The sequence below is a fragment of the Molossus molossus genome, unplaced genomic scaffold, assembly GCF_014108415.1.
Source record: "Molossus molossus isolate mMolMol1 unplaced genomic scaffold, mMolMol1.p scaffold_m16_p_13, whole genome shotgun sequence".
NCBI classification, from domain to species: domain Eukaryota; kingdom Metazoa; phylum Chordata; class Mammalia; order Chiroptera; family Molossidae; genus Molossus; species Molossus molossus.
Window position 1 is genome coordinate 5395108 of NW_023425348.1, and position 72089 is coordinate 5467196.

The 72089-nt window shown below is 39.9% G+C and overlaps 2 protein-coding genes across 2 annotated transcripts; both read left to right on the top strand.

Moving 5' to 3' along the window:
- The first annotated feature begins 1612 nt into the window (after positions 1-1612).
- On the top strand, positions 1613-44263 carry BCO2 (beta-carotene oxygenase 2). The gene is made up of 12 exons (XM_036259045.1): positions 1613-1724; positions 6770-6974; positions 20084-20295; positions 20459-20571; positions 21428-21530; positions 27251-27379; positions 28618-28778; positions 29723-29890; positions 41394-41531; positions 42102-42284; positions 42775-42885; positions 44027-44263. Exons 1-12 carry the CDS (start codon positions 1637-1639, stop codon positions 44138-44140), a joined length of 1725 nt encoding a protein of 574 aa, XP_036114938.1. The 5' UTR covers positions 1613-1636; the 3' UTR covers positions 44141-44263.
- A 4363-nt stretch (positions 44264-48626) lies between these two features.
- On the top strand, positions 48627-56547 carry PTS (6-pyruvoyltetrahydropterin synthase). Its single transcript, XM_036258768.1, has 6 exons — positions 48627-48709; positions 50359-50438; positions 51658-51680; positions 52040-52096; positions 55095-55165; positions 55358-56547. Exons 1-6 carry the CDS (start codon positions 48627-48629, stop codon positions 55479-55481), a joined length of 438 nt encoding a protein of 145 aa, XP_036114661.1. The 3' UTR covers positions 55482-56547.
- The last annotated feature ends 15542 nt before the right edge of the window (positions 56548-72089 follow it).

A 72089-nucleotide genomic window follows, 5' to 3' on the forward strand; every position in this document is an offset into this window, starting at 1 on the left:
CAGGGCAGAAATGGGATTTTTGAAATATTAAATGCAACCAGAAGACTATATTTGAATTGTTAAGCCTTATCATCTGGATTTTGAATTATGCTGCTACCTGATAGAGTTCTTGAATGTTCCAAATACAAAGATGACTCCTTTGGCCCAAAACCATTAGAAATGTTCTTGATTTATTTTTTTCTAAGCATTTATTATTAATGTGAAAGCCAAGACTAACACTGTTTCAGAATGGACTTCATAACGTGCTTGTTATATCTTGATGGTGTCACCATTGTTCAGCTTCTGATTCTTCCCTGTGCAGGTTCAGAGAATTGATTTGATCTCTTCACTTGGTATGATTAAGACTATGGAACTGATTTTTAGTGAAACAATGTGTCTACTGGTCAGAACTGCTACCTCCCAGGACAAACATTTCTGAATGCCTAAGTCTTATTTTTACCAAATTTTGATATCTTTTGTACCATCCACATAAACAAGAATAATTATCTCACCACTGGAAATAGGCTATTATAGGAATACCATTGCCCTTAATTTACATTCCTAATATTCTTTCAATAAAATTTTTCAAGTTTATATTTTTCACTAATTACAAATCAAAATATATATTGAATATCTTTGTACATCTAATTATGCTAAGCATTGTGGGAAATACAGGATAGTTTAAAATATTTTTTTTTCTCCTTTCTGACAATTTTAATCACTCCTTTCTTAGAATACTTACATACCTTTGCTAGGAAGACATATGTAAATGTTAAAAGTGTCTCTGTGGTAGTGCTAACTCCTAATGGGAATAGGGCTTTAGCAAGGGGGTCAGAGAGATAGATTTTGAAATGGTTTCGAAAAGGAAAGAGGGAAGATATTTCAGGCAGGGAAAAGTTTGTTCAAAACCCAGAAGAGCAAAAACGTGATAATTATTTATAGTCATTTTACTGGACTGAGAGTTCACAAGGGGGACAGTGCATCATCTAAATTGCTTAGGAATTGAATCTTGTTTCTTGAAATTCTCAGGTTGTAGCACAGTGTTTGATACATTGGTGTTCAAGAATGTTTGTTAATAAAGTTTTATATGGTTATATGTTTTTTTAATAAAGGCATACCTTCACATGGCCTTATTTATACTAGATTGTGTGAAAATGTTTTATAAATTAAATGAATAAAAAAGAAAAGAAAGAATGAAATGCTAGAAAGGCAGAAAGACAAAGGATTAAAGGTAGGTTGTAGCCAGATTGTAGAGTCCTTTGTTGACAGATTGCATTTGGACTTTATTCTGTAAAGAAAGAGTTGATCTGAATCTTTTAGAGAGGACTGGCATAACGAAATTCATCCATGGATCAACTGCCTTAATTGTACTATAGGACAGATTTAAAAGAGGAGAGTTTATGGAGGGAGACTACTACTGGTGATCCAATTTCAGTATTTCACACAGCTACTTATTATAGATAGGTTGCTAGGATACTTGTCATGGAAGTGAGAGTAAGAGACCGCTTGTGTTTTGAAGTACTGCCTCCCCTCCCCCTTTCCCTCCTATTCTGTCAGGGAGCCAGGGACAGCCCAGGAAGTATATTTTCACCTCACTGCTAATGAGTGTGAGGATTTGGAAACCACAGGATCTGCTGCTACTTAACTCAATACAAAAATGTTTTTTCAACTCTTTCTCCGTTTTGTCAACCATCTTTCTACCATGGCGGTGGGTTTCAGATCAGTGATAGTACACCGGATCCCAGGTAGGGGATTTACCCCCTCCTCCTCATTCTACCAGCCTGAACTTAGAATTCTGTGCCTTTTCAAAAGAATACTGGGGTCGTCTGAACGTTTCCACTTCTTTTGGAGCAGATACAGCAGGTGCAGAGCTGGGGGTTAAGACAGAGTGAGGGTTTGTTTACTTGTCAGGGAAAAAGCCATTCCATTTGTATATTTCATACCGCATATAGGGGCAGATTCAGAGTTTTGGGATTCTTTTGGATCAGCAATAGGATAAATATTCACTATTTAGATTTTTCTCAATTGAAAATCACTGCTGTACCTTCTAATGTAAATGTTTGGTTCTTCTGTTTGTATTCTGATGGACTTCCTTAAAATCTGTTTATTGTTTTGTAGCTTTCTATTTATAGCTACTGTTGTCACATAATTTTATTTCTTGAAATTGGCTGATATGGAGCTATGAGAAATCATACCGATATATACTATGCAGTTTAAAATTATTTAATTCAATAATTCAGCACTAGGCAATGTATTAGGTGCTGGGGTGAAGGCAAAAGTAAAACCCTGTACTCAAGGAATACTGGTAGTAGAGGTTATAAAGTATATTCATCTTTATTGCACAAGACAGAATACAGTAAGTGCCAGAAGAGCTAAAACAGGTGCTGTGTGAGTTCAGACTAAGAAGAATCAGTTCTTGCTGTAGGAAATAAAAATGTGTTTATAAAACAGGTGAACATGGGCACTGGGTCTTGAAGGATGAGTAAGGTCATGAATTTCACCAGAAGGATATGGGAAATACCCTAGGTGAACAGAAGCGTACAGTCATGATGAGAAGACAATGGGGAAAGGTCCAGATTGGCTGGAGTGGAAGGCGTATGTAAGAGGCAGAACTGGACAGGTAGGTTTGTGTGAAACTATACAGTGCCTTCATCAGTGCCTGGCCAAGCAGTTTAGACTTTACTTGGTAGACAATGAGGGTCATTTGTGAAGGTTTTATGAAGGAATATGTGATTTGATCAAATCTGTGGGGTTGCCCAGGACGGGTGGACTGATAAAATTTTTGCAAAGGATTTGCTCCAGGCACCTCTACAAACTTCTGAGCCCTAGTAATTTACGCTGGTTACCCTATGTCATCTCCTTAGCATCTTCTCTTTCTAGCCCTCTATTGGTACAGTCAGCAGAATTTAACCACTTAGGGAATGTGAAGAATAATTCAAGGCTCACAGAGATTTTGAAGCTAGGCGATTTAACAGGTGGGAAAATTGATACGAAAGGGGGAAAATGAATTCTCTTTTGACACATTGAGTCACCCACAAAAAGTAATTGGTGAAATTAAGGGTCTAGTTGAGATTACCAAAGAGGAGTGCCGAGATTAAAGAGTAAAGGTCCAAGATCAGACCTTAGGAATGTATTTATGAGGTGGTAAGGAGAAGAGGAGCCAATAAAAGGAATTAACATTTGAAAATTAATACTATCATTATATTTGGTTATAAAGATAGACATGCATGGGAGGTATTATTCTCCTTTTATCCCCGTTATCCTCATTTTATCATTAAAAAACCATGCCCTGGCCGGTTTGGCTCAGCGGTTAGAGCGTCAGCCTGCGGTCCGGAGAGACCCGGGTTCGGTTCCCGCTAAGGGCACGTACTTCGGTTGCAGTTTGTCCCCGGCCCTGGTTGGTCGTGCGGGTGGCAGCGACTCGATGTGTCCCTTCACGTCGATGTTTCTCACTCTCTCTCCCTTCCTCTCTCTCCCTCCCACTCTATCTGTACAAAAAATGGAAAAATATCCTCGGGTGAGGATTAAAAAAAAACAACAAAAAAAAACCTGAGCCCTGGCCGGTTTTGCTCAGTGGTTAGAGCATTGGTCCTCAGAGGGAAGGGTCACAGGTTTGATTCCTGTTTAAGAGCATGGCCCTGGCTGGTTTGGCTCAGCGGTTAGAGCGTTGGCCCATGGACCAGAGAGGCCCGGGTTCAGTTCCGCTAAGGGCACATACCTCGGTTGCAGTTTTTCCTCACCCCGATTGGGATCGTATGGGTGGCAACCACTCAATGTGTCTCTCTCACATCGATGCTTCTCTCTCTCTCTTTCACCCTCTCTCCCTCCCATTCTATCTGAAGATAAATGCAAAAATGTCCTCAGGTGAGGATAAAATAAAAAAATAAAAAAAGAGCATGTACCTGGGTTGTAGGTTCAATCCCTGGCCCTGGTCAGGGTTGTGTGGGAGGCAACCAATAAATGTGTCTCTCTCACATCAATGTTTCTCTCTCCCTCCCTCCCTCCCTCCCTTCTTTCCACTCTATCTAAAAATCAATGGAAAAATATCCTTGGGTGAGGATTAACAAAAAACCCAAAAACAAACAAACAAAAATCCTGAGGCTCAGAGTGATTAGTAACTTCCCCAAAGCTTCAGCCAGTAAGTACTGAAGCTGGCATAAAAGCAAACCAAGAGGGAGCAGGAATATTTGAAAAGAGCAGTATCTGGGAAGTCAACAATAGAAAGGGGTTTAAGGAGGGGTTGGCCACGATATCAAGTACTATGGAAAGTTTGAAGAGTATATAATAAACTACCAATAGCATGCTATGGAATACAGAACATACAGATATTTAATGTTTTCTAAAATGTGAAATGTTTTAAATGCATGAATATTCAGACAAATGCCCTATCAGGGTGTTTCATTTAATTCTACTTAAATACGAGGAATAAAATACCTGACCTCAGGGAATTTATTTTAATCTAATAGGAGAATAAGACAAATATACATAATATTAATAAAAGTAGTAAGATAAATACCTGATGGTTTCCTCCTTTAAGTTTGCAAAGCATCCTCTCTATACTTCTAATATTGTGGTTCTCAAATTTTAGTGTACCTAAGAATACCTCCTTATACTATCCCAGAGATTCTGATTTATTAGGTCCAGAGTGGAGTCCATGAATCTGCATTTTAGCAATAGCACCAGGTATTTGTTACAAAGTCCTCAGACTGTACTTTGAGAAATAATGCTCAAACAACTGATTACAGTGTAAATGATCTTGTTGTATGTCTGTTTACTAGGTGGTGAGTTCCTTTACATCAGGGTTCTATTACTTTTTATCCCTCAGGAGTGCCCAACATTTTGTTGAATAAATAAATGATTTTTAAAAAAAATATGTTTTTATTGATGTTGAAGAGAGAGAGACTGATGGGCTGAAACCGGGGCATGTGCCCTGATTGAGAATTGAACTGGTGACCTCTTGGTGTATGGGACGATGCTCAACCAATTGATTCACACTGGCCAGAGCAATAAATGATTTAAAGAAAGAAGATATTGCATATTTTTGGATTGATCGTTAAAATCTACATTCATAGCCCTGGCTAGGTGTCTAAGCTGGTTGGATCATTGTCCTGTATACCAAAAGTTTGCAGGTTCGATTCCAGGTCAGGACATATACCTGGGTTTCAGGTTTGGGTGGGGCACATACTGGAGGCAGATGTTTCTTTCTCACACTGATCTCTCTCTCTCTCTCTCTAAAAATCAATAAAAACATATCCTTGGGTGAGGCTTAAAAAAAGAAAAAAGCTACATGAATACCAGCTAACATTTTTTTGAATATTTACAATTTCTAAAAACTTTACATACCCTAATTAATTTATTATTTATAGACTTAGGAGCAATAAGAATTATTATCTCCATCTTAGAAAGGAGGGAACAACACAGAGAGGTGGTCTTGCTCAAGGCTATTTATTTGGAAAATGGTAGGCCAAGATTTGAACCCAAGCGTTCTGAAGCCAGGCAGAGAGAGGTTGGGCCCACACTCTTAAATATTACACTATACTGCCTCTTGAAGAAAGTGGTATTTGAGGTAGACATTGAACGATAGATAAAACTTCCTTTGGGATTGATTATTGGGAAGGGCATTCAGGGTAAAAATGAATTTTGTTTGGGAAATCAGAAAATAGTTGGCTTTGACTGAATTTGTATGTGCAGCAAAGTAGAAGGTCTCATGTGCTTTAAAATAAATTTTTGAAAGATTTGAAAGAAACAGGATAATAGATATCATACTGTAAAATAGTTTGCTAAAAGAATACAAATCTCGCTTCAGAGGAGTAGTGTCTCTACATGTTAGTTCTAGTTTGGACTTTTATATCGCTGTTAAAGTTTCATGAAATAAAATGAAGGCTGCATTTTCTAGCACCTAGTCAGTTATGCACCTGACCACCCTCTGCGAGGCCGCTGCCTCGTGAACACTAAGTGTGAACTAATAGGAACGATTCTCAGCTCTGTTATATAATAATGATTTTTTCTTTCTTTTTTTCTTTCTTTTTTTTTTTTTTTAATCCTCACCCGAGGACATTTTTTGTTCCGATAGAGCGGGAGGGAGAGAGAGAGAGAAACATCGATGTGAAGGGACACATCGAGTGGCTGCCACCCGCACGACCAACCAGGGCCGGGGACAAACTGCAACCGAAGTACGTGCCCTTAGCGGGAACCGAACCTGGGTCTCTCCGGACCGCAGGCCGACGCTCCAACGGCTGAGCCAAACCGGCCAGGGCAATAATGATTTTTTCTTGTAGCTTTTGGACCTCAGGTAATTTTAGACCAGGTATCACTTCATAGTTTAGTTTGTGACACCCTTCTTCTAGAAAATGCCATGTACATTCACGTGTACATCAAAATAGAGAAATTAATCGTAGATCCTACTAAATGCTCCATAAATCCCTATGGAATTTTTGGGATCACATTCTGGTGTATGTAAAGTACTGAGGTCGCTGTAATTATGATAATATTGAATGGTTGTCATTTTTAAAATCCTAACAATGAGGTTGCGATTAGCATGTCTTGGGTTAGAAAATGATAAAATAAAAATTAAAGTCCTGAGGTAAATTCTCAAGCAGATTTGTACTGAAAGAATACAAAAAGGATTGTCATTGTCAAAATATGGAGAATCAAAGGAATGATGTGAGAATGAGGAAGGAGAGAAAGGAATTTGGAGATTATATTTGGTGTTAGGTTTCCATTTCCCTGAAATAGGCATGCTAATAGAATATTGATAAAACATTGTGTATGCTTTTGATTTCCTTTTTAGTTTTGAAGAAGTACATGGAAAGCAGTCGCCCAGCAGAAGTGATACTCGGTGAGCAGGAGAGCCTTCCCTGCATCGCGCCACTGCTGGCCACGGTGGAGGAGACTCCACACATGGTCCCCGCCCAAGTCCGAGGGCATTTTCCTCAGTGGCTCAACGGCTATCTACTTCGAATTGGACCTGGGAAATTTGAGTTTGGGAAGGACAAGTAAGCCTTGATTTTGGGAAGAATTTGGATTTCTTAGCATGAACTTGTTCTGTGGAATATGCATTAATAGTTGCTCTCTCTCTGAGGCTAACATTGCCTGCAATCTCTTCGGTTCCAGATGAGGAAACTAGTCTGTAGGGAAAAAATGGAGACTTAATCCTGTTTAAAAAGTTGACATTGCTGCTCTGTAGATATTATGAAGTTCTCTGAAGGTTTATGCCAAAAGAGAAGTATTAGGAACAGTCTGTGCCAAGCTCTATTTCATCACAAGTTCCTGAAGGAAGGGCAGTGTCTTCACTTCATACCACTCCCTCACCCAGCGTCCCCCAGACGCAGTGGCTTTCAGTTCCTCAAACCGACCATATTGATTTTTGCTCAGGGCCTTGGCTTTGGCTCTGTCAGCTGTCTTCCCATATCATTCAGACATCAGCTCAAATATCAGGTCGTTTGAGCCTTCCCTGATTTACCAATCTAAAAATGCTATTTTTCATTATATTACCTATAATATAATAGGTATTTTAGTTCTTTGCATAGCACTATCAATGTTGGTTTTTGTTTGTTTATTAGCTGTGTTTCCCCACTAGAAAGTAAGTTCCATGAGGGCAGAGACTTTTTTTTTCTTATTGATTTTAGAGAGATAGAAACATCGATGAGAGAGAACATTGATTGGCTGCCTCCTGCATGCCTAGCACTGGGGACTGTACCCGCAACCTGGGTATGTGCCCTGACCAGGAATCAAACTGGCGACCTCTTGGTGCATGGGTCGATGCTCAACCACTGAGCCACACTGGCTGGGTGAGGGCAGAGATTTTTCTTGTTCATCCCATTTTTCTAGTATCTAGGTTAGTGCCCTGTACTTAAATAACACTCAATAAATATATGTAAATAAATGAAAACAAACAAACAAACCAGTAACTCTTTAGTGTATAATTTCTCTGTGTGTCTACTAGGCACATGAAGTGATGTGAAGAAACCCCTATAGTTAGGAGGGAATCTGCTTTGCTTTAAACATTTTTAAATATTAGAAATCTTTTTTTAATTTAAAAGCTTTGACCTGTATGAAACATTTTACAAGATAGAAGAGAGTGGGGGAAATGTACATATCACATCCTCTGTTAACACTTCGGTGTATTTCTTGCTAGTCTTCCCATTTCTATAGGTTTGTTGTAAATAATTACAATCACATGACTGTAGAATTTTTTTTGCTGTGAAATAATTGACATGTAGCATTATATTAGTTTCAGGTATATAGCATAATGATTTCATATTTGTATATATTGTGAAATGATCACCACAATAAGTCTAGTTAATATCCATCACGTACATAGCTACAAAAATGTTCTTTTCCTGTAAGGAGGACTTGACTCTCTTAGCAACTTTCAGATATACAATATTATTATCAACCATAGTCACCGCTGTCCATTACCTTCCCATGACTTATTTATTTTATACCTGGAAGTTTGTACCTTTTGACCACCTTCACCCATTTTGTCTCCCACACCTCTTGTAACCACCAGTAAGTTCTCTGTGTCTATGAACTTGGTTTTTCTTGTTTGTTTTTTGTTTTAGATTCCACATATAGGTGAGATTATATGGTATTTGTCTTTCTCTATTTTTCTGTATTTGACTTATTTCACTTAGCATAATGACTTCAAGGTCCATCCATGTTGTCACAAATGGCAAGAATTCCTTCTTTTTATAGATGAATAATATTCCAGTGTGTGTATATCATATATCATACATATATGTCATATGTATCACATTTTCTTTATCTATTTATGTATTGACGGACACTTAGGTTGTTTCCACATCTTCGCTATTGTAAATCATGCTGCAGTGAACATGGGAGTAAATATCTTTTTGAGTTAGTGTTTTTGTTTTCTTCAGATGAATACCCACAAGTGGGATTGCTGAATCACATGGTAGTTATATTATTAATTTGTGATGAACTTCCATACTTTTTTCCATATTGGCTATGCCGATTTACATTTCTACCAACAGTGCACAGGGGTTGCCTTTTCTCCACATCCTTACCAAAACTTGCTGTTTATTGTCTTTTTGATAATATCTAGTTTACTAAGTGTGAGCTATCTCATTGTGATTTTAATTTGTATTTCCCCGATGATTAATGATGCTGAGCATCTTTTCATTGTACCTGTTGGGTATCTATCTGTCTTCTTTAGGAAAATGTCTATTCAGGTCTTCTGCCCAACTGTATGAATATATATATGATATTATTCAATATTTTTGCCTTGGATTAAAAAATTTTACTATCAGACTTTTTATCCATGTTGTTATGAAATAGAATAACAATTATTTTTAATGGCTGAATGATATTCAAGGAACCATGACTTTTAAAAATATATGATAAAATACACAATATAAAATTTACCATCTTAACTATTTTTATTTATTTATTTACTTATTATTTTTATTGATCTTAGAGGAGGGGAGGGAGAAAGAGAGAAAATTATTGATGTGAGAGAGAAACATCAATTGGTTACCTCCCACACATGCCCTCACCAGGGACCAAACCCACAACCTGGGTATGTGCCCTGACCTTTTTTGTTTATGGGTCGATGTTCCAACCAACTGAGCCACACTGGCCAGGGCACCATATATACTATTTTTAAGTGTTCAATAGCATTAAGTACATTCACATTGATACTTTCATTACCACCATCCATACACTTTTTATCTTGCAAAACTGAAACTCTATACCTATTAAACAATAACTTCCCTTCCCCACCTAAGCCGCTGGTAACCATCCATTCAACTTTCTGTTAGCTACACCCTTCCTGTGGGCTTGGTGGGAATCTGATCATGGCCCAACTGTGCTGTCCTAGCTATTGTTGGAAACAGATCAAGAATTAGGGTCATGTTCAAGATATATTTATTAATATAGTCAATATTTTAATTTGCTGAACCTGTTACATCTTGTCTTCACTGAATAGTAGATTCATTATAATAGTGCTGAAAGGCAATACAATGCAGTAGTCCCTCCACCCAACAGCTGCTACAAGGAGCCCTTAAGAAGTTACTTTAGGTGCCTGGGGTGGAGACTGGGTTGGTGGGCGGGGGGTGGGGAGTTGGTTTGGGGGTAGAGAAAAAGAGAGTGAGTGAACTGGCTCATGGATCCCCACCCTGCCCCTAAACAAAGGAACTCTGATATTCCCTATTTTACATATATGTATTTCATACAAGTTTTAATTTGAAAAAAGATTATGAGGCTAAAAGGAAGAGATGGAGGAGGAGGAGGAAAAGGAGGAGAAGGAGAAAAATAAAACTTCTGGTTCAGTCCCCACAGAGAAACAGCCTCTTGCAAAAAGCATATGGTATTTCATTGGTTACAGGAGTAGCTCTAGTAAATTTAAAACCACCCAGCAGAGCTACTCAGGACCGAGGCTCTCACTACAGGCCTCTTTGAAGATAGCATCTTTGTGGGGGCAGTGGGGATGTGGCTGGTCCTCCTGAGCATCTACTTTCAAATCAGTTACTTCGGAACCAGCAGTAGGCATTCGTAGAAGAACAGTCTTGCCTTCCCCTTGGGTGGGAAGTACAGACAGCTTCAGGTCAAAGAGGAGACACACACTGAGACTTAGTTTAGTGGTTGGCTCCCAGATTAGACTAAAGGGAGGGGAGAAGAACTAGTCATTGTAACCCTCAACCTGTGGATAAGAAGAACCCCTGCCCTAGACAGTGTGGCTCCGTTGTTTGGAGTGTGGTTCCATTCACCAGAAGGTGGCGGTCCGATTCCCAGTCAGGGAGCCTATGGGAGGCAATGGATCAGTGTTTCTCTCTCCCTTTCTGAAAGGAAGAGAGAGAGAGAGAGAGAGAGAGAGAGAGAGAGAGAGAGAGAAAGGAGAAGGAGGGGAGGAACGAAGGAACAGAGGAAGGAAAGAGGACCCCACTCAGCTGTGAATCTGATCTCTCTGTCGGATGCCATTTAATAGGTCTCTGTCAGCATGCAGACATAGCAGCGACATGACAAAGAACATTCTTTGATTAAAAATTTTTGTCATTGGCCCTGGCCAGTTTTTCTCAGTGGTTAGAGCGACAGCCTGTGGACCAAAGGGTTGTGGGTTCGATTCCAGTCAAGGGCACGTGCCTCGGTTGCGGTTCGTCCCCAGCCCTGGCGGGTCGTTCAGGAGGCAGTCAGTCGATGTGTCTCTCTCGCAGAGATCTCTCTCTTTCTCTCCCTCCCTCCCACTCTATCTGAAGATAAACGGAAAAATGTCCTCAGGTGAGGATTAAAAATAAATAAATAAATTTTTGTCATTGATTTCATTGAAGGCACACATCAATTTTTCAAGTTTTATGAATCTGGGCAGAATAGTAAATAGTAAATGCCCTCAGCATTTCAACATCTACCACTTTTCTGGAATGACTTCAGGATCCATGATGAAGACAGTCAAGCCTCCCAGTTCTTGACCATCCCCCACCCCATGCTGCTACAACAATGCCGCACAGTAAGGCTCTGTCCTGGAACTTACTGCTGCGAATTGCCCTGCCCTTGAAATCCTGAACTCTGAAACTCGACTCTCTGCTTAACCCCCAATTTCCACACTCCTCCATTCCTGCTAAACACGTCCAGTGGCGTCAAGTTCTCTTCTCCTTCCTCTTTGTCCTCAGTTTATCATCAGCTCCCCTTTCACTTCTTCTCCCCAGGGCAGATTCTACGACCAGTCACTTCAAGTACACTCTCACCACCATCCTCACCTCCCTGGTGATCGCTGCTTCTCCTCTGACCAATTCAGTCCTAGATTAGCCCAGATTGGTTTCCTCCACTCACTGCTCAGGGCTGCTGAGCACTCCTGCAGGAAATTACAAAGCCTGCTGACTGATTCGTCTGCGCAGTTACGGTTTCCAGCCCCATGGGGTCCTTGGTGCCACTGTTGTTCTCCCACAGGGTCCCTTTCTGGAAGCCGCCTTCATTCTCCCTGTTCCTTTCACTCTCAACAGGTAAACCCCTTCTTCATAACGAGTAGAGGGGCATTTGTATTTGGGCTCCTGCAACTTCCGAATGCCCCAGGGAGACCTGTTCCTGCCTCCCAGGATCAGAGGAGGAAGTGGCCCTCTTCTCTCCTCGGGAACCTTGCTGGTTATTCACACCCCTCTCTCCCCTCCTACCTGTTTCTCCTTCACTGGCCCCACCTCTCAGCCGACAAGTGTGCTGTCGTCCTAAAACACCCTCATTCTCTGTGCCCCTTCCTCTCCGGCTACCTGTTCTCCCCTCGCCGCTTCTGGTTTTATTCTGTCCGAGGTCTCAGTTCACTGCCCTGTGACGTTTAACCCACCGCTCATCTGCTCTCAAAGGTCACCAAAGCCTGCTCATTATTAAATGAAATGGACTTCTTAGTCCTCAGCCAGACTGTTGTACAGCATCTGACCTTATTGACCACCCATCTCAAAAGTCTCTCGTCCCAGGATTCCCACTATTTCCTCCACCCTCTGGTTGCATGTTCTGGAATAACTTGTTGCTCATTTCACTTCTCCTGTTCCGTTAGTGCTGATATAGCCCATCCTCTGCCCTGAGCGCCCTTCTTCCCGCTCATTGTATGCTTTCTTCAGTGCTGTAGAAGTAACATATTCTTTAGAGTGTGGGAGTGGGTCAAGTCCCTTTTTCACCAGTTATCAGCACTGTGATCTTGACCAAAGTTTCTCGTATGGGAAATGGGTTAATAATATCTGTTTTAATGGCTGGGTAAGAAGAGTAAGGAGACAGGCATATAAAATGCCCCTTTCAATGGCTGACAAGAACTGCCACTTAGGACAGTTTTAATCTCTTCTTCAGGGCCCTCTCCCTACTCCCTTTCCTGCCAAGTGACTTCTGTGGTTCACTTGTAAGCCTAGGATTTGGAGTCAGCATTGAGTTCAGATTCTTGTTCTGACACTTATCAGCCCTGTGACCCTGGGTTCGTTGTTGCTCTGAACCTTGGTTTCCATGTGTGTGAAATGGGATAGTTCCTCTCAGTATTAATGTGTGTGGGGGGATGTGCATATAAAACATATGTATATGAAACGATGTGAAGTCCTAGCACCGTGCCTGGCATGTGGTAAGTGCTCAGTAGATGGTAGTTACTGTCACCCGTTTGCAACACCTCTCACGCACAGGTACTCGCAAAAGGACCGCCCACCCCGCCCCATCTCTGGTGCTCTGGACCTGTATTCTGCCAGCTGGCTGTGGAACATCTTCACCCTGATGTTTTACCTAAAGCTCAGACTCATGTTCAAAACTGAACTATTTCTTTTCCCCCGACACTTGCTCTTCTTGCATTCTCCATCTCAGTTAAAGCATCACCATCCAGCCAGTCATTCAGGTACAACTTTTGGACCCTCTCTTTTTGTCACTGCCCACATCCTACCAGTCACCTCTGCCTTGTTTCTGGAATGCGTGTTTTCTAACTATACTGCTTCAATTTCGGCTCTGTCTTCTCTGTCGGGTTGTTGCCTCGTCTCCTCGTGGGTTTCTCCCAATCTGGATGCTCCTCTTTCTATCCCATGTCCTGCTGTGTCCAGAGTGACTTCTCTAAGATGCAGGCCCCACAGTTTCACTCTCCTCTTTCAAAACTCCAGGCCCTAAGTCTGAGGGCTGGTGGTTCTTGTGCTGACCTATTTCTCCATCCTCATTACCGGCCACTGAAGGCTCTGCCCACACACTAATCTGTTAACTGGCTGTTCCTCCAAGAGACCACATGGCTTTGCGGCTCTTCTTCTTTTCAAATCTCCTGTCCCTAGGGTGCCCTCCTCCTCTGTGCCTGGCAGACATCCTTGACGATCCAGCCACATGTTTCCTTCCCTTTTGACCCCTCCTGACCCCCACATCCTTCCCTCCTGTTGCTCCTTCTGTGCACGAATAGCATTTTTACCATTTCTTTGTTGCTGCAACAATCACTCTGTGGCATAGTTATTTATGTGCCTGTAAGCTCTGGGTTTGGCACAGTTCCTGGAGGTGTTGGTTGATTTGGATAAATGAGTGCATGAAATGACAGGGTCTGCAAGGATCTTGGGAGATGGAACTAAGAAGCTCAAAATTATTAAAGGTAAATGTGGATGAAGAACAATTTTATAAGAACAAGGTTGAAAGAGATGTGGCTTCACAGAATGTAAAACATTCTGCTGTGGTTTCAGCAGAATGTGTTAAACATTACTTAGGGATTTTGATCGACACCTCAATATTATGGGTCAACAATATGAGATGGTAACAAAGAAAATTAAGAAGGAAAGAAAAGAATATGAAATAGCTTAAGTGAGAAAGCTGAGAATCTGTTTTTCTACTTAGAGTATTTTGTGTTTGGGTCTACATATTATGGGTTTAGAGGGATTTAGACCAGAATAGCAATAATTATTGAAAACTATTTTGTTTTTAATACCTTTTTTTAAAATTCTCACTCGAGAATATTTTTCTATTTATCGTCATATAGAGTGGGAGGGAGGGAGAGAGAGAGAGAGAGAAGCATCAATGTGAGAGAGACACATTGACTGGTTGTCTCCTGCACAACCCTCACCAGGGCTGGAGATGAACTGCAGCCGAGGTACGTGCCCTTGACCGGAATTGAACCCACGACTCTTTGATCTGCAGACCAACGCTCTAACTGCTGAGCCAAATTAGCCAGGGCTGTTTTCAATACTTTTGAAAAATATTGCCAAAATAGAAAAACTGCTACCTAACATGGTAAAAAAAAAAGGGAGAAAGCACAGATATACAAAATAAGAAATGACAATGAAAAAGAAACCATTGAAACAGATAAAAAATTATGAGACTTTTCAGGCCTATATGCAAAGTCATATGAAAACCTTGATGAAATAGCTAATTTTCTGGGGGAAAACAGATGATCACAATTGATAGAGATAGAAAATTTAAACAGATCAATTTTTGTAGAGAAAGAAGAGAAACTCATTAAGGAATTACTTCTCAAAAAAAAAAGCACCAGGCCCAGATTATTCACAAGGAAATTCTCCCAAGCCTTCAAATCTTAGATAATTCCATTGCTCCAAAGATTACTTCAGAGAGTTGAAGATGAAGGGAAACTTCTCATTTCTTTTTATGAAACAAGGATAATATTGATATCTAAACATGATAAAGATGGTGTAAAAAAGAAAACCATGCCCTGGCCTGTTTGGCTCAGCAGTTGGAGCATCGGCCTGTGGACCAGAGAGAGTTCTGGGTTTGGTTCCCGCTAGGGGCATGTACCAAAAAAAAAAAAAAGAAAACCATTTATTATTCATATTTTTATGAATATCCTTGAAAAAGTACAAACTGTATAATAGTACTAATAAATATTACATAGTACTCACATAGTACTAATAAATATTTTATTAACAAACAGAATCCAACACTACATTAAAAATATGATTTACTATGATTATGTAGGATTAATTCCAAGAATGCAAGGTAAGTTCATCATTTGGAAATCCATTAATATCATATGTCATGTTAATAGATCTTAGGAAAACTAGTCATAGGATTATCTCCATAAATGCTGACAAAACTTTGTCAAAATTCAACATCCATTCTTCATAACAATACTCAAGAAAATAGAACTTGATGGATACTTAACATATATTTATACACACATATACTCTCACACACATATAATTATTTATATTTTATATATACATATATTTATAGACCTGTTGTGTGTGTGTGTGTGTGTGTTAAAGGAGACCAGGCAACAACAATTTAAGTGAAACAAGATGAGCATCTAAATTGATGCAGTATAGTTAGAAAAGGACAAATTTCAGAAAGAAGTCAAAGGTAACTGAATAATGTATATCTATCTATCTATCATCTATCTATCGATCCATCTATAAGTATACACACACACACACACACACACACACACACACACACACATAGTCGAACCTTGGTTCTAGAACATCTTCTATCTTCAACAATTCAGTTGTCCACCAAGATGTTCATGAAAAAATGTCTTGGTTGTCTAACCAAACTTTTGTTTTCAACCTGACAACCATTTCATGCTGATACCTCAGCATGACAAAGTGTCAGCCAACAAAGGAGAGAATGCTTTTGTTGCTGGTGAAATGGATTAGCACAACTTTAAAACATGAAGAGGCCTTAAAGAGTGCTAATGTTGCTAAGGGTGTGAACAAAACAAGGAGCACAGGCAATTGATGAGGTAGAAAAACGGTTGTTGATTTGGGTGAATGAAAAGCAGTTAGTGGTGACAACATTCCGGAGGCCATTATATGAGAAAAGCAAAGATGCTGCACGCTGACCTCCTGCAAGGCACCCCTGGAACAAGTACTGGAGCTGATTGGTGAAGGCCAGTAGGTGGTGGTTCGATAAATGTAAGAAAAGAAGTGTTTGTATATAGATTAAACAGTACATTAGACATGTACTGTATATAGGAAAGGTTAAAACAGGGAATCATTTGGAGATCTGGAATGAATGAATCCAATTTACATTATTTCCAAAGGAAAAAAATGATTCAGTTTTCAAACAAATCGCTTCTTGAACAGCCTTCTGAAACGAATAAAGTTTGAGAACCGAGCTTCCACTGTATTAATATATCTTAGTCTTAGTCCTAAAGCCAGTGATACTAAATTGGGAAACACTACAAGCATTTTTTTTTCTAATTGTGCCTTATAAACAGGAACAAGGCAAGGATGGTCACTGTCTTCACTGCTATTCTACTGGATATAACCAATACAACTAGACTAAAAAAATTGATTCCAGGCACAAGTCTTAGTAAAGTAAAACTCTTTGCAGTTGATTTCATAGTAAACCTGGAAAACCATAGAGAATCAATGACAAACTAACTCAAACAATGAAAGTAAGGTAACAGGATATAAAATTAAAAGACTGAAATCAACAGCTTTCATATACACAAACAATAACAAGTTAGGGGACACACTGGTAAGAAAAAAACCTCATATACAATAGCAACAAAAAACATTACATACTTAGAAATGAACTTAACAAGAAATGTGCACATTTAAAAACTTTTATAAGGCACAATTAAACAAATGGAAAGACATCCTTTGTTCTTGAATAGGACAATTCAACATCATAAAGATGTCTGTTCTTCCTAAGTTAATTTTTTAATTTAATACAATCAATAAAAATTCCAACAAGTTTTTTAAGGAAGTTAAACAAATTGATACTAAAGTTCATATAGAAAAATAAATGTGCAAGGATAGTGAAGAAAACACTAACGAGAATTTTCAGTGGGAGACTAGCTCTACCAGACATTAAAATACACTATAGAGCCTCTATAATTAAAACACCGTGGCCCTGGCCAGATTGGCTGAGCAGTTAGAGCATCGGCCCATGGACCAAAAGGTCTTGAGTTTGATTCCTGGTCAAGGGCAGGTACTTTGGTTGCAGGTTCCATCTCCAGCTCTGGTCGGGCTGGTGTAAAAGGCAACCAATTGACGTTTCTCTCTCTCTCTCTCTCTCTCTCTCTCTCTCTCTCTCTCTCTCTCTGTCTCTCCCCCTCTCTCTCTTTGTCTCTCTCCCTCTCCCTCCCTTCCTCACTCCCTGCCTTCCTCTCTCCCTCCCTCCCTCTCTCCCTTCCTCCCTCCCTCTCTCCCTCCCTCCCTCCTCTCTTCCACTCTATCTAAAACAAAAAAATTGTGATATCAGTGCATGAATAGACAGACAGTGGTATAGACTAGAATGCCCAGACACAGATCCAAGAATGTATGAAAATTTAGTTTATGATAAATATGGTATCTCATTGAGTAAAGAGGGCTTTGCTTCCCCCCATTTCTTTCTTATACTGTACATTTTTTATTGTGATAAAAAACATAACACAAAATTTATCATCTTACTATTTTAAAAAAATGTATCTTTATTGTTGAGAGTATTACAGATTTCTCCCCTTTTCCTCCCATTAACCCCCTCCTCCCTCCTGTCCCCACTGCCTTCACCACACTATTGTCTGTGTCCATGGGTGTGCATATGTGCATGTTAGTTCTTTGGTTTATCTCTTCCCACCCACAACCCTCTTCCCTCTGAGGTTTGTCAGTCTGTTCCTGCTTCCATGACTCTGGATCTATTTTGCTCATCAATTTATTTTGTTCATTAGATTCCACATATAAATGAGATCATGTGATACTTGTCTTTCTCTGACTGGTTTATTTCACTTAGCATAATACTCTCCAGGTCCCTCCAAGCTGTCTCAAAGGGTAAGAGATCCTTCTTTTTTAAGTGCACAGGTTTGTGTTAAGTTTATTCACATTTTTGTGAAACAGATCTTCAGAACTTTTCATTTTGCAAAATGGAAACTCTATACCCATTAAACAATAGCTGCCCATTTCTATTAATCTGACTACTTTAAATACCTCATAAAACTGTTATCACACATTATTTGTCACTTTGTGACTCCCTTGTTTAATTTAGCATAATGCACTCAAGTTTCATCCATGTTGTAGCATGTGACAGAATTACTTTCCTTTTTAAGGCTGAATAGTGTTTCATTGTAGGTAAACATTTTGTTTATCCATTCATTCATTGATGGACACTTGGATTGCTTCCACCTTTAGATTATTGTAAATAATGATACTATAAACACGAGTGTAAAAATATCTCGTTGAATCCCTGCTTTCAGGACCATTGCCTTTTAAGACAATGATGTTCGCCTTGCTCATCCATGCTGAAGGCATCAAGAATTCCAACCGCCAAGCATATGAAAGAAAAGACTACATGATGTTAAACCCTTTTAGAAGCAAAACCACAAACTTTTCCTTAGAGTTTTTCAATGTTCCATCATTGAAATAGATCATTTCTATGAACAAAAACGATTATCCAGTAAAGACAGTTATCTTATTTGTTTACTTTTGCATAATTTTGATAAATTTGAACATTTTAAAAGTAAATGGACTATTTGCTACTATAGGATGTGAAGATAACGATTTCTAAAAGCTTAAAACCCCATTTAAATTTGAGAAATGTCAAGCATTCCATATCCTCTTATGCTGTTCGTTTGGCTATAGGGTATAAAACAAGGACCATGCACTGCTGAGAGCCTTTGTACAAGGAAGGATTTACTGGACCATTGCTAGCAAGAAAGACCAGGTCCTGGGCATGACGTCTACACAACCAGCGCAACCAGCGCAACAAGCATGCCTGCAGTCTTGGAGTTAATGGGCTTTTTACGCAGCAGGCAGGGGGAAGAAAGGTGCAAACTATTTTGAAAGAATTTACATTAGGCTCAGTTCTGGGATAGATGCAGAGTCTGTAAGGGTGAAGTGTTTGCTCGTCTGGATTGGTTTTTGTGGAAAGTTCCTGTGTACACAAGAAGCAGAGGCTTCTCTGGTGGGGTGATGGCAGGCTAGTCTCATTTATTTATTTATTTTCCAATCCTCACCTGAGGATATGCTTATTGATTTTAGAGAGAAGAAAAGGGAGGGAGAGAGAGGGAGAGGGAGAGGGAGGGGGAGAGAGAGAGAGAGGGAAGGAGGGAGAGAGAGAGAGAGAGGGAGGGAGAGAGAGAGAGAGAGAGAGAGAGAGAGAGAAACATCAGATGTGAGAGAGAACATCGATTGGTTGCCGATGGGGGATTGAACTCACAACCTAGGTATATGCCCTGACCAGGAATTGAACCCACAGCCTCTCAGTACACAGGATGACATTCCAATCAACTGAGCCACACCAGCCAGGGCCTGCTAGTCTCAGATAATGATGGAAATAGCCACCTGGGAGTTAATTCAAAGTTTCAACTTACATTCAGAATGTAAGGAGACTTTTGTTGGTTTTGCCCTGAAGTTAACTGATTAACCCCTTCTTGTCTCTTCCTTCTATCCTTTGGCCTGCTATAATTTAACTTAAGACATCTCCGAATTTTCTCCTTGTTAAAGGTTAAGCTCAGAATTATTTTAGGAGTCACCAGTTTAGGGTTTTTTGTTAGCCTTTTGAAGTATGAGTTTTTTGACAGGGTGTAAGGATCAGGAGAATGTAAATTGGTCTTTCTTATTGTATTCCAGGCTATACCCAAGCTATCATCTCTTTATTTCAAATTCTCTGACTAATCAGGCTGTGCTGGGAACCCAACCCATTTCCTGATCTCTATATTTGAAATCTCTTGTTGACCCCATACTTTTCTTACTAGTATTTGTTTTCCTATTTTTGCTCCTATTTGAAGGTACATTCACTGGTTCGATGGAATGGCTTTGCTTCACCAGTTTAAGATGGAAAAGGGCACAGTGACATATAGGAGCAAATTTCTACAGAGTGACACATATAAGGCCAACAGTGTTCATAATCGAATTGTAATCTCAGAATTTGGCACACTGGCTCTCCCTGATCCATGCAAGAATATTTTCGAACGTTTCATGTCCAAGTTTAAGCTGTCTGGTAAGCAGCTATTAATGTGCCCAGAATTTGCAGGTGATAATGATTATTTAAATTGTTATGACATATAAATCTTGAAATAAATTTTTTGGAGTGAGAAGATGTTTAAACTGCTTTCTCCTTCCTCTTGTGGTGCTTCAATAACTCTGGGGTTTGGTTTCAACAGTAACTGACAACACCAATGTCAACTATGTGCGGTACAAGGGGGATTACTACGTCAGTACTGAGACCAACTTTATGAATAAAGTGGACATTGAAACCCTGGAAAAAACAGAAAAGGTAAATTATGGATTAAAAAAATGAATAAAATAGACTCTAAAATTTTTTTCCATTCAAAATACTTTCCAGCATAGTAGGTACCTGAATAAGAAATTGGAACCTTTACCAAATAAAAACAAAATTACCTACTGTGTGCTCTCTGTCCTGATCAAAATGACCTGTGGGTTTGGTTTCTCATAATTCTAGGCTTCTTCCTTAGTCCTAATATCTGAAGGGTAAGGTGAAAGAGAAATAGAATAGTACATATTTACTTTAGCTAGTCATGTTCTTCCAAGCTACAGGTGGAACTGGACTGGTGGTTCTCAACCTCCTTAATGCCGTGACACTTGAATACAGTTCCTCATGTTGTGGTGACCTCAACCATAAAATTATTTTTGTTGCTATTTCATAACTGTGATTTTGCTACTGTTATGTCTTAGGCGATCCCTGTGAAAGGGTTGTTCGATCCCCAAAGGGGTCGTGACCCACAGGTTGAGAACTGCTGGTCTAGACTCATACTGGTTTTGCTTAGTGCATTAATTTAAAGTTAAATAAAATTCTGGACTATAATTTTAAATTATGATTCTTTTGAACTTTCCTGTAATCTTGGGGGAAAAAATTACCCTTTTTGGATGATCATTTTTGTCCATTTTTTGTTTGTTAGTGGTGGGGTTTTTGTTTTTACTTTTTTGGTCTTAATTTATTTTTCTTTAGTAAGAAAAATGATTTTGATTTCTCAGAGGTGAGATATTAGGCCTTGGACTGTAGTTTTCGTATCTTATTTTAAAGGTATTTGACCCATCTCTGCTGTCTATGCATCTAAATAGAGATCTGCTCATGTAACATTTAAAAGTCTCTGATGGTCTTAAATTTGTAGGTAGACTGGAGTCAATTCATTGCTGTGAATGGAGCAACTGCCCACCCTCATTATGACCCAGATGGAACTGCATACAACATGGGGAACTCCTATGGACCACATGGTAAAGTGGGAAGGAGGTCTTTCTAAAAATAATTAGGAGTTTACTGTCTTCCTGGGTTCCATTATAGTTAAGGTGTAAACATATGAAACTTCCTTTGAAAGGTTCAGAAAAAATCTCCAAAGTGGCATCACAGAACTTAAAGTACATAATTTATCATTGAGTATGTGTTCTGTGGTCCTTTTGCACATATACTTAGCAGCTGATTTTCTATTTGACCTTCTCAGCATCACTCACATTGTTAGGTTCCATTGTGCTTTTGGGCTCACAGCATTATAGGGATTTTCAACGTGTGTTTCTCAAATTTGAATTTTTATGAAGTACCATATTGTAAGTATAAAAACTTTAGAATTCTGCAGCAAAGATATAGTGAAGATACACTATCTATCACAGGGGAAGAAATTTATTTTTATAATAGGAACAATACACTGCAAAGTAAGATGAAGTTATAGTACAGTTACATTTACAACCACATAAATCATGTACTTCCCCAGCTACCTACCAATCTGCTCCAGAAAGTTCTTATAGCTAGTAATGATAGTTAACATTTACTCAATGCTTAGTATGTGCTGGTGTTAAACATTTTTCTATATATGTTTTCATTTAGTCCTATAATACCTCTCTGAAAAAGGTACTATTATTACTCAATTTTACAGACAAGGGCAGTGAAGGTTTAAGATCCTTGCTTAGGCCCTGGCCGGTTTGGCTCAGCGGTTAGAGCGTTGGCCTGCGGTCCGGAGAGACCCGGGTTCGGTTCCCGCTAAGGGCACGTACTTCGGTTGCAGTTTGTCCCCGGCCCTTGTTGGTCGTGCGGGTGGCAGCCACTCGATGTGTCCCTTCACATCGATGTTTCTCTCTCTCTCTCCTTCCTCTCTCTCCCTCCCACTCTATCTGTACAAAAAATGGAAAAATATCCTCGGGTGAGGATAAAAAAAAAAGATACTTGCTTAGGCAAGCTTCTGAGTATCTAATACCAGGCTGGGCACCAAGTCTGGACATACACTCTGTTAGACCACCTTATTCATCTCTTAGTACTTAAGAGTCTCAGGACACTCAAGTTCCTATATCTGAGTACCCACATCTCTGAAAGGAATGTGTAAGTATAAGTATTAGATATTTTGGACTATCTTAGCTGTCAATCAATCTTTCGTCTATAACCTATAACAGTTGTGTAACTTTGGTGAACAGTTGGCGTTGTGAGTTGTCCATATTTACACATGTGAGTGTATGTGAAAATGAATGCTGTAGGGTTGTTTTTTGCTGGCTCAGTAGAGATGGGGTACTCAGCTCTCTCTCTTCTTTATTACCTGACCTCAAGTAGGAATGAATTTTTCAAAGCTGTAATAGGAAGCAGCAAACGTTCTTTTTAGATAAAATGTTTCAGTAAATGGGTAAACTGACTCAGCAATTTTTTGTTCATCTATCTTTTTTGATCATTACGAAAATCCATTTCTTGCCCAGGCGGTGTGGCTCAGTGGATTGAGCATTGGCCCATGAATTGAGATTCCCGGTCAGGGAACTTGCCGGGGTTGCAGGCTTGATCTCCAGTAGGGGGGCATGCAGGAGGCAACCAATCGATGTATCCCACTGACATTGATGTTTTTATCTCTCTCTCCCTCCCTCTCTCTCTAAAAAATCAATTAATAAAAAAACATATTTAAAAAATCTACTTTTAAATAAATTATCTCTGCTCACCAAGTGGATAACTTTGTAACTAGTTTATAATGAAGATACTATTTAACCAATCTGAATCATATATTCTAAAATACTCATTAGATCGGTCAGTCTCAGCCTGTAGTGTGTCTAAGAGTCATCTGGAATGCGTCCCAGCAATGCAGACTACTCTGCTTCATCTTCAGATCACTGTGCTTGTGGTTCAGCTGACCTGAAAGGGGCCAAGAATTTAACAACTCCTCACCCCTTGGTACATTTTAGCAAGGTCCCAAGTGATTTTGGGGAAAGTGGCCGCTGGATCTTTGAGAGATTCTACCATCAGTCGTCAGAGGTGCGTCTTGCTTTGTCTCAATTTGCTGTTTGTAAAGTCCTGAACAGCCTCCCAGAGTTAAGGCTCACAGTACTGGGCAGATCACTCCTCTGGGCATTCCTCTGCTGGGTGTTTCCTGGGTGTCTGTCTGCCTTACTCGTGACATCATGACTTGCAGATGGAACAGTTCATTACAGGTAGTGTTTAAACATGGTGAATTGAGTAATTGTTAATTATCCAAATATTGAGACAGGGAATTCTTTTATCATCTAATCTCAACTGAAACTGGATTTACTTTTTTTTTTTTTCTTTTTGTTTGATTCAGTGAGTTTTTGAACTGGGACTCACATGTACATGTAGCTGCAGGGAGCTCAACAACCTAGGATGCATTTGGGGGAAATTTAGAGATTCTTGTTATAATAAAGTGCTTGCTAGTGATTTCTAACTTTAGTAAATAAAAGGGTTTTAATTGTTTTAGCTTTTCCAGATATTTAAAAAGCCTTTTCAAAATTACCAAAAACTCTCTAAAACATTAATCAGTCCAACTAGTTCTTACTAATATTGTAAAATATGTGATTATTTGGTACTCTTGGAACTATGGAGCTTGTCTTTTAATTCTTTTACAACACATCACTGTGTAAAAGCATGATGTTTTGTATATCATGAGCACTCAAAACACATCTACATTCCCAACCGAGACCTCTTCAGTATTTTATATCTAACAGCTTATTCACTGTTTTTACTAGGATGTCTACTAGGCTTGACCACATTAACTTGTCTAAATCCAAACTCCTGATCCTTTCCCCTAAACTTTCTCTACTCAAAATACTTCCTACCTCAGTTGATGCTAACTCCATCATTCCAGCTGTTCAGGATGATAACTTTGGAATCATTCTTCACATCTGCATCCAATTGGTCAAAAGGTAATTTCAGCAATGCCTCCAAATTTTGTCCAAAAGCCACCACCTCCCATCACCTCCACTGTCACAACCTGTCTGAGCCGCCACCTCTCTCGTTTGAATTATAATAGCTTCTTAACCAGCCTCCTTGCTTCTGCCCTTACCCCATCTAAGCTTATTCTCAGCATATCAGACAGTTATTTTTTTAATTTATTTTTTAATCCTCACCCTACCGGACCGAACCTGCAACCTGGGCACATGCCCTGACCAGGAATCAAACCCACAGTGCTCCAACCAACTGAGACACCCAGCCAAGACCAGACAGTTATTTTTTAACCCACCCCACCTCATCTATACTTTCCCCCTTGCTCACTAGGAAGGGCCACACTGTCCTCCTTGCCCTTATGTATTGAACACTCTGAATTTACTCTTGGCTGAGACTCCTTGCATTTGTTCCTCTCTCCTCTTGGAAGGTGTTTTGCCCAGACATCCCCAAGACTCTCTTCCTCACCTCCTTCAGATCTTTACTCAAATATCATCTTAGTGAAACCTTCCCAGACCACCATTTTTAAATTGTAAGTAATAGCACCCATCCTTAAACACTTACTCCGGATCCCCATTTTCTGGTCTATTTTCCATTGCAGTTCTCATCATAAACTGATGCTTTATATTTTTACTCATTGTGTGATTTATTAGAATTTGAGCTTTATAAAAGAAGAGTCTTTGGTCTATTCAGTACACTGCTATATACAAGAGTCTAGAATATGGTACTTATGACACTTAGAAGAGTGTCTGGAATATAGTTGGCACTCAATAAGTAGTTGTTGAATAAATGAATAGAGAACTTTAAGGTTATCTTTTTCTAAAATAGGCTTAGTGTTGCAAAATACTATAAGTTACCCAAGTTCTTCAGGACCTACATTGGCAATTCTAATACTGTACCAGGAAGATAATTTATTTATTTATTTTTCAAACCCATGTTTGATGTTTAATCATCCATCAATCAAAATGCAAGTATTTGAGGACACAGGGGTGAATTCCAACTGAATATGTAGGTATAATAAAATAGAAAAAAAAAATGATCTCAGAAAAAAGAGGAAAAAAGAGAACATACTTATAGACTTCACAGATGTGGGCTTCTTTTCTTGCCAAGAACATGCCTTCTTCTAACAATAGGATAAAGCTGTGATGCTTGCCTTCATGGCATTCCGTTGGAATTAATTATCAGCTGAGCCAACAAGAGGAATTGGATCAAACACATTTTGTTGTAGCATCCAAATGACACTATTATCTTTGTTTGCCAAGCTGTCATTGAAGAAATTAAAGTGAATTTAAGAACAGGCATTTTATAATCATTTTTGTTAATGAAAGTAATAACAAAACTGTAAATATCATATGTATGATCCATGGTGTGAACTTAAATTGTGGATCCTATCAAAAATCTAGACAAAATCTTTCCAATTTCTATCACTGAACCCTTAAAAAAAAAAAAAAAATCAGGCCACCTGAAGGAATAACATGAGTGGAATGGTTCTACTTTTCTTCTTTGCTTTGATCTAGGAAATGCAGATTTCCCTGTTGAAAAGCTGAGATCCCTATTAGTTAAAAACCAATGTTTTGGAAACAGGATTCAAACTTGAAAATAAAAAGAGAGATCTTGATTTGTCATTGACTGATTACTGGATATATTTCCTTAGTTTTAAAGACTAATTACAAAGAAACAAATCTGAAATAGTCATTTGAATCTTAAATGGTTTACCAAAATATATTTTTTCTTTATATCCTAAAGTTGCCAAATACCTATTATATTAATGGAAAATGTACTTATTTGAGGATTATGCTTCATCATTCTTAATAATAGAGAAGGCAGTCCATCACAAATAAAAGAAACAGAAAATTAAAACCTTATGTTGGGCATTCACCTCTACAATTTTCCTCTGCAATTATGCCAAGATCTAAAATTACTCTGCTACCAGGAAGATAATTTAATATGACCTAAATATTTGTTTATTCATTAAATGGTTTAACAAACATGTTGTTAATCAATCCATCAATAGCTATTTATAATGTACTTACTAAATGCTAAGTCCTTGCTTGGTATTGAGGATGCAAAGGTAAAGCAAACAAATCTGCTCTTGAAAAGTTCTACTTGTTTATCTGCTTATACCAGTCGAAACAGATAAACAAGTAGATAATTATAATACAAGGAGACAAAAGCTATGATTATATAAGAGATAATCAGGGCATAGAGGAGGAGCACCAAATGATTTTGGGGTGGGGAAGACTCAGGAGGGCTACTTGAGGAGTGGATGGATACCTGAGTTGATTCTTGAAGAAGTAGTAATAGATGAGTGATTGCATGAATAAATGTTGAGACAGGATGAGATGAGACCTAAAACAATCCCAGGGATCCAGAGGACTGGAGTGAAGGATTTGGACATGGATTCAAAAGGAGATTGTAGTTGTTGAGACTGGGGAGTTGAGAGAGGGACAAATGGAATTTGAGGGTATTCCTGGCTGCTACCTTATTTTTTCTGACTTTACCTTCAAGGAGGTAAATGGTTACCAAAAGGATAACCATTTGAGAACATTAAAATATAATAAATGGTGAATGGATTGCTTTGTGTGTGTTTTTTCGAAATCTTAGCTAATGACTTTCAAAAAGTTCATATATATTTGATATCTAAGTCTGTTTGAAATAACCCTTCATGAAATATGGATGGGTGTCATGCATATTGTATAAATCTCTTACCTGCTTTTGCCTAGTCTATAAATGAAGGGTTATCTTTTATTCTTAGAATGTATGTAAAACAATTAAGACAGAATTTTCTATTTTCCAGGTTCTTGCTATAATATTATTCGGGTTCCTCCAGAGAAGGTGGACCTTGGGGATACAATCCATGGAGCCCAAGTGATATGTTCTATTGCTTCTGCAGAGAGTTTGAAACCTTCTTACTACCATAGCTTTGGTGAGTCCAGAGATTGCAGATTGAAATGGGGCCTGCTTTAATATCACTGTGGTTTGGCAAGTACTATGTCTATAGAGTTCATCAGAGTATGGTGACAATGAGACCAAGGTTGCATTTTAATGCCATATAAATTTATTCTGGTTAATAATATACTTCTTACCCTAGTCAACTGACTGCTTGAAAAGACAGTTATTTTAGTACAAGCAATTACTAAAAAATAAATTGATAACATCAAGAGTGAACTATGGACCCTGGGTGATAATGACATGTCAGTGTAGGTTCATCAATGATAAGAAATGTACCACTCTGGTGGGAATGTCGATAATATAGAATCTATGCATGTGTGGGGACGGGGTATATGAGAAATCTCTGTACTTTCCCCTCAATTTTATTGTGAACCTGAAACTGTTCTAAAAAGTCTTAATTTAAAAAACCATTTGACCATAAAAAATTAATGGTCAGAATTCAAAATTTTGGGTAACTATTTATTTTTTACCCTCACCCGAGGACATTTTTTTTCATTTTTTGTTCAGATAGAGTGGGGGGAGGGGGGGGAGAGAGAGAGAGAGAGAAACATTGACGTGAAAGGGACACATCCAGTGGTTGCCACCCACACAACCCAACCAGGGCTGGGGACAAACTGCAACCGAGGTACGTGCCCTTAGCGGGAACTGAACCAGGGTCTCTCTGGACCGCAGGCCGACGATCTAACCACTGAGCCAAACCGGCCAGGGCGAAATTTTGGGTAACTTTAAAGACCACAAATAATCATATGTGAAAAGATCTTGACTATATTTGGGGGGAAATTCATATTCTATATAGATTGCTTCAGCTTTTTCTTAGAATATTTATCTTCTGCATTCTAACCTTTTATAGCCAATCTGTTCCTGGACCCTTGCTGCCAGTATAACCAGCAAAAGAATTAAGGGGTAAAGGTTCAGATCGTAAATCACTTTCATATTTTGCTGCTTTACTTTGTTCCTAAACCAAAACAATTTTAAAAGAAAGAGAAAAAGTAAGTTGAGGGTACCCAACCCAAACTGTTTTAAGCAATTCCCTTTTTTATGTAGGGACAGGAAATCTGTATAACGAAGCGGGGAAACAGTGAGGAATTCTTCCTGGCTGGCCTTTGTCCAGGCCAGCAATCGTGTGTGCAGCTCCCAGACAGTCCCCGTAGCTGTCGCATTTCAGACAACTCTAGTTTACCAAATATTTTCATGTTTGCTGGACCCTTTCAGGAATGACAACGAACTACATAATCTTCATTGAACAACCTCTAAAGATGAATCTGTGGAAACTTGCCACTTCTAAGATTCGGGGAGAGGCCTTTTCAGATGGTTTAAGCTGGGAGCCCCAGTACAACACACGGTTTCACGTGGTCAATAAGCACACTGGACAGGTGGAGTATTTTAGTACGATTATCATGGAAATAATTGGAAACAAAGGCAAATTTCCATTTGGTTGCTTTTTAGCTTCACTGGGCATTACTGTGCGTATCTCTTAATCAAGGATATTACCTTCTGCCATAGGTAGGGCTAGCTATTTATGAATTAATACAGTACATTTAGCTTATTAGAACATTGTAGGAAATGGCTTTATCCTTTAAATGATCTGATTCAATTAAAATGGCATCTAGAAACCATCTTAGCCTGGGTTTTTCCATATTATAATATTTGCAAAAGAATATGTTGTTCATGCAAAAGTCTTCTGTAACTTTTGCAGTGGTACTTTATTTAATTAGTTGCTTCTATGACTTCTTGATATATAAATATGATCATCTTACTAAAGTCCAAAGCACATTGGCTAAATATCTTTCTGTCCTCCTGATTAGTAGCACCGTCATATCTGTTTATTTTTCCCCTCTCTAAAGAAGTAGTATCCTATATTTACTGTACTCTAATTTTATTACAAAAAAAAGTCCATTTTAATAATGAATGCATTTTTCAAAGAATTAATCACTTAAATTTATCGTAAGTTACTCAACAGCATTGTTTTCTATTTAGCCATGTAGAGTCCAGGAATTATCTATCCTTCAAAATACTGGGCCATGTTTCATGAGGACTTTAAGTTAGCTATAACAGTTGGTTGGTCTATATTAAACAGCCCCGGGGTGTTGATTCATATGAGGTGAGATGACTTAAACAAGCGATGCTTAAATCAAAGCATATTTGCTTCTACATTTCAAATTCTACTTTTGTACCTACCTGGCCTGTTATGTAATGGGGGGGAGCAGGGGTGTGTGTGTTGTAATCTTCCTAATTTGAGTTAGGTGCCTCTGTTCCCTAAAGGGAAAAAAAAATAATAAAAAAAAAAGTCTCTTATTCATTGTATTTTCCCACGCAGCTTCTTCCAGAAATGTACTTCAGTAAACCTTTTGTTACGTTTCATCAAATTAATGCTTTCGAGGACCAGGGCTGCATTGTAATTGATTTGTGCTGTCAAGATAATGGAAGAAGCATAGAAGTTTACCAACTGCAGAATCTCAGGAAAGCTGGGAAAGGGCTTGCTCAGGTAAACATCTTTGATTGTCAGGTGTATTCAAAATAATTCTGAACTAGCTTTGGCCGGTTTGCTTAGCGGTTAGAATATTGGCCTGAGGACTGAAATTGGGTTCGATTTCTGGTCAAGGGCATGTACCTGGGTTGCAGGTTCAATCCCCAACCCCAACGAATCAATGTGTGTCCCTCACATTGATATCGCTCTGTCTCTCTCTCCCCCTCACTTCCTCCCCTTTACTCCCTCTGAAAATTGGTGGAAAAATATCCTTGGGTGAGGATACAACAAAATAATAATTCTGAACTAGCCAAGTCCTGGTTTTGGCTTTGGAATTAGCTAGTTCTCTTGTCTTTTTGGCATATAAGGAAGGAGAATGGTTTTTGTTTTTTTTAATCCTCACCCGAAGACATTTTTCCATTTTTTGTTCAGGTAGAGTGGGAGGGAGAGAGAGGAACAGAGAGACAGAGAGAGAAACATCGATGTGAAAGGAACACATCGAGTGGTTGCCACCCGCACGACCGACCAGGGCCGGGGAAAAACTGCAACCAAGGTACGCGCCCTTAGCGGAACCGAACCCGGGTCTCTCAGGACCACAGGCCGACGCTCTAACCGCTGAGCCAAACCGGCCAGGGCAGGAAGGAGAATGGTTTTAAAGACACAACTTTGTTGCTTACTTATTTAATACTTAAAAATAATTTGAAGTACTTACTAATAGAAAACATGTTGAAGAAAGCCAAGAGATGTGTTTTGAAGCACTGTGATTAGTTACTTATTACATTTGAGCACTAAGCATTTAAATTCACTGGGAGAGATAGCACAATCGACTATAACCTTAATTCTCTGATAAAATGAAGTAGTTCATCTAGCTGCAGAATTTCACTTTTTTCTGATATTGAATCCAAAGGAAAATTTTCCTGGGATTATGTAATATAAATTGTTTTTAGTTATAGCTTTATTTTTAAAACATTGATTTTAAAGTTTACTTATACTTACTAAGCTTATTTACGTTATCATAGACATATGATTATAGCCAAGACCTCTTGATATCTGCAGAATGAGCCCATTAACTCTTCTCTTTTTTAAGAGCACCTAAGTTCTGCCCTGGCCAGTGTGCCCAGTGGTTTGAGTGTTGGCCCATGCACCAAAGGGTTGCAAGTTCAATCTCTACCCTGCTTTGGGAAGCATCCAATCAATGTGTCTCTCTTACATCACTGTTTCTCTCTCTCTTCCTTCTCCCCTTCCCTCCCTCCCTTCCACTCTAAAAATCAATGAAAAAAAATATCCTCAGGTGAGGATTAGCCATAAATAAATAAATAAATAAATAAATAAATAAAGTGCCTAAGTTTTTCTTGGACTTTTGCATTTCCATAAATCGAATATATCAGTCTTTTCCTTTATGAGTAAAACATTATGTACCCTGTTTCAATCATCTTCGTATGTTAAAGTCATAAAAATATTCTTTTATATTATCTTCCAGAGAAGTTTTACTTCTAAAAATTAGGTATCCATGTATGTACTATTGTTCTGGACTCTATATTCTGTTTCCTGGGGTCTTGTGCCAGTACCACATTGTTCTAATTACTATCACTATACACAAAATCTTGATGTTTAATAGATCAAGGCCTCCTAATTTTTTTCTATAGTGTTATGGTCATTCCTGGTCCTTTAAATTTTTATATAAATTTTAGAGTCAACATGTTAGTTTACACACACACATTCACACACACACACACACACACACACACACCCTATACAACAACAAAGAAACCTTTCAGATTTTAATGCATTTGTTGGTTATCTTTTTCTTGCCTTATTTTATTGGACTTCCAGTACAGTTATCTGGTTCCCAGTTTGACAGGAAAAATTTTACCATTAAGTATGCTGCTTGCTATAGATTAAAAAAAAAACAAAAAACAAAAAAACTAATAGACTTTGTTTTCTAGAGAAGCTTTAGGTTTAAAGGAAAATTAAACTGTAAGTACAGAGAGCTCCATATTATCCCTTTCCTTAATCTCCCCAGCTTCCCCTATTATTAACATCTTGCCTTGGTGTGGTACATTTGTTATAACTGATGAACTAATATTAATACTTTATTCCTAAAGTCCTAGTTTGCATTAGAGTTCACTCTGTATATTATACATTCTATAGGTTTTGATAAATGCATAATGCCCTGTATCCACCTTTATAGTATACTTTAAATGTCCTAAAATACCTTATTCCACCTATTTCTTTAAAAACATTTTTTTATTGTTGACACTGTTGCATATGTCCCCCAATGTACCCCCTTTGCCTACCTCCAGCCAGCCCCCCCCCCATTTTTTTCCAGGTATTTAAAAAAATTTTATTGTTATTCCACCTGTTCTTACCTCTTCACTTCCCTCAACCCTTGGCAGTTACTAATCTTTTTACTGTCTCTCTAGTTTTACCTCTTCAGAATGTCATCTAGTTGGAATCATACAGTATGTAGCCTTTTCAGACGGCTTCTTTCACCTAGTAACATGCCTGTAAGGTTTCTCCGTGTCTTCTAGTGACTTCACAGCCCGTATCTTCTCATTGCTAAATAATATTCTGGTGTATGGAGCTGCCATGCTTTTTTTATCCACTTACCTATTGAAAGATATCGGTTGATGTCAATTTTCAGCAGTATGAATAAACATTTGTGTGCAGGTTTTAGCTGTGGCTGTCCTGCTGTTAAACTTAGCCACTAAGTTCCTAAATTCATTGCATTTTTCAGTTCTAAAATTTCAATTTGGTTTTCTTTAATAATTTCTAGTTCTCTGCTACAATTCTCAATGTAAAAGATTTCCTTCAACATATTCAGAATAAAGTCTCATAATTCAATTATCTGGATCTCCTGTGCCTTTGTTTCTATCATCTATTCTTTATTATTTTTTTCAATTTTTATCACACTCTCTTGCCTTCTCATCTGCTGGTTAATTTTTATCATATACAGAATATTATGTTTAAAAATTATAGAAATATTGAGAGACCCAGGATGATGTTTTCTTCCTTTAGAGAAGATACTAATTTGTTTGTAGCAGATGGCTAGGGTACATTATCAATTCCAGATATTCTTTTCTTTTATGTTTTGATTAGCATTTGCACTTAATACTGTTTTATTGTTGACTCTGTTGCAGATACCCCCTACTCCCCCCCCCCCCCGTTGCCTCCCTCCACCCTGCCCCCACCCCTCCTAGGCCTTTACTACACTTCTTTTTTTAAATACTCATTCGAGTATATTTTCCCATTGATTTTCAGATAGAGTACAAGGAAGGGAGGGAGGGAAAGAGAGAGAAATATCGATGTGAGAGAGACACATCAATTGATTGCCTCCCCCATGACCCTGACCAGGTCCTGAGGTACATGCCCTTGACCAGAATCAAACCCACAGCTCTTTGGTCTTCAGGCCGATGCTCTAACTGCTGAGCCAAACCAGCCAGGAGCATATATATTCTTTGGTTGATCTCTTCCCTACCCACCTTCCCACTGAGGTCTATCAGTCTCTTCCATTTATCCATGCCTCTGGACCTGTTTTGTTCGTGTGTTTATGTTGTCCTTTAGATCCCACATATAAGTGAGATCATGTGATATTTGTCTCTCTCTGACTGGCTTATTTCATCCAGCAGAATAGTCTCTAGGTCCATCTGTGCTGTCTCAAAGGGTAAGAGTCCCTTCTTTGTTACAGCCGTGTGGTGCTCCATTATGTACATGTACCACAGCTTTTTTATCCACTCATCTACTGTTGGGCACTTGGGCTGATTCCAGATCTTGGCGATTATAAATAGTGCTGCTATAAACATAGGGATGCATATATTCTTTCTGATTGGGGTTTTAGGATTCTTGGGATATACACCCAGAAGTGGGATCACTGGGTCAAAAGGCAGTTCCATTTTTAATTTTTTGAGGAAACTCCATACCGTTTTTCACAGTGGCTGCACCAGTCTGCGTTCCCACCAACAGTGCCTAGGTCCCCGTTCCTCCACATTCTCACCAGCACTTGTTGTTTGTTGATTTGTTGATGCTTGCCATTCTGACCAGTGTGAGGTGATACCACATTGTAGTTTTTATTTGCATCTCTCCGATGATTAGTGACCTTGAGCATTTTTTCATATATCTATTGGTCATTCTCTTGGGAGAAGTGTTTGTTCAGGTCCTTTGCCTAGTTTTTGTATGGTTTGTCTTCCTAGTGTTGAGTTGTGTAAGTTCTTTATATATTTTGGAGATTAACCCCTTATCTGATGAATCATTGGCAAATATGTTCTCCTATATGGTGTGTTCCCTTTTCATTTTACTGATGGTTTCTTTTGCTGTGCAGATGCTTCTTAGTCTGATGGAGGCCCATTTGTTTATTTTTTCCAGTGTTTCCCTTTCCCTCAGAGACATATCAGCGAGAACATTGCTCCGAGACATGTCTGAAATTGTATTGCCTATTTTTTTCCCCAGGATTTTTACGGTTTCATGACTTACATTTAAGTATTTTACCCATTTTGAGTTTATTCTTGTGTATGGTGGTCTAGTTGCATTTTTTTTTTTTTTTTTGCATGTTGCTGTCTAAATTCCCCAACGCCATTTATTGAAGAGATTCTTTTTACTCAATTGCAGGCTTTTGCTCCCTTTGTCAACTATTAGTTGACCATAAAGGGATGAGTTGATTTCTGGGCTCTCTTCTGTTCTATTACACTGATCTTCATGCCTGTTCTTATGCCAGTATCAGGCTGTTTTGATTACAATGGCTTTTTAGCATAGATTGATATCTGGCATTGTAATTTCTACAACTTTGTTCTTTCTCAAGATTGCCGAGGCTATTTGGGATCTTTTTTGGTTCCATATACATTTTTGGAATATTTCTTCTAGATCTCTGAAATATGCCAATGATATTTTATTAGGAATTGTGTTGAATCTGTAGATTGCTTGGGGTAGTATGGACATTTTATTTTATATATTTTGTTAGTACTCACCTGAGGATATTTTTCCATTGAGTTTTTTTTTTTTTTTTTAGATAGAGTGGAAGAGAGGGAGGGAGGGAGAAAGAGAGAGAGAAACATCAATGTGAGAGAGACACATCGATTGGCTGCCTCCCGCACGACATCAACGAGGGCCAGAGATCGAACCTGCAACCCAGGTCCATGCCCTTGACTGCGAATTGAACCCATGACCCTTTGATCTGCAGACTGACACTCTAACCACTGAGAAAAACTGGCCAAGGCTGGACATTTTAATTATTTCAATCCATGAACACTGTATATACTTCCACTTGTTTGTATCTTCCTCTATTTCTTTTTTCAATGACCTATAGTTTTCCAAATATAGGTCTTTTATTTCCTTGGTTAAGTGTTTTTTTTAGTAACTTAATTTTATTTGTTTGTTTGTTGCAATGGTAAATGGGATTATTTTCTTGGTTTCTCTTTCTGAGAGTTCATTATTGGTGTATAAAAATGCTACTAATTTCTGAATATTAATTTTTTATCCTGCTATTTTGCTAAATTCATTTATGAAGTCTAGTAGTTTTTTGGGGAAGTCTCTAGGGTATTCTGTGTACAATATCATGTCATGTGCAAACAATGACAGTTTTACCTTCTCCTTTCCAATTTGGGTGCCTTTTATTTTTTATTCTTGTCTGATTGCTGTGGCTTAGACTTCCAGTACTATGCTGAATAAGAGTGGTGAAAGTGGACATCTCTGACTTTTTCCTGCTCTTAAGGGAAACACTTTTCATTTTTGCCCATTGAGAATGATGTTGGCTGTAGGTTTTTCATATATGGCTTTTATTATGTTGAAGTATGATCCTTCTATTTCCACTTGCTGAGAGTTTTCATCATAAATTGGTACTGGATTTTTTTTTTTTTTACATTTTTTTCTTTATTAAATTTAGAGAGAGAGGAAGGGAGAGGGAGAGAGAGAGAGAAACATCAGTGAGAGAGAACATCAATTAGCCACCTCCTGCAGGCTCCCCATTGGGTATTGGGCCCACAACCTGACGGTAATCGAACAATCAACCTTTTTGGTGCATAGGTTGGTGCTCAACCACTGTGCCACACCAGCTAGGTTGGATACTGGATTTTGTTGAATGCTTTTTCTGCATCTATTGATATGATCATATGATTTTTATCCCTCATTTTTTTTAGTGTGATGTATCACATTTATTGATTTGCAAATATTGTACCAACCTTGCATCCTCAGAATAAATCCTACTTGGTCCTGGTATATGAACTTTCTAATGTATTGCTGGATCAGGTTTGCTAATATTTTGTTGAGGATTTTAGCACCTATGTTCAGGAATATTGGCCTATAAATTTATTTTTGAGTAGTGTCTTTGTCTGATTTTAGAATTAGGATAATGCTGGTCTCATAAAAGTGCTTGGAAGTCTTCCTTCCTCTTGAATTTTATTGAATAGTTTGAGAAGGATGGTGTTAGTTCTTCCTTGAATGTTTGTTAAAATTTACTTATGAAGCCACCCAGTCTAGGACTTGTGTTTGCTGGGAGTTATTTTATTATTGTTTCAATTTCATTAGTTGTTCTTAGTCTATTCAGGTTTTCTGATCCTTCCTGTTTGAGTTTTGGAAGATTATAAAAATTTGTTCATTTTGCCCAGCTTGTCCAATTTGTTGGCATGTAGTTGTTCATAGTGCATTCAACATTTTTTTGTATTAGTTTCAGGAATATAGCACAGTGGGTAGATATTCATATACATTATAAAGCATTCCCTCTGACAATTCAGGTGACCACCTGGCACCATAGATAATTATTACAATATTGTTAACTATATTCTCTATGCTTTACCTTACATGCCATGCCCATTTTGCAACTACCTATTAGTACATCTTAGTCCCATCACCTTTTTTTTTTTTTTTACCCCAACATCCCTTCCTTCTGGCCTCCATTAGTTTGTTTTCTGTAATTATAAGTCTGTTTCTGTTTTTGTTCTTTGGATTCCACATATAAATGATATCATATGGATTTTGTCTCTCTGTCTGGCTTATTTCATTTAGCATAATACCCTCTACGTACATCCATGCTGTCCCAAATGGTAAGATTTGATTCCCTTTTTATGGCTGATATATGGGTATATATATATATCTCACAACATTTTTATGACTCATCTATTGATGGACACTTGGGTTGCTTCCATGTCTTGGCTATTATAAATAATGCTGCAATGAACACAGGGGTGTATATATTCTTTTAAATTAGTGTTTTGGTTTCTTTGTATATATACCTAGAAGTGGAATCTCTGGGTCATAAGGAGTTCCACTTTGAACTTTTTAAAAAATGTTTTTATTGATTACTTTTTAGAGAAAGAGGAAGGGAGAGAGAGATAGAAACATCAATGTGAGAGAGAAACATCAATCGGCTACCTCCTGTACACTCTGTACTGGGGATTGAGCCTGCAACCCAGGCATGTGCCCTGACCAGGAATCGAACTGGGACTGCTCAGTCCATGACATGATACTCAATCCACTGAGCCACACAAGCTGGGCCCATTTTTAATTTTTTGAGGAGCCTTCACACTTTTGTTCATAGTGGCTGCACCAAACTGCACCCCACCAACAGTGCATAAGTGTTCCCTTTCTTCCACATCCTCACCAACACTTGTTTGTTGATTTATTGATGATAGCCATTGTTACAGGTGTTTAGTGATATCTCATTATCATTTTAATTTGCATTTCTCTGATGATTAGTGATGTTGAACTCTTCATATGTCTATTGGCCATCTGTATGTCCTCTTTGGGAGTGTATATTCAGGTTTTCTGCCCATTTTTTTCTGGTGTTGAGCTGTCTGAGTTCTTTATAAATTTTAGATATTAACCCTTTATCAGATGTATTATTGTGGAATCCTTTCTCCCATTTAGTAGGTTGTCTTTTTGTTTTGTTGATAATTCCAGATACACATACACACACACATTTTTTTTTAAATCCTTACCTGAGGATATATTTTTAATTGATTATAGAAAGAGAAGAAAGGAGGGGAGAAGGGGGGAGAGAGAGAGACAGACAGACAGACAGGGAGAGAGAGAAAACCTCTCTGTGAGAGAGAAACATTGATTGGTTGTCTCCTGTATGTGTGCTGACTGGGGTTTGAACTCACAGCCTAGGCATGTGCCCTGACTGGAATCAGACCTGAAACTGTTTGGTATATGGGACGATGCTCCAACCAACTGAGCCATCTGGTCATGGCCCAGATATTCTTAATCTTGTTACAGGGCGTGAGATCATTTGAAGCAGGATACAGTACCTGTAAGAGCTGCACTATTCCTTGTTTCTTCTTACTCCTAATTGTCAGGGTGCAGACCTGAGGGTTCTTGACCCAAACAGCTAGAGATTTATCAGGGCTTTCCCTCATTGGTAGACCTTGAATTCTAACTTTCGTCTCTTTAGCTCCTCAAAACTATAAAAATGTTTTCTCATTAGGGTCAAGTAGTGGGGGAATTGGTGTGGTTATATTCTTTTAAAAGGGTAGCTAGTGTAGATGTTCTTGTGGTGATGGGACTGTTCCGTATCTTTTTTATATATGTTTTTATTGATTATTTTTTTAGAGAGAGAAGAAGGGAGAGAGAGATAGAAGCATCAATGTGAGAAACATTAGTTGGCTGCCTCCTGTATATCCCCTACTGGGGATGGAGCCCACAACCTGGGCATGTGCCCTAACGGAATCGAACTAGGACCTCTCAGTCCATGGGACAGTGTTCTATCCACTGAGCCACACTGGCTGAGCTGCTCTGGATCTTGAGTGTGGTAGTGGCCACATAAATTTACACCTGATAGAATTGCATAGAACTAAACACACACACACACTTGTGCATGTTAACTGGTGCAATCTGAATAAAGTTAGTGAGTTATATCAGTGTAAATTTCCCAGTTGTGATATTGTGATAGTTATGCAAGATGTAATTGGTGAATATGAATGCATTGTTTCTTTTTTTATGTGGTAAAATATACATAACATAATATTTACTATCTTAACTATTTTAGGTGTACAATTCAGTGGCATTATGTACCTAAACAATGTTGTGCAACCATCACCGTTATCCATTTTCAGAACTTTTCCATTATTGCAAAGAGAAATTTTATACCTCTTAAATTACAGCTCCCTATTCCTCCCTCTCCCCAGCTCTTGGTAGACTCTATTCTACTTTCTGTTTCTCTAAATTTGCCTGTTCTAGCTACCTCATATAAGTGGATTCATACAAGATTTGTTCTTTTGTGTTTGGCTTATTTCATTTAGCATAATCCTTTCAATGTTATCCATGTTGTAACATGTATCAGAATCTTATTTTTTTAAAGGTGGAATAATGGAATACACACACACACACACACACACACACACACACACACACACACTACATTTTATTCATTTATTTATCTGTTGGTGGACATTTGGATTGTTTTTACTTTTTGGCTATTGTGAATAATGCTGTTGAGAACATTAGCATACAAGTATCTATTTGAGCCCCTGTTTTCAATTCCTTTTGGTATCTACCTAGAATTGCTGGGTCATGTGGTAACTCTATGTTTAACTGTTTGAGGAACTGCTAAACTGTTTTCCACAGCAGCTGTACAATTCTACAGTCCCCCCAGCAATGCACAAGTGTTTTAGTTTCTTTACGTTCTCACCAACACTGTTGTTTCTTGGTTTTGTTTTCAATTTTTATAATAGCCATCCTAATGAATGTGAAGTATTATCCCATTCTGGCTTTGATATGCGTTTCCCTAATGACCAACGATGTCGAGCATCTTTTCATGTGCTTATTGTCCATTTGTATGTCTTTGGTGAAAGATATTTCTTTCAGTTCTTTGCCCATTTATTAATCAATTGTTTTTCTGTATTCCTATAAATACATGTGACTCTGTAATGATCTCAAATAAAAAAGTTTAATAAAGAAGTTGCTTAATTTTTCTCAGCCCTTCAGTGGCCATTTTCTAAAAGCAACTTATGTCCTGGGGAAAAGTGTCCCCAATGTCTAGTTTATCTCTTACCAAATCTCCACCTCATTTCTCTTCACTGCCTTTTCAGCTCACCAGGGTCTTCAAACAGCTGTCTTACTAATGTTGTCCAGCTTTTCCAGCTGTTCTCTGTGGGACAGTTGATCCACATTACCCAATCTACTATTATTGGAAGTCTTGTTTTTCAGCTATGGTTTTGCAAAAGAAAAAAAATTGAAATAAATTTAAAATTTAAAAACAATTTTTTTTTTCTTTATTGATTTTAGAGAGGGAGGGAGAAGAGAGATAGAAACATCGATGAGAGAGAACATCAATTGGCCATCTCCTGCATGTCCCCCACTGGGGATCGGGCCCACAACCTGGGCATGAGCCTCACCAGGAATTGAACCAATGACCTCTTGGTGCAGGGGTCGGCGCTCAACCACTGAGCCACACTAGCTGGGCTTAAATAAAATTTAAAAGTAATCTTGAAAAAACTAACTCTTTATGCAGCTTAAAAATAGCACTAAGTCTTTACTCAGTGAAACATTTCTGCATGAGATGAAGATGATATGGACTAAGTATATAGAGGGAAATGGCAGTTGGTTCTCCATCTTACAAAATTTTTAGAGATAAAAATGTACTTACAGCATTCTTATTGTCAGAAAACATATACTTATTTTATTAGGGTCTCTTGCTTAAACATCATCTCTACAGAGAGGCTGTGTCAGCGGTCCCTAGGACCACCCCTTGATAATTCACTAGGAAGACTTACAGTTCCCAGAAAAATCAGCAAAAGGAAAAGGTGCACAGGGTTGAAGCCTGGAGGAAACCACCAGAGTCCTTGGAAGCATGTATCTGGTTGTCCAGGATTTTTGTTGGGGGTCTGCGCATAGGCATACAGCCCAACATGGGTGACCAGTGCCTGAAGCTCCAGAACCCACAGGGAAAGCCTGGTTCACTACAAATCACACTGTTATCAGAAACTCTCTGGGTAAATGCGCACAGTGTGACTTAGGCCTCAGGCGTGCACAGATACTTTTATCAGACAGAGCAGTCCCAGGAGGAGCTCAGTTCCCAGGTGCCAGACAAGGGCCAGTCATGACAACAGGTCCCTCTTGAGAATGTGCAGGCTCTGAGCAACCCAGTCCTGCTAAGTTAACCTTTCTCCACACACAGGTTTATCCTGACCAAACCTGGAGAAGGAAGCAGTCCTTGTTACTCTAGTTCCTCACCTTGCAGTATGTTTCTTAATGGCACGCATCACGATCAGACCTTGGGCTATGTAATCATTTGTTTATTTGACACTAATGAAATAACATATATTTTATTATTTAGTATCATTTTTTCTCCACTAGACTATAAGTTCCATGAGGTCAGAGACTTTGTTTTGTTCACTGCTGTATCCCAGTGTCTGAACAGTATCTGTGACAGGTGCTCAGCAGGTATTTGCTGTATAGATGAAGACATGAAGATGATCATTTATGCAATTACTTAGAAATGCTAATAATCATGTTGCCTGGGTCTGAATTATTGGGACATGCTGTTATTCTATGAATGACAGGTTCCTTGTCTGTTTATTTCTCTCCTGAACAGGTCTATAATTCAGTAGCCATATCTTACCCTCGAAGGTTTGTTTTGCCCTTGCATGTCAGTTCGAATGCCCCCAAGGGAGAGAACCTCAGCCCACTGCCCTACTCTTCAGCCAGTGCTGTGAAGCAGGCTGATGGCAAGGTAGGCCGTGAACAGACATTAGACTAAGACTTTGACTTGTACTGTTTGTTTTTTTCTCATTGGCTGTTCTCCACACTGTTTGGGCACAATAATTTCATCACATTCAGCTGAGCAGGGTAAGGTCTTAGCACATTGCTTGCACAAGAACCGCAGTATTCGGGTTGGGACTGAGCGCTCTGTTTACTGATCCCTCTTGTATTTTGAAGCAGATATATGCAACTTTCTGATGGTTGTAAAATATTTAAATATTTGATATTGGTATCGACCATCCCTGCCTTTTAGATAATTTGTGCTTATTACAGGCATATCATTGTGTAGCGATCAATGTCTTAACTTTAGTAGAGTAAAAAGCCCACTTGTACCCCTATCAGCTTAGTCACAAAGCCCAAAGATCTTTTATGCATTCATACACATGATGGAAAGAGGAATAACGTTAAAAAATTACACAGAACTTCCATTTCCAAACCCTGTCAGAAACCCTTACAGAGTATTAGCCCCGCACAGACCTACACTGAAGAAAATAAGTGAGAATTAAACAATCACTACAAATCCTTTTGGGACCTTTTTCAGATTTGGTGCACTTATGAAAATCTATATCCCAAGGACTTAGAAAAGGAAGGAGGTGTTGAATTTCCCCAGATCAACTACGGTCAATTCAGTGGCAAAAAGTATCGTTTCTTCTATGGCTGTGGCTTTCGGCATTTGGTGGGCGATTCTCTGATGAAGGTCGACGTGGTGAGCAAGACGCTGACGGTAATGAAAATCGTTTTTCCCCTAAACCCTGAAAGCACCTGTTCTGTCCTTTGAATGAGTTTCTGTTGTGTTTAAGGTAGCTTTTGACATTCTCTAATATTTAAGCAGCTCGGCCATTTACTTTTATTAAGTTTGAGAACCATGGAATCACCTGGGTAGCGGTATGTTCTTTCTAGGAAATCGAAATGAACCACAAGCCCAGAAAAAGAATTCTGTGCTTGATATTATGTTGCGAGAAGTCATGGGGCTCAGGTTGTTGGCACACCTCTATTCAGGTCCGAGGGAAGTTACAACTGCACCCCTGGCGTTGATGGCGATGGAATCTACTGCTGCAAAAGCCCCCCTCTCCCGGGACTCCGCTCAGTGAGCCGACTGCTTTCCCTGTAGGAGTGTCCTGCTGCCAGCCACACTCAGGCCGGCAGGAAGCAGCTACTGAAAGCTTCCAGCTCATAACTAGCCTTCCAGCAGACACCTTGTTTGGGACTTGCAGGTTTGGAGAGAAGACGGCTTGTACCCTTCAGAGCCTGTTTTTGTTCCAGTGCCAGGCACCAGTGAAGAAGATGGTGGGGTTATTCTTTCTGTGGTGATTACCCCCGACCAGGTCAGTGCATTTCCCTGTTACTAGTCAGAAAGAAACCTAACACTGAGCCTTTTGAGGGTTGTGTGAGGGATAGAGTTCGGATAGTTTGTTCTGCTGTTGCTAGTTTTTTTTACTCCAGCGTGGTACCTTCTCTCCTTTCTTCCTCTCCCTTATCATTTATGTACCCTCTTATCATAATCCATACTTTTTATTATCTTACATTTCTATTTGTAGAACCATAATAATTTACATTTGCTTAGGAATGCATTTAAAAACTCCTTTCATACATACTGTCTTATTAGGTCATCAAAACAACTTTGTAGGATACAATTTACATATATGGGATTTGTAATTTAAGGAACTTGGAAGAGACCTGTATCAGATCTCATAGTAGTAAAGCCAGTATTTAATCCCATTCTTCTGACTCCTAGTCTAATCCTCATAACATTGTCTGTGCTGCCACTTTTGGTTGAGTGACCCAAAAGTCTAATGTGGTAAGCCCTGACCTGGTGTCTCAATAACATCTAACTTCTCGTCTGGGGCAATCTGGGGCAATCTGGGGAAAATAGGTTCCCTTTGAGTACTAGCTTTGATTAAGTATTAGTGGCTGCCTAAGATGTAGAATTCTAAGCCTTTCAAAGGGTTTGGTGAGAAATGTGTTCTGACCAATTAGTTAGGTCTGCCATGGCCTTAGGTGAGGTTAGTCCTCTTACCATGCACTTGCCTGTCCTTTGTACTTGCCTGTAATCATACCAGGGACAGTCTCAGTCTGCCTGGCAATGCCACCTTTGAACAGCTCTCAAGTAACAAAGTGGAAGGAGGCACTTCTAATTCAGAAGGAAGAATTTCTGTGTCTCTCAGGAAATTGAAAAGGAGCAGGTAAAAAGACCCTTAAACTCAAAGAGATCCTATGAAGGTGATTGATAAAAACAGTGCAATGTTTTCACTTAGGCATGAACTTGTTCAGCTGTAATTTCCTTTTAAGTCCAATTCAGCCAGCATTTAGTAAATGGAGAGGCAAGGCACTTTGCTAGGTGCTGGGGATAGATATGAAGATGAATAAGACATGATCTCTCCCTTAGGAATTTTATAGTGCAGTGGAGGAGACATACTTTTGTTTGAAAAAAATATATTTTTTTCAGTATTATTTTTCCTCTTCTAGAATAAAAGCAACTTTCTCTTAGTCTTGGATGCCAAGAACTTTGAAGAACTGGGCCGAGCAGAGGTGCCCGTGCAGATGCCTTATGGGTTTCATGGAACCTTCATAGCGACCTGATGGAAGAACCACGAGATCTGGGAACTAGGGTTAAAATGAATGTGCTCCGTCCAGGAGATCAAAAGAGGCACCTTACTTTCAAAGCACAGATGTCTGGTTTCTAAATTTCTATCAAAAACAGAATTCAAGAGATAATTATGGTTTTATATTTTCTTAGGGCTCTTCATTGAAAAAATTAAACAAATGTTGATACAACCTTTTGAAGATAGTTTTAACTTGTATTTATTGAATATATCTTCCTCTAGGTAAAAAGAGTATGTACGTGAAAGAAAAACTAGAAGTGGGTCATTACAGATAGGTGTGTGACAGAGACCCTCACACTTGGGAAAAGAAATACAAATAACCATAGGTAGCAGAATATGAATATAGATCTGAAAAGCACCTGGTTTTTTCTGTCACAGCCTGTCTATTACCACTGGTCCCCAGGTAGTCACGAGGACAGGAAGCCGGCAATGCCATGCTTGATGGCTTCGTTAGACTGGCTGTTTCTCTGTGGTCCACAGCAGACGCCACTGCCGTTGAACTACTGGCGGCCACCTCCCACCCTGTCCCCAGCTCAGGCATTCCTTCCAATCTCCAGGTGTATGGTTCTTCAGAGATTAAGGAAAAATCTCTAGTTCTGCCCTGGCCGGTTTGACTCAGCGGTTAGAGCGTCGGCCCGTGGACCAAAGAGTCAGGAGTTTGATTCCGGTCAAGGGCACCTACCTGGGTTGCAGTTTGTCCCCAGCCCTAGTCAGGGTTGTGCGGGAGGCAAACAGTCAATGTGTCTCTCTCACATCGATGTTTCTCTCTCTCTCTCTCTCCCTCCCTCCCTCCCACTTTATCTGAAGATAAATGGAAAAAATATCCTCAAGTGCCCTGATCAGTTTGGCTCAGCAGTTGGAGCATCAGCCGGTGGACCAGAGAGTCCTGGGTTCAGTTCCCACTAGGGGCATGTACCAAAATATATATATATATATCTCCTCAAGTGAGGATTAAAAAAAGAAAAAGAAAAAAGAAAAATGTCTAGTTCTTCATTTAGGTGGGCAACAGGTGGCACTAGAGACCATTTAATCTCCACCTTTCAAACCACCAGTTTTAACTAATAGTCAAATCAGCCAGGGTCTGTCATTTAAGCCACACTCTTATCAACACCCTCAAAATCCCTTGTTCCCTTTTCCTTCAGCTACACTGCTCCCCTCAGCTGACGTCCAGTCCAGGGTCAGCTAGCCTCCCATGCTCCCTGCATGCTGCACACTGCTGGGGAAGACCCTGGACATGTCTTTTGGGAACAATTGTGAATTCATGATTAGGCTTACTGCACAGTCCAGGACCAACATCATCAGTTTCTTTTCAATTTTCTTCTTTTTAAAAAATTCGCCCTGGCTGGTTTTGCTCAGTGGTTAGAGCGTCAACCCTCAGACCAATGAGTCAGGGGTAGATTCCGGCCAAGGGCACATACCTAGGTTGCGATTCATCCCTGGCTCTGGTCAGGTCCTGTGGGAGACAACCAGTCAATGTGTCCCCCTCACCTCGATGTTTCTCTCTCCCTCCCTCTCTCCCTCCCTCCTTCTCACCCTATCTGATGATAAGTGGGAAAATATCCTCAGGTGAGGATTAACAAATCAATAACAAATAAAAAATCCTCACCTGAGGCTATGCCTATTGATTTTAGAGATTGGGAGCAGGAGGGAGAGAGAGAGAGAAAGAGAAATTGATGTGAGAGAGAACATCAATTGGTCACCTTCAGCACACGCCCTGACTGGGGATTGAACCTGCAACCCAGGTATGTGCCCTGACTGGAATCAAACCTGCAACTTTTTGGTATATGGGACAATGCTCCAACCAATTGAGCCACACTGGCCAAAACTCAGTTTTCTTTTTCTTTTTTTTTTTCTTTTTTTGTTCAGGTAGAGCGGGAGGGAGAGAGAGAGGAAGAGAGAGAGAAACATCGATGTGAAAGGGACACATCGAGTGGCTGCCACCCGCACGACCGACCAGGGCCGGGGACAAACTGCAACCGAGGTACGTGCCCTTAGCGGGAACCGAACCCGGGCCTCTCAGGACCGCAGGCCGACGCTCTAACCGCTGAGCCAAACCGGCCAGGGCAAGACTCAGTTTTCTTGAAGAGTTTTCGTAAACATCACAAACCCTACCTGTTTAGTTCTATACATTCAAATACCACATATGAAGATTTACATTGTGCCAATAAAGTAAAAATTCTAAGTCTTGTGTTTGAGATACAGAACTACAGTAGCAGGTACATAATGCAAGATGCCTAAACAGAACTAATATATCAGATGTGGGAGCTTAGAGGCTGAGGTAACCATAAGAACATAGATCTCCTGATATTTCACAGATTTCCTCAAAAAGGCATGCTACTCCCCCCGGGCAAGACAGGGAGGTTTGATCTTATCTGGATCTGAAGGATGAAGGAGACTCTAGTTGACATCTGGGAAGGACACAGATATGATCATGTCTTTCCCCTGTTTATAAACCTTTACTCCAGTGGTTCTCAACCTTCCTGATGCCGTGACGCTTTAACACAGTTCCTCATGTTGTGGCAACCCCCAACCATAAAATTATTTTCATTGCTAATTCATAACCGTAATTTTGCTACTGTTACGAATCGCCATTGGAAATATGGGTTTTCCAATGGTCTTAGGCGACCCCTGTGAAAGGGTTGTTGACCCCCAAAGGGGTCGCGACCCACAGGTTGAGAACCGCTGCTCTACTCCACCCTGGTACACATAGAGGGAAGTTCAAACGTATGAAGGTTAGTAATATAATCTTAAGATTTTTGACGCAAAGATGCCTAAATTCTGCTTTGGCCATGCCATCTGTGAGGTTTTTGAAGAAGAGGACAAAAGGGATAAATGATATTTGATAATCTAGGTGCATATGCCTGGTAATCTAATGTGGAAGTTTTGTTAAAACCGAGTGAGCATATGACTAAGGCTCAAAGCTTAGGCGGGCCTTTTCCACTCCCAAACCCCAGCGCACCAATGGCCAGGGCCCAGAGACTCAGTGAAAGGGGAATATGGGCCACACGCAGGGGAGAGGAATTAGGATCCACCCAGTGACCAGGTCTTAACTAACTATATGTGTAAAGACCCTGTTTCCAAATAAAGTTATATTGTGAGGTACTAGAAGTTAGGGTTCAACACATTAATGGGGGGATATAATTCAACCCATAACTGGATCACTGAGGGTGAATTTGGTGAGTACCTTTATATAGAATTAGCTTTAATAAAAAATATTAGAGCAAGAACAACAAATTCAATGACATTTTATTAAAGCAAATATGTAAAATAATTTATCAGACTTTCCTTCTATTTCTTACCTTTTCTCTTATTTTGGATTCTTTAGAATTCTTGGAATGAATAAAATGTTTGTGTAACCACTGGCTGTTTGAGTATCACTGATGTAGTCAATACCTGGGAAATATTGTTTATATAATAAGTGATCTTGGTTAAGTAATTCACTTATCTGGGCCTGTGCTTTCTTATCTGTAAAGCGAGAGGACTGAATTAGATAATCTCTATATCAGAAAAATCTCTTAAATTGAGAATCCTTTGAAGTTCTTTCTTTATAGCACAAAGGGGAGATAAACATTTTTGAAAAATGTGTGAAGAATGTTTGCTATATAACATATTAATAATTTAATGCAGAACAAACAATATATAGCTGGAGACCTGAGACACTTGAGAGAAATTACCTTTGGAGCTTATAGTATTTCTGCCACACTCAGGATTTTATCTGTTTCCCAGTGCCAGCCTCGTGGCTGGTATACACCAAACATGTAACGAGCACGAATGTGGGGTGTTGGGGTACTCCCTTTGAGTAGATGTGAGGAAGCAAGAGCCTTCCGCTCCGAGGTGTCCGCGACACAGAACTGCTCGCGTGTGTGCCCGTGTGTGTGCGCGTGTGCGCGCGCGTGTGCTTGGTGCACGTACTCACACGGTGCCCCCCCAGAACGAGACATGGCTTCACGGATGAGTGTGCATGAGGACCGCCTGAGCTTCTCCCTTAGCGAGGGTCCTTCCGGCAGTCAAAGGCAGTGTTATCGCTGAAAGCCACCTGCTCCTACTCGTGCCCTTGCCTCCCGCTCCCTTTATGAGAAGCAGACCAGCCCTTGGGGAATCCGAGGAACCAGCTACTGGAAGTGGATGGGGGGGGGCGGCTCAAAGAAGTCCCTGCAGAGCCCCAAGGGTGCCCAGACACCCTAACTGCGCGACGTGGCCACAGGCCGAGCAGACATCAAAACATTGATTTGCCCGCTGCGAAGCGTGTCTGCCCAGCCGCCGTCTTGCCCTCCCGAGAGCGAGCCCGGAGTCGGGGGCGCCGGCCACAGCCTCCAGGCCGCCAGGGGCAGCACAGCCGCGGGCGCAGCGGAGCGCTCCCGGCGCGCAGGCGCACTGCGCAGGCGCGGAGGAGGCCCCGCCGCCCAGTGCCCGCCGGCCCGCCGCAGCCGAGGAGGGGCGCTGGCTCTGCGCGGGCTGCGAGCATGAGCGCTGCGGGGCCCGGCCGTGGCCGCTGGGCGCGCGTGTCCCGCCTGGTCTCCTTCAGCGCGACCCACCGGCTCCACTGGTGGGTTGGACCCGCGGCGCCACCGGTGGGCGGGGCGCGGGAGGGGCCGGTGTGCGCACCGAGGGGGGCGGGCGCGCCCCGGGTGGTCCCTTGGCCGCCGGGCTTCGTCGGTGACACCGTGACTACCGGAGTGGCCGGCTCCAGAGGGGGCCGGGAAGCGTGGTGGTAACGGGCCGACCGCGAGAGACGGCTCTGGGTGCGGAACCAGAGGCCCTCCTCGCCGGCTCTGGGACCTGAAGCTACCCTTCTGTCCCTCCGCTTCCCCGCGTGCTCTCACGCTGTTACGTTCAGGTGACAGATGACATCGTGAACACCTGGTGTGAGCTACCGCAGCTGGTGTCATGACAGCGTCCCGTTTTACCCCCTTGACCGACCAGTCCTGGTGGCCGCGCGGCGCTTTGCCAAGGCAGCTCTGCCAGCAAGCAGCACGGTCGGCACTTGACCCCGGAGCTTGATGGCTCTCGAGTTGAATTTGAGGAGTTTTGCCACCCATTAGCAAGCTCCACTCTCTGAGCATCCACTTCCCCGTCTGTAAAACAAGGCTCTTTTCTATCTAGCAAGATTCGTCCATTCATTCCCTGGACAGGTGTTTCTTGCGTGCGTTGTCAGGTCTTGGGCTAGGTAACGGTGCGGCAGTCCTCAACACGCACCTGCCACGGCCTTCTGTGCGGAGTACAATCTGGGCAATACTGGGGAAGGACAGTGAGATAATTTTGTGCAAAAGTTTTGTGAACTGTAGCACTCTAAACGTTAGAAGGGCACGAGCAGGAGAAGGTGGGAGAAATAAAAAGGATCTCAAGAAGACAGGGGTTGTATAATAGAAAGCTTGAACATATAAGGATAGGAAGAACTCATTAAAAATGCAAAGATTGGACAGGTAGAGGTATAAACATCCATTAAACAAAGTGTTTTCTGCCTGGAACAACAATTGAGTATTGTAATTTTTTTTTTTTAATCCTTACCCGAGGATATTTTTCCATTTTTTGTACAGATAGAGTGGGAGGGAGAGAGAGGAAGGGAGAGACAGAGAAACATTGATGTGAAGGGACACATCGAGTGGCTGCCATCCACACGACCAACCAGGGCCGGGGACAAACTGCAACCAAAGTACGTGCCCTTAGCGGGAACGAAACCGAGTCTCTCCGGACCGCAGGCGGACGCTCTAACCGCTGAGCCAAACTGGCCAGGGCTTGAGTATTGTAATTTTAAAGTTTTAAAGAATGCCCCTCAGTGGACTGATGAAGTTATCAGTGGGCAGTAGTTGAGGCATCATAAAGCAAGGTTGTTAAAGAAGAGACTAATAGGTCATCGAATTATTTTTCAGAAGTAATAAGATTTTAAGCCACTTGAGGACAGACATCTTTTGTTTATCATTCAGCTGTGCCTGATCTGTAGTAGGTACTCAGTAAATGTTGAGTTGAAAAATGGAAGGGCCTTGAGCAGATCAGTTTTTGGAATCTTGCTGTGGAACAAAGGGTTGAATTTATGCTAATTTGTATGGTACAGTAGCCTGATTCGGGGACATACAGTGGTTCCTAACAAACAGCTGAATGATGAAACCCAATTGATTTATGATTCTCCATTTAATGAGCTAAAATCTTAATAAATTGTGAAGCCTATGTCATATTAACTTTTTTTTTTCTGGTCAGCAAATCTCTGAGTAATGAAGAAAACTTGCAACTGTTTGGGAAATGCAACAATCCAAATGGTCATGGGCACAATTACAAAGGTGAGAGTAAAACTGATGACATTTTAGCCCTTTCAATGAGAGTGGAAGAATATTTATCAAATATAGTCTTAATGAGTAAAAAACCTTATGGGCAGAGCAATAATGCTTTCAGCCTTGAATGAATAGTTAAGTGGAAGTTAAGTGAAAAGAGCTGTTACCTTGATTGGATGTGTCTTACTTTACCTTGCAATGAATTGTCTGCTCTGGTGCAGATAGTCCAAAACAGTGAATGGTTTAAATAATTTTTTCATTGGCCTTAGTGTACATAATGAGATTCTTTTGACACGTTTCCTTCTAATTTGGTGTTGAGGTTAATGTTACAATTAGGTTGTATTCTTTGAATAAATAATGACTGACAAAAAGGGAATTGGCTAGGAATGTGCTGTATGGTAGGAAAATAGGTTGGGTCTAAAACTTTGCTAACAGAGAAAATAATTCATTTATGCAAGAATAAGAGAGTTGATTCTTTGAGATAAAGCTGACATCTCATAAAACAAGTACGTAAACCATTGAGGATCACAGCATAGGTATGGTGGAGTAAAGACCAGGAAAGGTGTCAGAAGATCAGGATTTCTAGTTTAGTTACTGTCTCTAACGTGATCTATGATCCCTCTCATTCTTAGTTTGTTCATTTATCATATATACCTGATGATGCTTGTATGGAGCTGAAAAAAATATAAAAGTTCTTAATTTGTAAAGCATTCTGATTATCAAGATTTTTCAAGTGCTTCATACAAGCACTTGTTAATTTACAAAGCATAACTCTAAACTGTATACATTCATCTGAGTAAAGGGATAAGAATTTTCTCCACCCCCCCCAAAAAGGAGTTTTCGGTGCAGTACTAGCTTTGCTTGCTTAGAAGGATACTGCGCTCGATCGCACTTCCTGTACGCTTTCTACTACAGGCATCGATCGGGCAGCATTTCGACCCTACCTCATGGAGATTTCTAAGTGCATCAGCATTATTAGCAGAATTTACACCTTTCTTGGGTTTGGCTAAGCCCCTCTGCTTAGCTAAAGCTCTTACTAATCTCCTCTGTCTTGGTTGACTCTTGCTTTGGTTGATAAAAAATCTTAACTAAGAGAACAGATGTTTGGGGGGAAATATAAATATGGCTTTGTGGGGCAGAGATCTAATCACTTATGTTGCTAACTTGTGCTTGGATGTTAATCTGTTGAAAGTCATGTTGGTTTTTTTGGTATTTTGTTTTCTTATAGTTGTGGTGACAGTACATGGAGAGGTATGTGCTGAATATGTCTGTGTGGGCCCTCTTTCTGCTAATGTGATAGATTCTGTGTTGAAAAATTCTGTTGAAATCAGTACTGCTTCACTGTTGTCCTCTGTGTATGGTGAGCTGCTGCCCTTCCAGACCTTTCCCTTCCCAAAGTGTCATCTTTAATGTGCTATGTGTGGGCAAGCCGAAGAGTAGTGCAATGCAAAGGATGCCTGGAGCACTTGGTTCCCATGCTGAGACTGGTGATTGTGTGGGGATGAAGGCAGATTGGGCACAGTTTCTGCACATTGGACAACCTTTAATAATGCATCAGAGGTTTAAATATGGAGACATATTAGAGTAATATTTACCTGTTTATTCTTTAGATCGATCCTGTCACAGGAATGGTTATGAATTTGACCGACCTCAAAGAGTATATGGAGGTAATGGCATGTTTGGTGTTTATTATGTGCTCTTCGCCAAATATAGTGTTTGATGGTTCACTTTTCACTTTCCCAACCAAAGATCTCCAGAGGTTCCATGACGGTGTAAGTAAAATTGGGTGTGGGAGTAGGGGAATAGTTGGAGGAACTACTTTCATGTTTTTCTAATGGTGTTTGGGTGACTTAATGGAAATTAGTCACAGTTGTTTTACAACAATGGAAGTAAATGTAGCATGCAAATCTTGTATTCCTTGTTGGCATATCCTGTTGTCCTACATTTAACAAATTCTACTGTTCTTGCAAGATACAGCTTTCTTCTTGAAGCATTTTTTTTTCCTCTGAATTTTTCTTATGCCTTTGATCACAGATTTTAACACTACTCTGTTTTAGTCACTCTAGCTTTATTATAAAGTCACTGGGGCACTTCATCATAAAGGTAACAAAAGAATGTGTTCAATAAAAGACTTACTGATTGTATCATTTTAGAATGTTTGCATTGTAAGAGACCTTAGATAGTGTCTATGCCAACTTCTTCATGCTGTAGATTAATTGACTTGCTCTAGGTCATAGGGTTACTCCTTTGCAAAGTTGGAAGAAGATTTGCTTGTATCCAGCTTAACTTTTATTAGGCCATCATTTCACCTGTTTACTTAATTCTTTGTTTCAGATCTGCTCTTTATTTATTTTTTTTCTTTATTGATTTTTAAAGAGACGAAGGGAGACGGAGAAAGAGTTAGAAACATCAGTGAGAGAGAACACTGACTGGCCGCCTCCTGCATGCCCTCCACTAGGGATTTGGCCCACAACTCGGGCATTTGCCCTGACTGGCGATCGAACCAGTGACCTCTTGGTGCATGGGTTGACGCTCAACCACTGAGCCACACCGGCCAGGCCTTACTTTTGTTCTAAAATTTGACATTTGTTTCATAAAAATGCTGTTACTAATAATCATTACTTCTTTCACATTACTTATCCATATATTCAAGTTTGCCTACTTGGCATCAGTGTTTGAGCTAAGTACTAGGAATGCAAAGATAAATGAGACGTAGCCCTTACCCACAGAGTGCTCATATTGTTTATCTAGGAGGTAAAGAGTAAGTTCTCACAGGGTGAAAATGTGAAGGGATTGAGAAGTACAGATTGGTACTTACAAAATAGCCATGGGGATGTAAAGTACAGCATAGGAAATATAGTCAATAATATTGAAATAACTATGTATGGTGCCAAGTGGGTCCTGGAAATATCAGGGAGATCACTGTGTAAAGTATATGGTTATCTAACAATTATGCTGTACACCTGAAAATAATATTGAATGTAAAGTATAAGGGAAAAATTAAAAAACTTATAAAAAAGAGTCTGGCCGGTGTGGCTCACTGGTTGAGCGTTGACCCATGCACTAAGAGGTCGCCGGTTGGATTCCTGGTCAGGGCACATGCCCAGGTTGTGGGCCCCATCCCCAGTGCAGGGCATGCAGGAGGCAGCCTGTCGATGTTCTCTCTCATCCATGTTTCTGTCTCTCTCTCTCCCCCATTCCCTTCCTCTCTCTCTAAAATCAATAAAGAAAAACAAATTAAATTAAAAAAGTAAGTTCTCGGTCAGTTGGTTGAATAAATGAATAAGAGAATGAAAGACCAAACAGCACTGAGCTCAAAGTACTTTTGGAAAACTATAAGAACAGAGTTCTTGCATTTACTAGGGACATAAAATATATAAACACAGAGTGTTATACAATACAAAACAACAATATGAGATGTCCTAAGCAAGTGGCATGATTAAATATACCTTTGCGTAACACCTTGAAGGACGCCACACGCTCCCATTGGTAAAAATGGCTTATCATGGCACACACAGTCAAGTTGGAAAGAGCCCTGTTGCAGATGCTTCATGGGAAAGCTGGGACTTGAACTGGGATTGAAGACAGAACAAAAATACTTATTTTATTGATATCCGTGTGGATATCATTTGAACTATTTTAAAGGTCATTGGATTTAGGACTTCTTTTTTTTTTTTTATCCTCATTCAAGGATATTTTTCCATTTCTTGTACAGACAGAGTGGCAGGGAGAGAGAGGAAGAGAGAGAGGGGGAAACATCGATGTGAAAGGGACACATCGAGTGGCTGCCACCCGCACGACCAACCAGGGCCGGGGACAAAGTGCAACCGAGGTACATGCCCTTAGCGGGAACCGAACCCGGGTCTCTCCGGAGTGCAGGCGGACGCTGTAACCGCTGAGCCAAACCGGCCAGGGCAGGACTTCTTTTTATATGACTGTGGTTTTGGTCAAAAAGTGACTGCTATTTTTATAATTAATGTACCCTTGTTGGACCATACCATATGGAAAATTAGATTGTTTTGATTTTGTACAATATAGCTAAAAATAAAAACTTAGAAGATACTCAGATTTTGTACACTACAGCTAAAAACTTAGAATAAGGCAATTGCAATTCTTGCCATCGATAAGGGAAAACATGTTAATGTATATAAGCATTAGGAAGCAATAGCATTTACGTTTTATATTCTTCTGAGAGCTCAAGATCATTCTTAAATTACTCCTTAGAGCAGAAATTTAGAACTAGTAACATAATTTCAGTTTTAGTCTGCTTTATAAAATGTACTCACTGAATCTTTGTCCTAATGACATTGTGGCATTGTCTTGAAGGTGAGACTGTTATGGCAAAGTACTTTTGGTAACTTTTTGGACAGAATTGCAAGAGTGTTAAACAATTCTGAATCATGATGGCTTGTTGTGAGAAACCTTTAGTGAATCCTCTACTTTTTGGTTTTGTAATTTCTTTGCATTCAGTAGAGGAAGATAACAGTATTATGAAGAGCTTACTTTATTTCACAATTTTAAACTCTCTGAAGTTGCTTTGTAAGACACAGATAAAGTATGTAAGTATTGAGTTAGTGGCTGAATGATCAGTTTGAGGCAAAGGTGGAACACTTCGGAACCTGAGTAACAAATGGAATTGATGCCCTCCCTTTGCTTTGTCTGTAGGAGGCAATCATGAAGCCCCTTGATCATAAGAATCTGGATTTAGATGTGCCATACTTTGCAGATACTGTCAGGTGGGTGTGACTACCTTACCTAATACAGACAGTAAGAAAGAAGAGCTGATTTTAACATTTTATCTGGTTGCTGTGTGATTTCTAGTTTTAGTTTAATGACACCTTTTAAAAATAGAATTTCTGTTCTCTGTAAATATTAAACATGAAATTTTATTTATTTGTCTTTTGATCTTCTCTCCTTTTCTTCAACAGCACGACAGAAAATGTAGCTGTATATATCTGGGAAAATCTCCAGAAATTTCTTCCCGTGGGAATGCTTTATAAAGTAAAAGTGTATGAAACTGACAACAATATTGTAGTCTATAAAGGAGAATAGCCCTTAGGGGTTAATACCATAGAAAGATTAAATGTCTTGCCATATTTGAAAAATATTTTTATCCCTTTGGACTGTTCAGAAGTCATCACATAGTTGTTGCCCCTCCACACTGTGTTCTGGAGGGCCTGAGAAAATCACTTCATTTCACAGTTTCAGTCTAGAACTGTTTGAAAGCAAAAGCAATCCACTTTTGTTTTTCCATTATCCATTTTTAGTATTCATTTTTTTCTGATACAATATAAATGGCAGCAATGTTTATAAGCCAGAGTAGGTGAATCTTTTAAAAATTACAATACATGTGAATGCAGAGTCTGGAAACCTATATTTCTTAATAGATTGAATTCTTTGATTACTTTTTCTAGGGTTTTCTACAGACACAAGTTTATTCAGTGAAAATTAGAAACACAGATTATCTGAGACAATGCGTTGTGGATGGATATACAAGGATTAAAGGAAATGCTATTTTAGTGCACATTCTTCACTGCAGTTTTGCACAGCTTGTTATTGAAATATCAATTGTTAGTGAGCAACAGCACATTGAACTTCTCGTAGAATATCAGTAAACTACTTATTGTGTATATTTGTTTAAGTTTCCAAACCTGATGGTCATCTGAAAAATTTTAACTCAGAACACTGAAGAATAATCATATATTAAGCCCTGTTAAAATAATCAACATGAAAAAGATATATTACTCTGTAAAGCAGCTCTTGTATATAATTTTACCTACTTGATTTTATTGTGTTCTGATCATAAAACTTACCTGCTTAAGTTAAACTGTATTCTTGGCTTTTATCTCTGGTATTTTCCCCTCATGACTAAATCCACAAGAAAGTATTTGCTTTACTTTGTGTTCTTGTTTGTTTTCTAAACTTCTTAAATACAGGGTTTCGTTTTCCTTTCCGTATAGCCACTCGTAGACAGTGGATTCTCAGAATGTTGCCGCCTGAAAAGGCTGAAAGGACTTGCATGGTTACTGCTGAACTAGGACTTTTTCAAAGGAGTGCCCTTTTATCTGGGGGAGCGAGCAACTGCAGGAATTTAATGATAAATTTTGACAATAATACAGTGCCCTCTTCATTAAATTTGGTTTTTTAAATTAATTCATTTGTTTTTGTTAAAGATGTTTCTCCTTTTTCCCCCATTGATACCCCTCCCCCCCTGCCCTGTCCCCAGCTTTGTTGTCCATATCCATTGTTCATGCATACATGCATATAAGTTCTGTGGTTTATCTCTCCCCCCCAACCCATCTTCTGGGGATTGTCAGTATGTACCCCACTTCCATGTCTCTGGAACTACCCTGTTCCTCAACTGTTATGTTCATTATATTTCACAAATAAGTGAGATCATGTGATACTTGTATTTCTCTGCTTGGCTTGTTTTGCTTAGCATAATACTCTCCAGTTCCCTCCATGTCATCTCAAAGGATAAGAGATCTTTCCTTCTTACAGCTGCATAGTACTCCATTGTGTATATGTACCACGGCCTTTTTATCCATTCGTCTACTGATGGACATTTGGGCTGTCCAGAGCCTAGCTATTTTAAATAGTGTTGCTATGAACATAGGGTACATATATTCTTTCTGATTAATGTTTCAGGATTCTTAGGGTATATTCCTAGAAGTGGGATCACTGGGTCAAATGGCAGTTCAATTTTTAATTTTTTGAGGTAATACCATATTGTTTTCCATAGTGGCTGCACCAGTCTGCATTCCCACCAGCAGCGTACTAGAGTCCCCTTTTCTTCACACCCTCGCCAACACTTGTTGTTTGATGATTTGTTGATGGCAGCCATTCTGACAGGTGTGAGGTGATACCTTATTGTTGTTTTAATTTGCATCTCTCTGATGATTAGTGATGTTGAGCATTTCTTCATATGTCCCTTAGCCATTTGTATGTCCTGTTTGGAGAGGTGTCTAATTAGTTTCCCTGCCCATTTTTTAATTGGGTTCGTTGTCTTTTGTTGAGCTATATGAGCGCTTTATATGTACTGGAAATTAACCCCTTATCTGACGTATCATTGACAATTATGCTCTCCCATAGAGTGGGTGGCCTTTCCATTTTGATGGTTGTTTCTTTTGCTGTGCAGAAGCTTTTGAGTTTGATGTAGTCCCGTGTGTTCATTTTCTCCTTTGTTTCTGTTGCCTTAGGTATTGTATCAGTGAAAATTCTGCTGCGTATGATGTCTGAAATTTTGTTGCCTACATTTTCTTGTATGATTTTATGGAGTCATGAGTCACATTTAAGTCTTTTATTATTTTGATTTTATTCTTGTGTATGGTGTAAGTTGATGGTCTAGTTTTATTTATTTTTTTCATGTAACTGTTCAATTTTCCCAACACCATTTATTAAAGAGGCTGTCTTTACTCCACTGTATACTCTTGCCCCCTTTGTCAAATATTAATTGAGTATATTGTCTTGGGCTCATTTCTTTGTTCTCTATTCTGTTCCATTGATCTATCTGCCTGTTCTTGTGTCAGTACCAGCCTGTTTTGATTACAGTGGCTTTGTAGTATAACCTGAAATCTGGTAATGTGATCCCTTTAACTTTGTTATTCTTTTTCAAGATTGCTGTGGCTATTCAAGGTCCTTGTTGGTTCCATATGAGATTTTGAAGTATTTTTTCTAGTTCTGTGAAGTATGCTGTTGGTATTTTGATGGGGATTGCATTAAATCTATAGATTGCTTTGGGTAGTATGGACATTTTAATGATGTTAATTCTTCCAATCCATGAACAAAGTATATGCTTCCACTTTTTTATATCTTCCTCTATTTCTTTTTTCAATGACCTGTAGTTTTCTACAAATAGGTCTTTTATGTCTTTGGTTAAGTTTATTCCTAGGTATCTTAATTTTTTGTTGCGATGGTAAATGGGATTTTTTTTTAGTTTCTCTTTCTGTGAGTTAATCTTTGGTGTATAAGAATACCAGTGATTTCTTGACGTTAATTTTGTATCCTGCTACTTTTCCAAATTTATTTATTAAGTCTAGTAGATTTTTGATGAAATCTTTGGGGTTTTCTACGTATAATATTATATCATCTGCGAATAATGACAGTTTCACTTCCTCCTTTCCCATTTGGATACCTTTTATTTTTTCTTCCTGTCTCATTGCTGTGGCTAAGACTGCCAGTACTATATTAAATAGGAGTGGTGAAGGTGGGCATGCTCGTCTTGTTCCTGTTTTTAAGGAAAATGCTTTTAATTTGTCCATTGAGTATGATGTTAGCTGTAGGTTTTTCATATATGGCCTTTATTATGTTGAGATATGATCCCTCTATTCCCAGATTGCTGAGCATTTTTATCAAAAATGGGTGCTGGATTTTGTCAAATGCTTTTTCAGCATCTATTGATATGATTATATGATTTTTATCTTTCATTTGGTTTATGTGGTGTATCACATTTATTGATTTGCGAATATTGTACCAGCCTTGCATCCCTGGGATGAATCCCACTGGGTCATAGTGAATAATCTTTTTGATGTATTTTGGATTCGATTTGTTAGAATTTTGTTCATGATTTTGGTATCTATGTTCATCAGGGATCTTGGCCTGTAGTTTTCTTTCTTTGTAGTGTCTTTTTCTGGTTTGGAATTAGAATTATGCTGGCCTCATAAAACGAGTTTGGAAGTCTTCCTTCTTCTTGAATTTTTTGAAGTAGTTTGAGGAGAATGGGTATTAGTTCTTCTTCGAATGTTCGGTAAAATTCCCCCATGATGCTGTCCGGGCCTGGGCTTTTATTTGCTGGGAGAGTCTTGATTACATCTTCAAGTTCGTTTGTTGTTATTGGTCTGTTCAAGTTTTCTATCTCTTCCTGGTTAAGTTTTGGGAGACTATGTATTTCTAGGAATTTCTCCATTTCTCTTAGATTGTCAAATGTGTTGCCATATAATTGTTCATAATATTTGTTCACAATCCTTTGTATTTCTGTGGTGTCAGTTATTATTTCTCCTCTTTCCTTTCCGATTTTGTGTATTTGGGTTCTCTCTCTTTGTTTCTTGGTGAGTCTAGCTAAGGGTCCATCAATCTTGTTTATCTTTTCAAAGAACCAGCTCTATGTTTTATTGATCCTTTGAATTGAATTTTTGGTCTCTATGTCATTTATTTCTGCTCTGATCTTTACTATTTCCTTCCTTCTACTTGCTCTGGGGTTTCTTTTTTTTCTTTCTTTTTTTTTTCTAGTTTTTTAAGTTGTGAGGTTAGATAGTCTATTAGAAATTATTTTTGTGTCTTGAGGTAGGCCTGTAGTGCTATGAACTTCCCTCTCAGAACTGCTTTCTCTGCATCCCATAGATTTTATGTTGTTGTGTGTTCATTTTCGTTGGTTTCCAAGAAGTTTTTAATTTCTTCCTTGATCTCCATGGTAACCCATTCATTGTTCAATAACATGCTGTATAGCCTCCATGTTTTCAAATGTCTTTGCATGTTCTCGTTGCAATGCCATTGTGATCTGAGAATATGCTTGATATGATTTCAATCTTCTTGAACTTATAGAGACTTAGTTTGTGCCCTAACGTGGTCTATCTTTGAGAATGTCCCACGTGCACTTGAGAAGAATGTGAATTCTGCAGTTTTGGGGTATAATTCTCTGTAGATAGCTATTAAATTCATTGGATCTAGCACTTCATTTAGAGTCTGTGTTTCCTAGTTAATTTTTTGTCTAGATGATTATCGAGTGATGTCAGCGGGGTGTTGAAGTCTTCTGCTATGATTGTACTGCTGTTGGTTTCTCCTCCAGAAGATTTTTAATATATTTTGGTGCTCCTATATTAGATGCATATATGTTTACCAAGGTTATATCTTCCTGTTGGATGTTCCTTTCAATATTATGTAGTGGCCTTTGTCTGTAGTTATGGTCTTCATTTTGAAATCTATTTTATCAGATATGAGTATTGCTACCCCAGCTTTTTTTTTCCTTTCCATTTGCTTGGAAGATTTTTTTTCATCTCTTCACTTTCAACCTATGTGATTCTTTTGTTGTGAGGTGGGTCTCTTGTAAACAATATATATGTGAGTCATGCTTTCTTATCCAGTCAGGTACTCTGTGTCTTTTTATTGGTGCATTCAAACCATTCACATTTAAGGTTATAATTGATATGTACTTATTTATTGCCATTTTTGTTTAGTGTGGTTCTATTTTTCTTCCTTTTTCTTCTGCTAATTACAGCAGTCCTCTTAACATTTCTTGCAGTGCTGGTTTGGTGTTAATGTATCCCCTTAGCCTTTTTTTATTTTTTATTTTTTTGTCTGGGAAGCTTTTTATTTGACCTTCTATTTAGAATGATAGCCTTGCTGGATATAATAATCTTGGATTCAGATCCTTGTTTTTCATGACCTTGATTACTTCATGCCATTCCCTTCTGGCCTGTAGTGTTTCTGTGGAGAAGTCAGCTGAAAGCCTTATGAGGTTTCCTTTGTAAGTAACCTGTTGCTTATCTTTTGCTGCCTTTAAGATTCTCTCTTTGTCTTTAATTTTTGGCAGTTTGATTACTATGTTTCTTGGTGTGGGCCTGTTTGGGTTCTTCTTACTTGGGGCTCTCTGTGCTTCTTGAACTTCAATACCTTCCTCCTTCCCCAAGTTAGGAAAGTTTTCTTTCACTATTTCTTCAAATATATTCTCTAACCTTTGCCTATTTTTTCCTCTTCAGGGATTCCTATGATGCAAATGTTAGTACATTTCCTGTTGTCCCACAGTTCTGTTAAGCTATCTTCCTGTTTTTTCCTTTTGGTTTTCTGATTGGTTGATTTTTTCTACCCTGTCTTCTAATTCATTAATCCAGTCCTCAGATTCCTCTACTCTGCTGGTTAGTCCTTCCAATGTATTCTTTATTTCTGCTATGTCATTCTTCATTTCTACTTGGTTGGTTTTCAATGTTTCTGTATGTTTAGTCGTGGTGCTGATGTCCTTACTCATGCTGTTGAGCTTTCTCAAGATCATGGCTCTGAACTTTACCTGTGATAATTTTCTTAGCTGCATTTCATTTATTTCATCTTCAGTAGAGTTCTCTTGTTCTTTCATTTGGGATTTGTTTCTTTGTTTCACCATTTTGGCTATCTCCGTGGGTTTTGGAGCCTGCCAAATTTTCCCTGTGGGTATTGGTGTTCTGCTGTTTGTGGCTCCCTCTACTGGGTTTGAATGAGCTGGGTGGGCCCATGTTAAATACCACTGTCAAGTCTTACTTTCCTGGGTAGATTTGCAGGCCCAGGAAAGGTTCAGTTATCCTTTAGCTTTTACATGGAGGCTAGTAGTCTCAGTTACTCAGTGCCTTGGAATGTAGCCCTTGTGTTCTGCATAAGAGGATTTCCAGAGGGTGGGATAGATGCTGGTTGTTAATGAGGCTTGATTTACATTTCTTTGCCTCACCTGGGAAAGGTTGAATCTCTGAGGTGGGGGGCTGCTGCTTTTCCCACTGCTCTGGGAAGGAGCACACTGGCCACCCTCCTTTGTGGCCGCAACTCAACAAAAACTCTGAGTGCCCTCCAAATCCCGATTGTCCCCACAGAGTTCCAGCCCAGTCTGCCCTTCCTCTGCCATAGCCCCCAGGTGAGTGGCTGTGGTTATTTTAGTGCTCTGTTCTGGCCCTCTGTGCCCTGGAGCGGGCTTGGTCTTTATTTCCCAAGGGCGATGCTCACAGCTAAGACTGCTGCTGTCTGTGGGCTCCCAGCCCGCCACCCTCTCTCACCTCTGCAGATCCTACCAGTGTTCCTGGTTATATGGTCCTGTCCTGCTGTTTTTCTGTTGCTTTTTTCTGAGGATTTGTCTTTATTTTAGTTATAATTTCCATTCGGTCCCGGGAGATCGTCTGTGTAGCTTCCATTCACTCTGCCTCCATGTTCACATCCTCTATGCTTATCTGTGTGCAGCTGGGTCGCACAGGCCTCTCTGGTGCCCCCACACCCTGCAGGTCCCATGGGCAGGCAGCTGGATTGCACCAGCTCCTCTTGGGCTCCAGCTTCCCCTGCTCTTGTGAGCTGCTGGACCACACAGGCCTCTGTGGAGCCCCAGGTTCTACAGCTGGTGGCTGGGGAGTACTGCTGCCCCATGGGGCTCAACTCCTGCTCAGCTTTTGCCCTAGTTTTTGGGGATGGGTCTCAGCTGCTGGTCTGTGCTTCTGTTGCCTGAGGATGGATGTCTGCTCCCCAGCCTCTCTTGCTGGGGGTATGTCTGGACTCTGGGCTGCTACTATGGGGGATGGTGCTGGGCTCCCGGCTGTCCTTGTTTTCTGCAACCGGCACCTTGGCAGCTCCACTACTGTGCACCGGTCTGTGTTGACACGGTGTCCACTAGTCCGATGGTGCCAGGTGCACTGGTGGGCTCAGGTTGCTGGGCCCTAGCCGCTCCTGCTGCCTCCTCCCAGGGAAGACCTGGGATCGTCCAAAATGGTGGGACCTCCCCGTGGTGCAGGGAGAAGCACCCTGAAGGGCCACTTACCATGGTAGCCAGCTGCTCTGTCCACAGCACAGGGACCTTCTGCTCCCCGTCTCTGCACTGCTCAGGTTTGGTCGTCCACCTTCACAGCCACTCACACTCTCTCACACACTAGCTCACTTTCTCACACACTCACCCTTTCTCTGGTCCTGCCCACTGCCATCTTTGAACCACCCCTGTTCATTAAATTTGAATCTGTTTTATCAAACACAATTTTTAGTACTTGTTCATGTATATTTTGTATTGATTACTTGAAAGGTAGGGTAGCTATAATTTATTAATTTATTGTGGCACTTTATATTTTAATTCCCACAAGTTCCATGCAAGGTGGGTATTATTTCCATTTTACAGGTGAGAAATTAAAATTAAGTTGTTTGGCTGGTGTGGCTCAGTGGTTGAGCATCGACCCATGTACTAATAGGTTGTCGGTTCTGTTCCTAGTTAGGACATGTGCCCAGCTTGTGGGCCCAATCGCCAGTGAGGGGCATGCAGGAGGCGGCCAGTCGATGTTCTCTCTCATCGATTTTCTGTCTCTCTCTCTACCTCTCACTTCCTCTCTCTCTAAAAATCAATAAAGGAAAAAAATAATTTAAAATTGAGTGAGTTTAAGCCACCTGCCCCAAATCACTGAGCAAATAAAGAACAAACTGAGTGTTTTACACTTAGGGTCTGATTCCCAAATACAGACTCTTAAAAAAGGATAATATATGTATATTTAAGGTTCTCCTTAAAATCCCAGATTTTGCAATTTCATATCATATTAGAAAAACATTATTTTTCATAGTAACATGGACAATCCAGATGTTTGTTCATGAATTGCTTTAAGATAACATTTTTTGGAAAAAACACAGCAGCAGGCAGGACTGAAGTGAGGGTATGTGTGAGTGTGAGTGAGTGTGGAAGAGAGTGTGAGTGGATATGAGCATGTATGAGCAACCATACAGCAGTGTGGAAACTTAGGGCAGAAAGTTCCAGTGCTGTGGGCCGGGGAGCAGCCAGCTACCACTGTGGGCTGCTTGGTAGCGTGTTTCTCCCTACTGGGGGCTGGCAGACCCCGCCATTTTGGAAGATCCACAGGGTCCTCCCTGGAAGGAGGTAGCAGGGAGCAGCTAGAGCTCAGCACCCCATGGCCAGGAGTGCAACTTGCACCATTGAACTAGCTATGCCAGTAAGGGCCACCACACAGTAGCTATGCTGTGGAGCACCACCCCAACAGCAGCAATGGCAGCTGGCTGGGGAGCAGAGCCCCCACCAGCAGCAGCAGCAGCTTGGAAGTGGAGCCCTGCCCCCAACAGTAGCAAAGACTCAGGAGCTGGGCACCACCCTGCTCTTAGCAGCAGTAGAGGCTTGGGAACCAAGACCTACCTGCGGAGCTCCACCTCAGCAACAGTGGAGGCTTGGGAGCTGAGCATTGCCCCTGTCCCCAGCCACAGCAGAGGAGTGGGAGCCAGACTTGCTCCTGACAGGAGCAGCAGCAAATGAAAGACCTGGCCTGAGGGCCATGCACCAGAACAGTGCTACAGACCCCACAGCACCCCCAGCAGCTAAGAGCCACATGTTTTACCACCGCAGACCCTGCTGAGAGCCATGAGCACTCCCGGAAAACTATTGGATTCAAGATCCAGCCCCAGCATGACCCCACACTCCTGGACACACCAACCTGCCAGCGTGAACTGGTGCACTGGGGACTACCAGACTGTGAAAAATGTTTAGTAAAAGAAACAACCTCCAAATGAAAATGGAGAAGGAATTATCAGAAAAGGAACTAAATGAAATGAAGCCAATCAGTTTGTCAGATAAAGAATTCAAAGTAATGGTAGTAAGGGTGCTTGAATAACTTAGAATTATAAGAGCTTAATGAGAACTATAAAGAACTCAGTGGGAGCTTGAAAAAAAGAGGCAGTAGAAGCTATTAATAAGAATCAAGTAGAAATGAAGAAGGACATAGCTGAAATAAAGAACACCTGGGAAGGATTCAGTGGTAGATTAGAAGAAGCTGAGCACCAAATCAGTGAGATAGAAGACAAGTTAGAAAAAGACTGCCCAATTAGAACAGCAAATGGAAAAAAAAAAGCATTTAAAAGCAAGAGGAGAGTTTAAGAGAGCTTTGGGACAATTTGAAACATAACAACATTCACATCATAGGGGCACCAGAAGAAGAATCAGAGAAAAGATTAGAGAATCCATTTGAAGAAATAATGACAGAAAACTTCCCTAACCTGGTGAAGGAAAAAGTCACACAAGTACAGCAAACACAGAGTCCCACTCAAGATGAACCCCAAAAGGCCCACAGCTAGACACATCATAATTAAAATGGCAAATGTTAAAGACAAAGAAAGAATCTTAAAGGCAGCAGTAGAGAGAGAGAAAGGTACCTACAAAGGAGTTCCCATTAGACTGTCAGCTGATTTCTCAATAGAATCACTGTAGGCCAGAAGGGAGTGGCATGAAATATACAAAGTAATGAAAAGCAAGGGACTGAATCTAAGTCCACTCTATCCAGCAAGGCTATCATTCAAAATTTTAGGTGAAATAAAGAGCTTTGCAGACCAAAAAATAAGCTAAAAAAGTTTATTACCACCAAACCAATCTTGCAGGAAACACTAAAGGGACAAGAAGGAGAAGGAGAAGGAGAAGGAGAAGGAGAAGGAGAAGGAGAAGGAGAAGGAGAAGGAGAAGGAGAAGGAGAAGGAGAAGGAGAAGGAGAAGGAGAAGGAGAAGGAGAAGGAGAAGGAGAAGGAGAAGGAGAAGGAGAAGGAGAAGGAGGGAGAAGGAGAAGGAGGGAGAAGGAGAAGGAGAAGAAAGAGTGAGAGATAGAGAGAGGAACACAGGCATAAAGAATAAAAATGGCAACAAATAAGTTCCTGTCAATAATAACCTCAAATATCAATGGCTTAGCCTGGCTGGTGTGGCTCAGTGGTTGAATGTCGACCCATGCACCAAGAAGTTACTGGTTTGATTCTCAGTCAGGGCACTTGCCCAGGTTGTGGGCCCAATCCCCGGGGGGGGGGGGGGGCATGCAGAAAGTGGCCTATTGATGTTCTCTCTCATCGGTGTTTGTATCTTTCTCCCTCTTTCTTCCTCTCTCTCTAAAATGAATAAAGAAAAAAAATGTAAATGAGTTAAATGCTCCAATCAAAAGACATAGGGTAGCTGATTGGATAAGAAAACTTGACCCATATATTTGCTATATGATACCCACCTCAAACCAAAGACTCACACAGATTGAAAGTGAAGGGATGGAAAACATTTTTCCATGCAAATGCAAACAAAAATAAAGCTGGGGTAGCAATACTCATATATGAGAAAATAGACTTCAAAATGAAGTCCATAACAAGAGGCAAAGAATTGAAAGGATTGATTCATCAAGAGGATATAACCCTGGTAAACATTTATGCACCCAATATAGGAGTACCAACATATATTTAAAAACTGCTGTAAGACTTTAAGGGAAAGAATGACAGCAATACAGTTATAGTAGGGGACTTGAACACCCCACTGATTTCACTGGATAGATCTTCTAGACAAAGATTCAATAAGGGAGCAGAGACCCTAAATGACACACTAGATCAGATGTATTTAATTGATATTTACAGAACATTTCACCCTAAGGCTGCAAATATACATTCTTCTCAAGTGCACATGGGGCATTTTCAAAGATAGACCACATGTTATGACACATACTAAGTCTTTACAAGTTCAAGAAGATCACAACGGCATGAAACTAGGAATTAATTACAATGAAAACACTCAAAATCTTTCAAACACATAGTGGCTAAATAGCATATTATTAAACAATGAATGGGTTACCAAGGAGATCAAAGATGAAATTAAAAAAAAAAAAAAAAAACATCCTGGAAACAAAACAAACACACAACAACACAAAACCTATGGGACACAGCTAAAGCAGTCCTGAGAGGGAAGATCATAGCATTACAGGCCTACCTCAAGGAACAAGACAAAATTTTAATAAACTATCTAAACCTACAACTGAAAGAATTAGAAAGAGAACAAAAAGAAAAGCCCAGTGTTAGTAGAAGGAAGGAAGTAATAAAGATCAGAGAGGAAGTAAATGAAATAGAGACTAAAATAAAAAATAAAAAAGATCAATGAAACAAAGAGCAGGTTCATTAGAAAGATAAACAAAATTAACCAACCTGTAGCCAGACTCACCAAGAAACAAAGCATACCCAAATAAATAAAGTTAGAAATGAAAAAGGTGAAGTAACAACTGACACTGCAGAAATACAAATAGCTGTAAGAAAATACTATGAACAATTATATGCCAACAAACTGGACAACCTAGGTGAAATGGACAAATTTCTAGAATCACACAAGCTTCCAAAACTCAATAGGGAAGAGGCAGAAAACCTGAACAGTCCCAAAACAACAAAGGAAATTGAAGCAGTAATCAATAAACTGCCAGAAAACAAAAGCCTTGGTTTGGATGGCTTCACAGGGAAGTTCTACTAAATATTCAAAGAAGAACTGACACCTAGTCTCCTCAAACTATTCCCAAAAATTCAAGACGAAGAAAGACTTTCAAGCTCTTTTTATGAAGCCAGCATAATCCTAATTCCAAAATCAAATGAAGACACTACAAAGAAAGAAAATTACAGGCCAATATCCTTGATGAAAATATCCTTGATGCCAAAATCCTCAACAAAATGTTAGCAAATCTGATTCAGCAATATATTAACAAATTATTCACCACAACCAAGTCAGATTTATCTCTGGGATGCAAGGCTCGTACAATATTCGCAAGTCAATAAATGTGATACACCACATAAAAAAATGAAAGATAAAAATCATATGATTGTTTTAATAGATGCTGAAAAAGCATTTGACAAAATAGAGCAAAAATAAAAACTCTCAGCAAAGTGAGACTAGAGGGATCATACCTCAACATAATAAAGGCCATATATGGCAAACTTAGAGCCAATATCATATTCAATGGTAAAAACTAAAAGCATTTCCCATAAGAACAGAACAATACAGGATGTCTGCTTTCACCACTCTTATTCAACATCGTACTGGACATCTTAACCACAGTGATTAGACAAGAATAAAAAATAAAAGGTATCCAAATTGGACAGGTGGAAGTGAAACTGCAGTTATTTGTAGATGGCATGATATTGTACATAGAAAACCCTAAAGACTCCACCAAAAAAATACTGGATTTAATAAATAAATTTGGCAAAGTAGCACAATATAAAATTAATATCCAGAAATTGATGGCATTTTTATATACCAATAATGAGCACTGAGAAAGAGAAACTAAAAACAACAACAACAATCCATTTACCATTGCAATCAAAAAATTAGGATACCTAGGAATAAACTTAACCAAGGAAGCAAAAGACCTGTTCTCAGAAAACTACAGAACATTGAAAAAAGACCTGTTTTTAGAAAACTACAAGACATTGAAAAAAGAAACAGAGGAAGACATAAAAAAATTGAAGCATAAACCATGTTCATGGATTGGAAGACTCAACATCATTAAAATGAACATAGTACGCAAAGCAATATATTGATTCAATGCAATCCCTATTAAAATACCAATGGCATACTTCATAGAGCTAGAACAAGAATTCCAAAAGTTGATATAAAACCAAAAAAGACCCCAAATAGCCACAGCCATTTCAAAAAGAAGAACACAAGTTGGAGGGATCACAATACCGGATATCAGGTTATACTACAAAGCCACTGTAATCAAAACAGACTGATACTGGCACAAAAATAGGCATATAGACCAGTGGAACAGAACAGAGAACACAGAAATAGACCCTAGACAGTATAATCAATTAATATTTGACAAAGGAGGTAAGAGCATACAATGGAGTAAAGACAGTTACTTCAATAAATGGTGTTGAGAAAACTGGACAGATACATACAAAAACAAAAAACAAAACAAAAACAAAACAAAACAAAACAAAAAAACAAAAAATGAAACCAGCCAACCAACTTACACCATACACAAGAATAAACTCAAAATGGATAAAAGACTTAAATATAAGTTGAGAAAACATAAAAATCCTAGAAGAAAATGTAGGCAGCAAAATTACAGACATCACATGAAGCAAAATTTTCACTGATACATTGCCTAGAGCAATAGAAACACAGGAAAAAATAAATAAATGGGACCACATCAAACTAAAAAGCTTCTACACAGCAAATGAAACAAGCATCAAAATAAAGGGAACCCTTTGTATGGGAAAACATATTTGCCAAAGGGTAAGGGGTTAATTTCCAAAATGCATAAAGTACTCATAAAACTCAACAAAAGGAAGACAAACAGTTCAATTAAAAAAGTGGGCAGAGGATATGAATAAACACTTATCCAAAGAGGACATACAAATGATCAAGAGACATATGAAAAAATGCTCAACATCACTAATCATCAGAGAGAAGCAAATTAATACAACTATGAGGCATCGCCTCACACCTGCCAGAATGGCTGCCATCAACAAATAACCAAACAACAAGTACTGGTGAGGGTGTGGAGAAAAGGGGACTCTAGTACACTGCTGGTGGGAATGCAGACTGGTGCAGGCACAGTGGAAAACAATATGGTCGTTCCTCAAAAAATTAAAAGTGGAATTGCCATTTGACCCTGTGATCCCACTGCTAGGGCTATATCTTAAGAAGCCTGAAACACCAATCAGAAAAAATTTATGCACCCCTATGTTCATAGCAGCACTATTTACAATAGCTAGGATCTGGAAACAGCCCAAGTGTCTGTCAGCAGATGAAGTGGATAAAAAAGCTGTGGTACATGTACACAATGGAATGCCATGCAGCTGTTAGAAAGAGAGATCTCTTACCCTTTGAGATGACATGGAGGGACATGGAGAGTATTATGCTAAGTGAAATAAGCCAGTCAGAGAAAGAGATGTATCACATGATCTCATTTTTTTGTGGAATATAATGAACAAAATAAGCTGATGAACAAAATCGATCCAGAGACATGGAAGCAGGAACAGACTGACAAACACTAGAGGCAAGGGGGGTGGGGGAGAGGGAAGAGATCATCCAAAGAATATTTATGAATATATATTTATAACCAATGGACACAGACTGTTGAAGGCCAGGGTGAGGCTGGGAGGAGCAGGGAGGAGGCTATCAGTGGGGAGAAAAGGAGTAATATTGTCAACAATAAAGATAAATGTTTTAAAAAATATAACATTTGTTTTTCTACTTGGTCTCCTTAGGAAAGTGACAATACTTCCTGTCTATCTGTCTATCATCTATCTATCTATCTATCTATCTATCTATCTATCTATCTATCTATCTATCTATCTATCATCTATCGAATGAATGTGAGAGTAGATGAGTGAAGGACCAAAGATAGTAGATAGATGATTTTCTTCTCTCTCCCTAGACCTGCTATCAGACCTTAAGCAGCCGCACTGCCGTGTTCCTTCACTGTGTCGTTTCTCACCACCCCAAATTTCCCGTAGGCAGTCTTTATTCTGCGCAGAATATCTGGTAAATAGCACTCAGTAATGTTTGTTGATTAGATCACTGGCATATTGGTGAAATTGTCAAGAGTGCCTTATACATAGTGAATACTTGGTAGATGTTTTTAAAATTGAATAGCATGGAGGCCTGGAGGCTGGAGTCCTAGTCCCCTGCTGTTCCTGTTCATTTGTGTCCCTTGCGTCCCAGCCTCAGAGACGGGCTGGACTAGGTGCTCCCTGAAGTCGCTTCGGCCTGTTTTCAGATTTTATATCTCCATGGTCGTAAGTACCAAGTGAGTAAATATTAATTTAGAGAAGGAAAAAGATTATTATTAAGGTTTGAAAAAGCTTAGTGGAAGTGTTAGGTCCCGAAGTGTGGTGATGGCCTGGCATTCAGGAGAAAAGAGGGCGTAAGGACGGGAGGGTAAGGTTCCTCCGTGGGGCTCCTGGGTGGAGTGTGAAAGTGGGTGTGGAACGTGGCGAATGGATTCACCTCAGCGAGTGGTGATGCAGTGTGAGTGGGGGAAGTTAGCCTGGAAATACAGCCTGGGACAGTCGGCAGACACTTGCACATCAGTTTGGTTTCACCCTGTAAGGACTAGGGAGCTGTCGAAGTTTTGTGGGCTGTTCAGGGAAGGCAGCCAGCTGGGCAGGCTGGGGAGCGCCTGGCCCACAGCCGCAGGCCGCCGAGTCAGCGCAGCAGGCTCCCAGCCATCAGAGGGGCGCGCTCACTCCATGTTTGACCGAAAAGCTGGCCACGCTTTTGTTTTCGATTTCTCACCTGAGGACGTTTTTCCATTTATCTTGAGATAGAGTGGGAGGGAGAGAGATCTATTGGTTGTCTCCCACATGACCTCCACAGTGGCTGCCGACCAAACCTCAGCCAAGATTCGTGCCCTTGACTGGAATCGAACTCTCCACTCTTCAGTCCACAGGCCGACGCTCTAACCGCTGAGCCAAACCAGCAAAGGCAGCAGGCTAAGTTTTAAGTTGATAATTATGTAGGGCCCACAAATAATATCATAAATATCCAAATGGCCCTTGGCAGAAAAAAGGTTCCCCACCCCTGAGCTAGACAAAGGGAAAGCAGGAACCCAGTTACAGAGCCATAGTGGGGATCTGGGCCAGGGTGATGGGTCTCAGGAGCGAGGGTGCAGTGGACAGTCACGGGGAGGACAGAGCTGACGCTGGCCCTGCCACTGGTGGGGGCGTTTTGCTGAGTGCCTTTTATATCACCTCACTCTATCCCTGGCACTCCCCCAGGGTGAGTGTGTTCCTTACCCCCTGCTGCATAACGAATTGCCCCAACACAGTGGCTTAAAACAATGTGGTCACTAATAGACTAGATCTGTGATAAGTGCCCACGTTGCTTTGTAAACTCCAAACTTTTTGTTCCTTCTGGAAGCGGAATTATCTTAAAGATGGGAAGCAGATTGTGTTTATTTTGTGTTTGTTATGTCTGGGATATTTCCAGCCTCCCTTGCACATAGAAAAACCACTGTTAGTTTCACACAGTTCACCTTTATAGCAAGATTCTGTTGTAGGACACTTTTGGACAGTGTCCCAGATGAACACTGTGCCACCTCTCCGCAGAGCGGACTGCTCTCTCCGGAGAAGAAAAGCAGGGGAAGTGGTTCTCGCACTGGGGGGCGTTTAAGCAGCAGTTATGCTTTCTGGTAGCCCGCAGTTGGTGTGAGTCCCCCAAAATCCACCCGCCACTCCCAG

What these genes read in the sequence shown, in the direction of transcription:
- PTS (XM_036258768.1), top strand. Translation starts at nt 48,627, where the DNA reads ATGAGCGCTGCGGGGCCCGGCCGTGGCCGCTGGGCGCGCGTGTCCCGC. An exon ending in TCATGGGCACAATTACAAAG is followed by an intron (nt 50,439 to 51,657) that starts GTGAGAGTAAAA and finishes GTTTTCTTATAG; the next exon opens with TTGTGGTGACAGTACATGGA. An exon ending in TGGTGACAGTACATGGAGAG is followed by an intron (nt 51,681 to 52,039) that starts GTATGTGCTGAA and finishes TTTATTCTTTAG; the next exon opens with ATCGATCCTGTCACAGGAAT.
- BCO2 (XM_036259045.1), top strand. Translation starts at nt 1,637, where the DNA reads ATGTTTTTTCAACTCTTTCTCCGTTTTGTCAACCATCTTTCTACCATG. An exon ending in GTCCAAGTTTAAGCTGTCTG is followed by an intron (nt 20,296 to 20,458) that starts GTAAGCAGCTAT and finishes TGGTTTCAACAG; the next exon opens with TAACTGACAACACCAATGTC. An exon ending in TGAAGCAGGCTGATGGCAAG is followed by an intron (nt 41,532 to 42,101) that starts GTAGGCCGTGAA and finishes GACCTTTTTCAG; the next exon opens with ATTTGGTGCACTTATGAAAA.